Consider the following 72,089-nt stretch of genomic DNA (forward strand, 5'->3'; position numbering starts at 1 on the left):
GGGAATTTGTGGCATTTGTGGGGCATTGAGAACAATATGGGGTAATCTAGGCAATTTTTGGCCATTTAAGGCAATTTGGGCAATTTGTGGCATTGGGGGGTTATTGGGGCAATTTGTGGCAATAAGGAGCAATTTGGGGAAATTCGGGTCATGTAGGGGATATTTGGGGCACTTAAGACATGTGCCATTCCCCCCATTTCCGTTCCTTGACCTTGGGTGTTCCTCCCATTCTAGGTGTTCCCATTCCCTCTTCCAAGTAACTATGCTGAAGGCGGAAGGCTGGCCGCTAAGATGATGAATGATCAAAAAGGGATGGTGGGATGCCCATAAGTGATTCTATTTATAGAGAATTGTGATGCATTTTTCCTTGTGGTAAAAAATAAAGCCATTAATTATTAGTGATTGGCAAAAATTGCTTTCTAGGGCTATTCTAAGGAGAATAAAATAGGAATTGATATGTTAGAATTTTAAACTAGTGTTTACCCTGATTTCAGTGGTCCTATTAGAGGATCAACTCTTGTATAGTGTTAGTTTGGGCAATTGGTGAGTCAGTATGGGCAGTCAGCCAAGGTTCATGATAGGACAAATAGATTGCGTGCAGCATTTTATTACACTATGTTTTGTTATTGTGTTTGTTTACAAAAAGTCGGTCCCTTCACAAGTCTGACCTGGCTACTAGATTGCTGTATTTATATCCTGCACTTGTGTGGTTTGGGCATTTAGACTATCTCAGAGAGATCCAATTGATCAGTGTGAGGTTCTTTGAGACACAGACACACACACAATCTTGTACGTATGCTGCCTTCATTATTAAGTATTCAACATTCATCTCTCTCTCTCTCTCTCTCTCTCTCTCTATCTCTCTCTCTTTGTAAAAAGTAATTGTATTTATTATGAAAAAAATACAAGTTTACATGATTACATGATACATGATGGTTCTACGCCATCGTGTGCAAAAACGCTCTCTCTCGCTACAAGAAGTAAACAACCAAAAAGCTACAAAAAGTCATGGCAAAGACGCAGCGGAAATTGCCATATGCCAGGGAAGTAAGTCCTCCCGAGGGAGCAAGTCAGAGAGCCGAATAAGATCTATCTGCCAGAGTATCTCTCTCTCTGTCTCTCTCGTGCACACGTGCCCATCCCAAAAAAAAAAAAAACCCCACACAAAAGAAAAAAAATACTTTTGATTAGACCGTGCATCCACTCCTACATTGCAACACTTTAAACATGGTATTGGAGCATCAGGCTGCTAAAGGAGTGACCAAATCTGACGAAGAGGTTTCAGAACACGGAAGGAGCAGTGTTTCAACATTCAAGTGTTCAAGTGTGGGCAGGAGGGTTGTGCTAGTGGTAGTTGATGCCTTTGTATCACTGCTATTCGGAGTAGATTGCTAGTGTTCAAGGACTGTCACGAGGAGGTGAATTTCTTTCTTAATGCTCTTGATATACTTAAGTTGGGACACGTAAAGTGTTGCACATGTGAAGTGCAGGTGCAAGATCAAGTTGAATGCGTGTCACCATGACAAACAATCCTAGCTTGGGCAGTGGGGAATCTGCAATGGATAGGTACTAGCGGGGTATAAAGATCAAATCTTGGTCATGGACATCGAAAAGCCCTTTGGAAATGATGTTTGGTATCATGGGGGTTAGGAATTTAAATCATTGAATGTCTAACAAGGTTTGTAGAAAGTTTCAACCCTTTTCAAGTTCAAAGAGGTTAGGAATTTAAAATTGAGACTGGGCAAGATTTAATGTCATTTAAAATGAGGGTACAACCAAGGGCGATTCAGCTCAAATTTGCATGTGGAGGCACCAATGAATGGAAATTTGCCAAATGTCAAGCCGGTTTCGGACTGCATTCAAGTATATCTTCCATCTTGGGCTTTCTGTCCCCCATCGTGGTGTGGTTTCTAGGAACCATTCCCTACTCGAGTTCTTTGGAATGGTTTGTTTGAAGCCTCTCCGCTCCCATTGGCCTATGGTGGCTCCCTCTAGATCAGGCTTTCATTTGGAGAGGGGTCTTACTCCTCCATCATCAACAAACTTCATTCATTGATAGTGGTGCTCTTCTTGCCACCCTCATATCTGTTTCATCTTTTTTGGTCTTCTGCCACATCAAAGATTTGAGAGGGGGTGCTAGCAGTCATGTGTGTCATGTTTGCCCATGTTTTGCATGTGAGCCTCAATGTGAGTTAGACAACAACATTTGAAGCTGTGACATTGAGTTTGTCAAGCATTTTATGTGCATTAGACACTTTAGATGGAGGTGACACTAGTGCATTCTATTTTTGGCCTGGAGGTCATTTTTTGTTAGTTTGGTGGTTGGGCGCCCACATTTTGGGCCTAGCGAGTCTGTATACTAGTTGTGGCCCCAGTTTCTCAATTTATAGGCAGCCTGCCTCCTCACTCAGTCATCATTCAACTAGCCCTCATTTGTCTTTCATCCCCCTACTTCCTTTGGCACCCACACTGATGCTTAGTGCCGTGTATTGGGGTTAATGTTGCAGGTTTGTATCATTTGGTCTTTTGTTAGATTTGCTCCTTCTCACTCTTGTGTTTCATTCAATCTCCTAATCTATTTACTTTATGTTCACTTTCCTTTTTGCTGTGCACTCTCAGTGTCATTATGCATACGTGGACAGTTGTCTTTTTTGTCCTAACTGTCTAAGTTTTACTGTTTGTCATCATCTTGAGCATTAAACAGATTGGAGGACTGTGTTTTGCTCCCTTTGCTGCCACATGCATTGTCATTAGCTTGGCAAACTGCTGCTACTGCATTTTGCATTTTGTCATGAGTGTGACACACTCTCAAAGCTATTAGTTGTTGGAGTGCGCGGGTAGTGGAAGCGTGAAGATTTGCAGCAGAGGAAGTGAATAGGTGAGTGAGAGTGAGAGTAAGAGTGACGAACAGATTTGGGTGTACCAACAATGTGTTGGTACACAAAGAATAAAATTTATTTATACTTAAGGCCGGTAAGGGTGCATTCACATGTATAACATAACAATACACGTGTAAAATACACGGAGGTGAATAAAAGGACCTTTACATCCCAACAACCTCCCACTTAAAGGTCTGGAGTGAACCTTTAACCAACTCCCACTAGGCGTATGCAATGCTCATGCTGAGCCTTGCCTAGACTTTTAGTGAGAACATCTGCAGGGTTGTCTTGTGTTTTGATCTTGGTCAATGTGATTAGACTATCCTCCAGAATCTATCTGATAAAGTGATATCGCACATCAATATGCTTTGTGCGTGAATGATACATGGCATTTTTAGCCAGATACACAGCACTCTGGCTATCACATCCCAACACTAGAGTACTCATAGACATGCCGAGATCCTCTGCGAGTTTGCTCAACCATATAGCTTCCTTAGAAGCTTCAGTAGCTGATATGTATTCAGCTTCAGTAGTACTTAGTGCGATGATGTTCTACAACCTGGAGCACCAAGAGACGGCCCCTCCAGCAACTGTAAAGACATATCCGCTAGTGGACCTGCGAGTGTCTAAGTCACTTGCCATGTCTGCATTACAATAACCCTGCAAATTAAGTGCACCCTGCCCATAGCAAATACACTTTCTTTGTGTACCCTTCAGATATCTAAGAATACTCTTGACAGCCTCCCAATGTGGTTTGCCAGGATTTGACATAAACCTGTTGACAACTCCCACCGCATGAGCAATGTCTGGACGAGTAGCCACCATAGCATACATAAGAGAGCCACAAGCTGATGCACAAGGGACTCCCTTCATAGCATTGGCTTCCATGTCATCTTTTGGGCTGTTGGCTTTACTAAGCTTAAGGTATGGAGGTAAGGGTACTTCGAGAGGCTTAGCTTCTGCCATGTTAAATCTGTCCAATACCTTTTCAATGTACTTTTCTTGAGATAAGAACAACAATTTTTGCGTTCTATCCTTACGAATCCTCATGCCCAATATATGCTCTGCATTCCCTAAATCTTTCATGGAAAAAGCTGATTTCAGCTGATCTTTGAGAGCATCCAAGCTAGTCTTTCTCTTCCCAGCTAGTAACATATCATCCACATACAAAACAAGTATGATAGGGCTGCCATCTGTATCCTTTTTCATATACAAACAATGGTCTGCATGGCTGCGCGTAAACCCATGAGAGAGCATAAAAGTGTCAAACTTTTTGTACCATTGCCGTGGTGCTTGTTTCAGCCCATGTAAGCTGCGTTTTAGTTTACACACCAACTGCTCTTTTCCAGGAACTACAAAACCCTTCGGCTGTTTCATGTAGATCTCCTCATCAATGTCACCATGCAGAAAAGCTGTTTTCATATCCATTTGGTACAGCTCTAAATCCAATACAGCAGTGAGAGCAAAAAGCACACGTAGTGTGGTCATCTTCACGACAGGTGAGAAGACCTCCTAGAAGTCAATTCCTTCCTTTTGTGCATACCCTTTGGCAACCAATCTTGCCTTGTACTTGGGTTTTCCATCAACTGTCTTTACTTTGTAAACCCATTTGTTTGGAAGAGGCTTTCTTCCTTTGGGCAATGACACAAGATCCCAAGTATCATTAGCATACAGAGATTTAATCTCTTCCTGCATAGCTAGCTCCCACTTATTGCTGAATTTGCATGACTTAGCCTCTTTATATGTCAGAGGCTCACCCTCATCAGTAAGCATCACATAATGCAAAGAGGGGTCATACCTATGTGGCTGCCTTCTTAGGCGTGTAGACCTGCGTACCCAATGATCTACATTCTCAGGAATCGGATCTACATCTGGAGGCATGTTATTTTCAGCATTTATTGGCTGCTGTAAGCCATTTTCAGCATGCTATTGCTGTACAGCACCTTCATTTTCATTTCCAGCACCTGCATTTTCATAATCAGCAAGTCTATCTTGCTGTCCATGACCTCCCTGTGCTTCTATTTGCTGTCCATCATCATCTGGCTCAAAGATAACCGGCTGATCATCAGTTTCAGCCTGTGGTACAGCACCATGAGGCTCATCACTTGAAGTAATAGGTGGCTGCGAATTCTGAAATTTGACATTTTTCATGTCTTCATCAGAGGCTAAAGTACTTTTCAGCAACTTTGCCTCATTAAACACAACATTACGACTGCGAACAATTTTCTTGGTATGAGGTAGCCACACTCTACAACCAAATTCACCCTCATCACCATAGCCCATGAAAATGCCTTTGGTGGATTTCGGGTCAAGTTTATTCCTCAACTCATTTCTAACATGCACAAAGGCATCACAGCCAAATATTTGTAAATGGTTATATGAGGCCGGTTTGCCAGACCAAACCTCCTCAGGAATGCCATTATTTAGGGACCTGTTTGGAGAGCGGTTGCAAATGTGAACCGTGGTTTTAAGTGCCTCTCCCCAAAATTCATAAGGGAGATTAGCAGTGGACAGCATGCACCGCACTCTCTCACATAGAGTCCTATTGTATCTTTCAGCCACACCATTTGAAGAAGGGCTGTAAGGGGCTGTAAGCTCCCTCTTGATCCCATGTGTCACAAAAGGACTTAAATTCATTAGACGTGAACTCACCCCCATTATCAGTTCTCAAGCATTTCAACTTTCTACCTGTCTGAGTGGTCACGAATGCATGAAAAGTTTTAAAAACAGCAAACACTTCACTTTTCTTTTTTAACAAATAAACCCAAATCTTCCTGGAACAATCATCAATAAAAGAGGCAAAGTATGCAGCACCACCCAACGATTTCAAAGGCATGCTATATACATCAGAATGCACTAAGTCCAAGACATTTGACTTACGGGAGACACCAGAGTAAAATGAATTTTTCATTTCCTTTCCAAACTGACAGTCATTACAAAAATCAAGTTTAGAGCCTTTTCCATCAACCCTCTTCAAAGAGGTAAGAACATCAAGACCTTTCTGGCTCATATGGCCTAATCTCTTATGCCATAACTCCAAATGACAGCCAATTTCAGCAACTGCAAGAAACTTGCCATTCAAAGCTTTACAGTGCAGACAATACAGAGTGCCCTTCTTGGTTCCTTTAGCAATCAGCATGGAACCCCTTTTTAATTTCCACAAACCACCACCAAACAGTGTGGTGTAACCATGCAAGTCAAGCTGTCCAACAGATAGTAAACTCTTCTTGATGCCAGACACATATCTGACATCTTTCAACACAAGTTCTTGCCCATTATCCAAAGACAAGTGTATGGTGCCAATCCCATCAATGCTGCAAGCATGATTATTTCCAAGGTAAACCTTGCCATAACAGCCTGCATCAAAAGTAGCAAAACACTCCAAGCATGGAGTCACATGGAAAGAGGCACCAGAGTCTACAATCCAAGTCTGAGTGACACAATCATCAACTGACAAAAGTGCATCAATCACATCAGCCTTGGTGATCTGCATATCCTGCATGTGACATACAAAGGCATGATAATCCACTGCACATAATACATCAGCCTCTGCATCTGAGAGCTCCTCTATGACAACACTAGAGGCCACATTGGCCTTTTCCTTGCCTTTACCTGCCTCAGATGCATCTGTCTTTTCCTCTTTCTTCTTTTTGTCTCCTGCATTCTTCTTTCTCTCTTGTTCCTTCTTGTAATACCTGCAATCAGGCTTCTTGTGGCCCTTCCGACTACACTGATAGCATGTAACATCACTCTTTTCTTTTCCTTTGCTCTTGCTCCTGCTTCTCTGTCCAGCATTTGCATTTTTTTTTTCAGCCCTGCCTCTAACATTATAAGCTCAGTTGTTGCCTTCTCCACTAGACTTATGTCTAATTTCTTCATTTAAGATCGAACCCCTCACACCATCATATGTGAGATTGGGGTTATTGCTGAGAGAAACAACCAAAGTCTCCCAAGAGTCGGGCAATGTCATGATAAAAAAGATCGCTCTCAACTTATCATCAAAATCCAAACTTGCATCCTTGAGCTGATTTAAAATGTGCTAGTAAATGCACTCAAGTGCTCAGCTGCAGGCTTGGACTCATCCAGCCACATATTCACCAACTTACGCATTAAATGCACCTGATTAACAGGTGTGGTGATCTCATAGGTAGTCTTCAACTTCTCCCATATTGCATGACCAGTGTCTAAACCCTTAATGTCTGTCAAAATGTCATCAGTGACACCCATCTTTATATAAGTCACAGCCCTTTTATTGACTTTGGCCCAATCCGCCTCAGACATTTGTGCGGGTTTATCCATTTGCAAAGCATCCTCACAATCCTTTAAGAACAGTATGCCTTGCATACGATCTTTCCAAAGATCAATGTTAGAATTGGAAGAAGTTGCAGCCATTTTATCACAAGTACAAGTGTAAAAGCACTAAACTGCAAGAGCACAAGCTAAATCAGCAAATACACTGCTGTTCTTGCATAACCAGCAATAATCCTCTCCTGTTTTGACATAAACCAGCCACTGCACAGGCAAATAATGCAGAAATTTATCAAATTCTGCACAAAATCCCAAATTTCCAGGTCCAAATGTGCGCAAATGTCAGCCAAACTGACTCAGCTGAGCAAAATTACATCAATACATGAAAAGCCCCAATTTTTCTTGGTCCAATTCCAAGAAATTTTACTTGGATGAGCAAAATTCCAACAAATTTGAAAAATCCCCAAATTAATTGAGGTCAATGCGCACAATGTCTGCAATTTCTGACACAGATGTCACTGTCAAGCATAAACAGCATCAAATCTGGGAAAAGCCCCAAATTTCCAGGTTCAAATTTGACCAAATTTGAGAACTGTGCTTGTGCGCGCGAACTCCCGTCAGTGGCAAAGGGGTTGCTTGCATGCAGTAAACCTTAGAAAAATTTTAAAAAATTTCTGAAAGAAAAATGTGTCGAATTGCAGCCGTTGACCTGCGCTGCCCGTCAGATGCCACGCAGCCTTGCATGAGCTGTCGCCTGCTCAAAAAACGTGATGAAACTGCATCGCGTGACCTGTGCAGCCTGCGCCTGATGCCACGCAGCCTGTTGCTGCAGTTTTGTGACCTGCGTTGACCTGTGCAGCCTGCGCCTGGCTGCTCGTGACCTGTTCGTGATTGCCTGCCTGGTCAAAGATTGACCTGTCGCCTGTCTATCAGGCTGTCGCTTGCACAAAACGTGACCTGCAACATTGTCGCCTGACTATCCAGCACATACACGTGCCTGGAAACAGTGACGACCTAACCTGTATGAGTGACGACTTACTGATTTCTCGCGAGCAAGGAGCTGGTGATGTCTCATGCGGACTTCGAGGAGCGCGAGCACCTTAACCTCAGCTCTGATACCAGTTGTTGGAGCGTGCGGGTAGCGGAAGCGTGAAGATTTGCAGCAGAGGAAGTGAACAGGTGAGTGAGAGTGAGAGTAAGAGTGACGAACAGATTTGGATGTACCAACAATGTGTTGGTACACAAAGAATAAAATGTATTTATACTTAGGGCCCGTAAGGGTGCATTCACATGTACAACATAACAATACACGTGTAAAATACACGGAGGTGAATAAAAGGACCTTTACATCCCAACATTAGCATCTCATGACTACTCTTAGCTCACCTCATTCTTGGTCCTCATTTTGTAAGCTTTTCAATTGAATAATTTAATTTAACATTAAGGTTTACTATTCAATTTAAGTTGAAAGAAACTATTCAATTTGAAAGAGAGTAGATCTGTCTGGATTTTGTAGCTGCTTGCTCACAACTTCATTTTGTGATACAAAATTAGTATAAGAATGATTTTTTAATACACAAAGTAAATCTTTTATGTGGGTTGCAAAGGAGCACTTTAGAGTTGTGCCATAAAATTTCAAAGTTGTCATTGTCTAGGTTAAATTCTCTCTAAAAACTCTTGGAAGTACAAAACTTGAAAGAGAAAAATCTCCAAAGTGAAATTGAAATTGAAAATTAGTAGATCTAGATGAGGTAAAATAGGAAGACCAAAGTAGCAGAATGTTTTTAAGCAATCCTAGAAAGCTGAAGAAGTTTTCTTGATTTCTTGAGACTGCAACCTAGAGCTCCTAATGTTGCCACGTCTTTTCCTTTCAGGTGTGCTTCCAAAGTATTTTAGTTCAGAATGGTCATTTGCTCAGTTCCGCTTGCCTGAGGATGTCAGAACACTCGTTGCATTTGGAAACAACAAGAATACAGTTGTCATTGTGGGGTTGGATGGAAGGTAATTTTTTGTCGTAATTTTTGTAAGATAATGTGCATTCTTGATTATTACAATGGCCAAGTCTGCAGATACGTGCTATGTTATTCAAGTATACATTGGCAACCAGGCAAGGGATGGGATTCTAAGTCCATTGGAGGCCAAATCAGCCTATGAGACAGAATACACATCTTTAAGTATCATGTAAAAAGTGAAAAGAAACTAAGTCTAGTCTAGTGCCTCCCATGTGTAGCCCTATCTAGAATGCTACAAGTGTATTATATGACGAGTAATGAGCCATCTATCACTACAGCTCCATTTGATGGGTATGACAGGATATAATGTCATATGGCAGGAAGCAAGGAGGGCTCTTATATCTACTCCACCTTGTTGTAGTTCCATCTTTCCTCACTCTTCTTGAATGTGGAGCAGGATGAGAAATCTGTGCTTGATATGGCCATTGTCATAGGCACTATGATATTTGATGCTCTTTGTACTTTGATTCTTCACTGTGAGGTGGATGATACTTTTTTTTGGGGGGGGTTTTGGTGTGTGATGGGCTGCTGGTGCGGAAGAGGCTGGTAATATGTGGCTGGGTCCTCTGTCTGTGCATGTGGAAGCTCCTCCCAATAGCTTCAAAAGGAAAAGATCAAGGCACTGTGGTCAACTTAATGCCTCATTTGACTTAGTGAGCTGAAACTCGCTGTAAATAAGGAATGGTATCTCGCCCTGATCTGAGCATATATTGGACATCTACAAATGTGGTGCTCCAACTGTATCTGGATTCTCCTCATGGCACAGTCTGTGTATCCTGTCCTCCTTGGCCACTTACGTTACTCTACCTGCCCTCAATCTCAGGGGTCTGCAATAATATTCACACCCCCACCACCACTACACACCCCACACCCATCCCTGCCTGCCACCCCACCCATGCGCCCCCCTGCCCTGTGGCCCAAAATACCTCAATTGGCCTGAAATGCAGCCCCACACACCAATCAGCCTACATTAACCTCACAGAAAATTAAAAGGGATATAGCCAAAGAAGCTGGGGTGGAATTAAAATAGCTTCATCTGGTGGAACCCAAGCAATCAATGAAGAGAAGTTCTGACACAACCATAGATTAGTTTTGCCTTGAGATTTTCAGCTTGTCACCAAATTATTTGTGCGCACAAATTTTTTGAAAAGAAAAGCAAACTTGAATGGCATGCTATTTAAAAAATTGCCATAATATGTGGGATCTTGGGGGACTAAGGGTGTCTTCGATCAAGACCAAAACGTTTAAGATTTTGGAAGTGCATTTTTTTGGACTCCAAGTCCGACTTGCGAAACTGATTTTTGTACTGTGAAAAATAAATGCTTGAGTAGGTACTCAGTGGTCACAGAAACCAAATAGAACAATGTGCATCCAAGTTTATGCATCCCTCAGGATTATTAGGATTCTTGACTGGTGGTTCTGAGAAACACTAACCTTGTGTATTGGGCAATTGCCATAACTCAAAGATATCACACACAAATAGGATCAAGCTTGCCATCGTGAATCGCAAAACTATTCCTTTAACACCTTCATTTCCTCATTGTTCAAGGCTAAATATTGATGTTATTCCATACATGTAGAGATTTAATCACTGAATGTTATATATTCAGGACTAACAACCAAATACCATATGCCCAAGTCCACTTATTGAACATCGATCCCTAAATCCTTCACAATCAATCTGGTGTTTTCTTCCCATGCTAGCATTCAGTCTGATCATTGATACGTCCTAGCCTTCAGTCTGATCATTGTCCAAGATCAAGCAGCTGTTTTATGGATTAGTATCTCGGGTTCTTTTAAAACTTCTCTTGCATTGAATCTTTTCTGAGTATGCTTATATTGGTTGTCTGTGCAGTTTCTATAGATGTGGGTTCGATCCTGTGAATGGAGGGGAGATGCAACAACAAGAGTTTGCCAGGTTTATTGGACCAGATGATGATACCGCAGCTTGACAGGGGTACGCCTAATATTAGTGTGTATAGCACTAATGATCTTTGTTATGCAAACGTTTCGCATGCAACGGTGTACAGTTGGGGCCTGAATCCAGGCATCGCTTCAGGTTTGAAAACCTTGCAATTGTAAGATACATAGCATGCCACACTCTTATGTGAGAACATTCCACATCATCTATGGTGTATTGATGTTTTACAGCCTGTAAACTAAATGGTGCATCACATAATTTCATCTATTCTTGCAATTTCAAAGGAATATTCAGTTGTCTATTGGGTTTAAAGTGTTTAAAAGTTTTAATCACTAGAAACTTACTATGGTGAATATGATGTTTAGATCCTGCAAACTAAATGGTGTATCTCATAATTTCATCTACTCTTGCAATTTCAAAGCAATATTCAAACTAAGTCGAGAGATGGGTCCACGAGGTTGGAGGGCAGTACTGCTATGTAAAGGTGTCCACCAGTACATGATTGTCAGATTTCTGCATATTAGCTTACAAATGCTTCAGATGTATGTCTAAAATGTGTGCACATGCACTTCCTGAAGGCAAGGTGAAGTAACTCCAATGATCATGGGCCAAAATAATTTTGAAATCCCAAACCTTGGGTGTAGACTATGATGTGGCAATGAACTAGAGTGGAAGGTTTTCTTATTAATTAATGCTGGCTACATCAGACCGTTGCAAACATATGGTGCAGGGCCTCTGTATTACATGGTCTCTAGTGGAGTAGGTTCACATCTAAAGCTGTAAATGACAACTACGATTGTCACATCTTTTGGCAGATTTTGTTTGTTGCTGCTGTGTGTATGAAGGTTTGTTGGCACATTTGGTAGTTGTTGTAGCTTGCATGATATTTGAACTGCTGCATGGAGATGGTAGACATCGAGCATTCCAGAGTGAGATAGAGCTTTGGCTCAAAAAAGATTTATTGCAATTGATTTAAAAACCTACAATGTTCTAGTAAAGTTGATCACTTGAAGAATCGTGCGTAAGCTACTATAACTTTCAAAAACATGAAGGGATTGCTTGCAAGTTCCTAACCAACAAGTTGGTTTCCCTTTTACTTTTAAGACCATCAAGAGGCCCCCCATTTGGAAATAGGGTAGGTGATGATAGTAAAGAGCAAGGGGCTCAAGGGGCACCCTTTGCATCATAGACCTTGAATAAGAGAGTAGGCAATGAATTCCCTTTGACGAAGAGGTGAGAGAGAACCATGTGATAGATTCTATTGACACTAGCAAGTTTTGAAAAAAAAAACTTAGCTTCCATCATCCTTTGAACGAGAGGCCTTTTTGACCTTATCAAAGACATATCTTGTAAATATCAACCTTGCATGAACCCAAATTGGTGTAGGTTATGACATCTCTTAGGAACATCCTTTAATTCTAACTACAATATTTTTTGCAAGAATTTTGTAAAAGACATTCAATGAGGGATCTAGGGCACAAGTGATCCATTCCAGTGTGCACTACCTACTTAGGAATCAAGATTTAATTCTTTTGACCAAAAGGATTATGATTCTTTCTAATTTTAGTTATTGGCATGAGAATTGCTCTATTCACATCACCCCAAAGTACGACGAAAACTTCACATTCACAATATGACATTACTATTTTACTTGCTTTAAGGGAACTAATTCTTGCTCAAAATATTACTTTCTAACTTCATCACTTAGGCTGAGCAATCACTCTAAGGACCTTACATCCTCCCCTTCATTAAAGTGTTATGTATTGGCATAAAGAGAAGCGTAATGCTTGGTATAAAAGTATTCAATTTCTAGAGGGTTTGTATATTACGCGTCATTAGTGAGTTGAAGATAACAAAGTCTTGAGATTGTTGAAGAACCCACAATATGAGCAATGAGCATCCAAATAATTGCTCATATATACAACAATTGTATATTTCTCATTTCATTCTACATTAGCAAGGAATGAAAATTGCAAACCTCACAAGAAGGTTCTAATGTGATAATAGACCTTGATTGAGAAAACAAAACTCCTTGCAATATAACACATTTGAGTATGTTAACATGACTTTCCCAAGGCTCCAAGGCATCTCAATGTCCTCTTCCAAAATTCAACACATGTGATTATGATGAGAAAAATGTGGTCTTTTAGTCTCTTCATAAGAGGTTGAAAACCCATCGTTAGAGAACCTCTTTTCAAGTAGTCATAGAAAAGTAGATTTCTAGTAAGATTCCATAGCTTCATTTTTTCTCTATCTACATTAGGAACACAAGTATAATAGATAGATAGAAACATTTCTTCTCATCCAATAGATAGAATCATAAAGTCTTCAAAAATCTTATGGACCCTCTAAGAAATTATCAATTCCTTCACTTTCTCATATTTAAAATCCATGCAATCGAAAAGTGAAATTTAAAAAAGCCAATACAATATGTGCACTGACCACAAAAGATGGATTTGAAGAAAATTATACAAATTCTTGTTTGATTTTTGAGATGAGGCTAGCCACCTCTACATTGACGACACATTTTGAGCATTTAATACTTGGATACAACTAATTTTGAGTATACCATAGAAAATTGTATTTTCAACTTTTAGAAGCTATGTTGCCTTTGCTAACAATTCGATTTATTAAAAGGTGATGAAAATAAGAAGCAATAGGATGACAATTTACATGATAGTGGTAGCCTCCAATGAAGCCTGACAAGATGAGATTCTATCATCTACACATGCATTTAGGAGAGGAGTATATGCTTATGCAAGATTGAAGAATAGGTATGCAAGTAAGTACCATGCAAGGATGGCCAAACCTTATTTAGGTGTGCATCTTGCAAAGAAATCTTAACGCCGTGAAAGGAAAACATTGGTCCTAATGTCCTTGTAAAACATAGGAAAGGCTTACTATCAAGCATGTTTCCAAAAATGTTAGTGAAAAGAAAAAAATTACAGTAGTTAATACAATTTTGTGCAAGAATATGTAGGTAGCAACAAAGTTGGTGTCAAGATTATCTATGAGGCACTTGGTGAGACTGGAGTTAGTAAGAAAGAGTACACATCCATTTTCACGATGATGTATCAGTTATAACTATCCAAGAATAAACTCTTACTTATGCTCACAAGAGTATGGAAACTTAGAGGCCTACTCAATTAGCAAGACGATGACCATAATCAATTGGAAAGAGTGATGCTATCAATTATAAGAATTGCCTCTTACCTATGGTTGCAAGAATATGAAAGTTTAATAAAGCGTTTTGTGTAACCCTTCAAACACACTTTCGTTGACTTTCTCACAAATAAAGGAAACTAGTTGGTGGATTTTATGGATTCAGATTGAAATGTGCTAAGAACATCTTCAATTTATCATTAAGATGAACAAATATCAAAATATTGAGCATATTTGGTAGCTAGGTTCATCGGAGGCATGTATGTACTTGCATCTCAAATAATTTCTCATTATACTGCAATGCATCAAACACTACTCAAGGCTTACATTTCTCAATGACATGTTAATGCAACAGACCATCAAACTCTTAATGGGTATTGCACTACAAAGGAATACCAATAGTTGTCAAAAGTCAAGTGCAGGGAGGGCATCTTCATCTTAAGTAAAACTTAGATTTTTGTGACCTAAAAATATTGAAATGTATGCTCAACATATTAAGCCATCTACTAGTGGAGTCAAAGCTACAAGGGGATTATCTCAACCACCAAGCAAAAGAAAACCATGTAGACAATTAATATTTTAAGAGTACAGTATGTTGTTTATAGGCCAGTACACAATGTTCTCAAGGAGTATCTGGTAGATAGAATTGTGATAAATGTTAAAGTACGAGAGTCTATACACAAGCTCATATTCTATGACAAACCAACATAGAGTAAGGATGACTATGATGTATTGGAAGGAGAATCAAAGAGCTTTGAAAAATTAGTAAATAAGCTTGAATCTATTGAATATAACACATTACATGTCACCATAGCAAATGCTAATCTATCTATAATGTATTATTTTGAGTATATCTAGTGGAAGTTGCCAACCTTTAGGATGCCTCTTGAACCTGCACGAGTTCTCAAATCCAAAACACATTTCCAAACCTCTCAAAATTTGAATTGAAGTGGGAAGAGAATTCGTGCACTCTCACATGATAGTTGGCCATCTTGCTCTCTCTTTCTTTTCCCCATGCTATTGAATCCCCTCTCTCACCCTATATATATAGATATATATTTGTGATAAGGAGGGCTAGGTACTGTAGTAGCCATGGAGGCCACAATCATGGGGATGTCTCTCTCTCTCTCTCTCTCTCTCTCTCTCTCTCTCTCTCTCTCTCTCTCTCTCTCTCTCTCTCTCTCTCTCTCTCTCTCTCTCTCTCTCTCTGAAGGAGGGCTAGGTAGTGTAGTAGCCATGGAGGCCATGATCATGGGGATTTGTGTGTGCGCGCGCGCGCAAGCATGTGGGCTATTGACAAAGCAAGCTATTGGGTTGTCTACAAAAAAGGTAACAAGTGGAGTTGATGATGGGGGATAGAAAGGATATTGGGCAAGTACAGTAGGAGCTTGGCAAGGCCACGATGAACACAAAGGCGGAGAAGGTAGGGAAGGCTTCATTAGCATGCTATTGTAGGGAAACACCACCAACATTGGGTGCACTAAAGCAACCACCATCTGCAACGTCTCCCTCATTGTTGTCTAGCAAGCACACTTCTCTGTTACCAAGATCTCCTCCTTCTCTAGCCCCATCAAGCAAGCACGCTAATTTGCAGTGAATATACCTCCTCCTTCTTTAGCCCTATCAAGCAAGCATGCTTCTCTACTGCGAATACATCCTCCTCCTCCTCTAACGGATATGACAAAATCCGTCCATCCCTTCCAAAACACACCAAAGCCATATTTGTACATTTCATTATGGCTCCTCTCCCTCAAATCTCTTCTTTCTTCTTGATGGATGGATAATAGGTGAGAAAGGTGAAATGGTGCACAGCCGCATTTTTAGAGCAGTGTGAGACAAGCTAAGTAGGCATCACCATTGTTAGACTAGTTGCATAGACACACACACATGTATGTGTGTTATTGAATTATGAATTTACTGAAATTCATAAGAAATATGTAGATTCACCACATTAGGCAACACTAGCACGTGACTGATTACCCATGTGGTTTTTGTTTGTTTTATCAACTAAGGATAGTTGCTTTTTAAAACCTACGTGACGTTATGGACTTATGGAATTTGACAAAATTCACTATGAAAATAGGATGCTTTTTACTTCTTCTTTTTTTGCATTTGTCTATTTGCTACATAATCCTTGACTTGTTGTGTGTGCATGCGTGCCCTTAGGCCTTGTAGATAGATGGAAGGATATAATGTGCTTTGTGCTGTGGTGAGCAAATGATTAGATAGTCATGTGGAATAAATGTTTTGAGGAAGCCCATTTTAATGTGTAGGAATTAATTATGGTTGAATGCTTTATAGTATGAAATTATTGTATTTTTTATGCTTCTTAGTGTAAGGATATTGTTGGTGCACATGGGCAATGTATTTATTTGGATGGTTACTATGCAAAGCCTAGAAGTGTTGATTATTATTTTGCAAACCTTAGTTTAGCTTTAATAGATAGAAAATGATGAAGTAAAAGCATAGCATTCATGCAAGGAAAGTAAGAGCTAAAAAAGAATATGCTTTTGAATGTTATTTTTTAGCACAAAAGCTTAATAAAAATTATAAATACATGCATTGAGGAGATGCTCACCCATATGTAGGGGAGGATTGTATCCAATCTTATGTTGTGAAAGTTTATCTGAATTCTCTTCTCTATTGCAAATTGTGTTCTTCTCAGTTTTGAGCTAATAATATGCACATACACACAAACATAAGGTATGGTTGTAACAGATGCATTGTGAGATGGGAGCCAAGTGCTCAGAGAGAGAGAGAGAGAGAGAGAGAGAGAGAGAGAGAGAGAGAGAGAGAGAGAGAGAGAGAGAGAGAGAGAGAGAGAGAGAGAGAGAAAACCTAGGCCCTAGACATGAGAGGAAGTGGGGGAGGGGGAGAACATAAGAGTGAATGCATTATTGCATGTAGATAAACATATGTTGTCAAATATAGTGTTGATGATTCTATTGGGCCCACAAATTGAGGAGAGAGAGAGAGAGAGAGAGAGAGTGTGTGTGTGTGTGTGTGTGTGTGAACAAACACTTAAATTAACTTAATCCAATTTATTTCATTAAACTATTATAACATAATGCAAAAAAGAGGAGAGAGAAACACTAGGCCAAAAATGTGCAAGAAAAAGGAGAGAATTAGAAAAAATGAGACAAATAAAAAAGTTGAGAGATCTAAGGAGAAAAAAAGTGAGTATAATGTTAGGATGTTGCTTCTCGGTAGCACGTGAAGCTTTTCCACAAAGCGACTTAGCACTAAACAACAAGTTAAAGACACGAAAAATGGGGGCCTAGAGGCAAGAAGAGAGAGTGGAAGACATAACAATTAGTATGATAAAAAATGTGAGAGAGGGGAGGGGGGGAGGAGGGAGATATAAATCAAAAAAGGTGGGAGAGAGAGCGAGAGAAAAAAGAAATGAGAGAGAAAAATAAGAATAAGAGAAAAAAGTAAAGAGGGGATTTAAAAAAGGGGAGAGATAAGGAGGGAGATGAAGAAGAAGAGAACATGTGTGTGTGTGGCATGTGATCTCTCTCTCTCTCTCTCTCTCTCTCTCTCTCTCTCTCTCTCTCTCTCTCTCTCGTTTAATTGCATTCAATCTCAGACTTGCTCTCTCAACCTCTTGCCCTTCCTATGTTGCATTGTGCTTTTGCAATTTAGGATTTTGCACATCCTCTAGATATCCACCAACCTATCCTTTAATTTTGATCTAGAGGTTTGGGAATCCTCAAGGATATTTTTTAGTTGCTTAAAAGGGTTTAAGGGTTCATGTTGCTTAGAGAAATCTAGGGTTTAAGCAAACTACAAAACATGTTGCATAAGTTGCCATTTGAAGGCATCACTTTCCAAGCTTGGCATACTCAAATGCCTTTGCTTTCTCCTTGGAAAGCTTCTTATTGAAGGCAAGGGATAGATTTTTTATGAATTTGAAGAGCCACTTCTAAAGAAATGATTTTTGTCTTAGGACATGAATAAGGAGATAACATGGGATCTACTACTTTGATTCCTTGAATGTCATGGCATATTATTAGAGACGTTGATGCAAGTAATTGCTTAGAACTTTCAAGCTAGGGTTATGCAAAGATATTATCCCATAATGTGCAATCTTGAGACTCACCACTTGGAAAAGGTCAAGTGAATGAAAGGCATAAATACAAAGGAACGTAAGCAAGACGATGATTATCCCAATAAATACCTACAATTAGAAGGGACGACATGTTGTGCATCATGGGGAGAAAGCTTCAAACCGTTTATATGTGCATATATGTTATACTTCTAAGCAAAGCGTGAAAGTATGGCTTGATATGCTAAAGAATGACCCCTTATTTTATTGGCTGGATTTGAAAAAAAAAATCAATTATATAATCCATTTTATGAGAGATTCATCCAAGTAGAAACCATCTAAAATTTTATCATAGCAATCAAAGGAATTATAAAGCTGCCATGTAAAGAGTAGTGAGCCTTTTTGAACTATGACTATCTTATACAAAATAGTCTAGTAAGAGTGCATAATGATTGTGTACTTACAATCCAAATATAGGCCAATAGAATATACACTATAATAATGATACCACATTGATGACCACTCAAAATTGTTCGCCTTTAATATGTACACAATCTACTATAGTCAATCTTAAGATTGTGTGCTTGTGTTTTGTTGTTTTTCATTCTCTTTGATTGAGTTGTAAGCTTTGTCTTACTCCTCCAATGCTTCTTATATTCTTGATTTTCCCTCTTGTTAGCATCTCCCACAATTCATAGTAGGGACTCTTTTTCACCCCCCTCTCCAAGCCTCTTCCATATATGTACAATCGATATCTAATTGTCATGGTATAAATTAGGTACGAGAAGTTGTTCTACCTAATATGTAGACTTCTTTTTGAGGGGCTTACGAGGATACCTTCAACATTTTTTGCACCCCTCACCCCACACCAGTAACTAATGTTTGCTATTTGTGAGTCATTTCATTAGAATTTTCTTACCAAGGCCTATACTATTACCATGGAAAGAAGAGTTGTAAATCTTCAAAACATTGCTCTAATATACTTAGTGGCTCACTTTTAGACCTTTTAAAGAGCTTATCTTGTTCAACTTAAGTCCCATTTTTTACCAAACTCTTTCTTTCAAATTTAAAATCTCACAAGATCCCTCCTTTTTTTGAAGTGTACTCTTAAAAGCTCTCCTTGGAAACAAAAAGGCAAAGCTCAAATGCACACTAATGCTCACTGCTTGGTGCATCCCAACGAACCGAATTATAGTTGTTGGTCACTCTAAATGCTGCAATTACGTCAAAGATGCACTTCCTCATCTTCCTTTAAAGTACTGATTTTTAGATATCCATTCTTCAAAGCCAGACTATTACCCAATGGATGTATCCAAATACCATACCTAGATTGTATTAGGGAAATCTTCTCTCCCAAATAACCAATCATCCCAAAAATAAGCCATGTATTTATCCCTTATAACAAAAGAAATTATTTTGTCTATCTATTGGATATGAAATTGGTTACCATTCTAGCAATTAAGAATTACAAGTCTTGATAACCAAATCTCATCTATAATTTCAACCTTTGTAAACACACTTAAATATTTTTAATATGGTGTTCTCTATACTATGTACCCTTTTTTCATTCCACAATACATGTGACAAATATAACAATCATTTTCATGCAAGAATTTTTGATTCATGATGTAATAATACTCTACACTCGTATATTGAGCAATTTACAAATACATTAGAGAATGTTTATTATATTGAAAGCTATGAAGCCAACTTTGTTAATCTCTATCAAGTCATATTGAAGTATAAAGAAGTGGCTTATTTTCCAATCCCCTCACATCTGATGAGTTGACTTTCATGCTAATACAAAGAGAATCATCCCAAGAAACCCTTTTGCAAGCATCTGCCACAAGTCATCACATGCGCAAGGAAACATGCTTCTTTTGTTGCCCTTCACAACCTGGTTAGTACATACAAATAAACTGCATGTTTTTTCAAAATCTCTATAACCATGAGTTTGCTCCTCAATCAAATTAGCTAGGTTCACAATAGTGTGGCTTTGATATTAAGTGTTATGCTCCAAAGAGAAAGCACCCAATTGTTTCAAACCTTCACAACTTTCAAGTGAAAACCTATAAGACAAACACAAAAAAGACAAATAAAAGAGAGAATGTAACAATAAGAAATCTTCATATTATTAAAATAAAATATTAGACGAGATAATACACTCACCATGCCAGACATGTGAGGGATCATCACCAAGTATGTAAGGAATCACTAAACTACGATTGAATCACCATTACTCAATGTCCTAGAATGTCATCATGTTGGTAAAGAATCTTGTTTCATGCGAAAAACTAAGCACATATTAGTGAAGCATCGCTTCATTTGTCAAGCCCTTGAGGATGAGCAAGTTTAACTTATCAAAATCCATATTGGTGGCAACTTTGCAGACTTTCTCACCAATAAATTTGGCTCCAACACCAAGACACCTACAAAGCCCCAAATGTTTGAAAATTTAGAAAATGGAAGAGAGAAGAAAGAAAATTTAAGAAACGTTTTGAGAAGAAAAAATTAAAGAGCAAAGGAAATTTAAAGAGAAGAAAAAGAGAGAGAATGAAGAATTAAAGAGAGCATATAAAGTGACAAACAAATAAAGGACAGAAACAAAGAGAGAATATGAAGACAAGATGAGAGAAAAGTGAAAGAATGACAAAAGGGGAAGGGGAGAGAATTAAGAGCTGAGAGAAATAAGAGAAAGATGAGGAAAGAGGACTACAATGTGTGGGAAAAAGCAAGGCAAGCAAAGTTGCAATGGAATACCCTAACTTCTCTCATGGAGCCACTTCGCACCACAAAGCAACCAAGCATCCACACAAGGAGCTTTAGTTTCTATCAAGATGATATACAAGGAACCCTAGTTTCCATCAAGTCGATATAGAAGTACACCAACTAGTGCATTTGTTGCAAGGCCCCTTGTACCAGCTTCACTCCATGCTACTGCAGTAAAAAACTTCACTTCCCTCATGAAGCTGTGCTCCACAACAGCTTGGTGTCACAAGGCAGCCTATCATTCGCACAAGAGGCCCCAGTTCTGATTATGACATTTTACAAGTAATACGAACTAGTGCATTTACTGCAAGGGCCCCTGGACAAAATACTGCACCCCATAACCATTTAATGAATTGGTTCTCAATTCTGTGACTGGATATGCCAAGGGTGTAGAAGACATTCAGACATCTGCAACATGTTACTTTACAATGTACAGCTTCGCATGGATTGCACATTTTTGGGTTCCTTCCACATGCACAAGTTTATTGAGAAGACATTTAGAGAGAACCTACTTGAAACATCCTCCTGCAGTTCACAGGACAAACCTGAACTCTGCCCTTTAAGAACATTTGCTCATGTTCATGAGTTTGATGTGTGAGAGAGAGAGATTCTACAATGCCCAGGACCATTGTCAATATTCCAATTTATTGATTCAAACTCCTTAATGAAAAAGGGAACCACTATGGAACATCAGAGCTATGCCGCAAATATGATTACAAGAACAAGTTCTACTCAACATCTTCAATCAAGCCTTTGATTTTATGTGACATACATGTCCTTTAGTGACAAATATATTATTAATGCCTGCCACCTTGTGCGAAACTAAAAATATTACATCACTAAAAATCACTGTCATCTCCTTCGTCTGTTCCCTACAATGGAAAACAGAAAAGAACCTAGCATAATTCTTATGTTGAGCTAAGATGTCCTCATGACCGCAAAATTACACAGCCCTTATGACACTTGTAATCATAGACTGCAGAATTAATCAGAAATTAGCAAATAGCATTTAGATACTACTGGCCTTAAAACCAGCTCTAACTGTGAACAAAATGCACAAACTTGATTATCTCTGTCTAGCTATTACCAGGAAAGAACAGATTACAAAAAGTAGTCAGGTGTCTTTCGAGTTGTGTCAGGCTCAGTTTGCCTAGGCGCTGGCTCAAACTGAAGAAATGATCTCTGCATGGATTCATCGATCTCCATAATGGCTGCCATGTTGCCACATCGATAACAATAATTTGGAGCGCTAAACACGGTTACCACGTTTTTGTCCTGGTTTAAAAGAACAAAAAAAAAAGGATGAATAAAACCCTCTCTCCTCTCCCTCTCTTATGCAGAAACAAGCAGCCAAAAGTTTCAGTTCTTGGGCAACCCCAACTTCTATAAATGAACTCTTCAAATTACAGCATTGAATGTTTCTACACACTAGGAAGCAGACTGTGCCTTAGCCTAAGAAATGTCAGTTCAAGGACCAAGAGTTCCATCTATAAAAGACAGTACATCCTGATTTGAACCCATAAAAGTAGTAACTCATCCGTATAGGTGTAAGAAAAGAAATCTATCCTTAAATAATAGATTAGATTGGCTAGGTATTGAGATTAGATCTGTCTGACATTACACAACAAAGGGAGGACTCGCTGATCACATTCAGTTGCATGTTTCGTGCATCCGCACTTAAAAATGACTTTCTTGTGTTGCTTCCAAATTATGAACTTGCTCGAACTCTTTGCATGTGCAGCAGTATGGACATTCTTCACCACCATACAAAACTCTACTCTCATAGGCTGCCACTCATCCTCCTTACATTAGAACTGCACCAGTTTTATTTCCAAAAACATTGCACTACCGGCCAATGTTAACCCACCATATATGTATTCCCACTACAGTTACTGATATACTGCAATATATAATGACATGCATAAAAACTGCCACATACAATAATTGCATATGATACTCAGTGCCATGGATAACATTCATATACTAGTGCCAAATTGGAGTGTCTATGTCACTTGAAACAAAAAAAGTATAGTGAGGAACAAAGTAACTACCCTCTAGGATTGAAACCAGATTGGTAAAAAATATCGAGTGAGGGCACTTCTACCCCGCCTGCACAACCAAGAGAAGATCCTCCGCGCCAAGAGGAGAGACCCGCTGAGCACCTCACTTTTGGACTGGCTCTCCAGGCCACCCCTGTTACACCCAAGGGGTTATTTGATTTGCGTGCCAATGCCACAACTATGGACTTTGGTCCTCAAGCACTCCTTGTCTCCCTTGAGCATAGACTTTATGAGTCATTTTCTACTTTACAATTGCCATCTACACCCAGCATGCAGCCAAAACCAACTGAGCCAGTGAGGAACAAAGTAACTACCCTCTAGGATTGAAACCAGATTGGTAAAAAATATCAAGTGAGGGCGCTTCTACCCCGCCTCCACAACCAAGAGAAGATCCTCCACACCAAGAGGAGAGACCCGCTAAACAGCTCGCTTTTGGACTGGTTCTCCAGGCCACCCCTGTTACACCCAAGGTGTTATTTGATTTGCCTGCCAATGCCACAACATTGGGCTTTGGTCCTCAAGCACTCCTTGTCTCCCTTGAGCATAGACTTTATGAGTCATTATCTCCTTTACAATTGCCATCTACATCTAGCGTGCAGCCAAAACCAACTGAGCCCACTTTTCCTAGAGACCCTTTGGTCCAACAATCATGGAGCCTTGCTCCAATTCTAATGCCATGGATACTCATCATAGTCCCACTTTTACTCTTGCAAGGCGTGCGTGCTTTAGCCAAGGTTTCTCTGTTCCACTACACATTTTTGCTCTTACGTTCCTATGGCGTGTGTAGCTATTGGTGGTGGGAATACCTAAAAATCAAAACAAATCTCACACACCATCAAAAACACCTAACAATATTTTCAATCAAACTAGAGATGTGCATATTTTATGGTCGTATGTGGTTTTTTTGCTACTTGTGTTTTCAGTTTTGGCACCCATCCCTACAAGATCTACCGATTTGATCCATGTATAGACTTGAATATTTCAACACTCCTTATCTTGGTTGCCCTTCTTCGGTGACACCTCACACTTGGAATAGCATGGACTCTTCTTCTTCTAAGACAAAGTTATTGCCTTTTGCAGTGACCTTGGAGGCTACTTGTTTTACAAGTTTTCAGCTACACATACATCTCACTCTTATTCTTTGGGTGCTTCTCCTTTCCCCCATTGATATAGACATCTTAGGGTGAGAGGGGATGCTTATTTCCTCCACCATCCAGTGTTGTGAGGGAGCAATGCTCTTCTCTAAGTAAATTCCCATGCACAATCACATTGCAATGGTCCAAAGCATGAAAACAATAATGTTTCCTAATGCATTTGGTGCTGCTAGCATGTCAAGTACGCATGAGTGGCTAGTCAACTGGATGAAATGTTGCATATTACTTAAGTTGGAATTGTAACAATGTGAAAGTGTAAAGCATCACAATGCTTAAGGGGGAAAAAAAAGCTTACAACCTAGTGAAGGCTTCAAGGCAAGTAAAGTTGGAGAGAAAGTTTCCATATGCTTCTTAGTGAAACTTCAACATTGTTCGACCAATAGGTGCAAAATGGATGGAAGAGAATGACATGGTAGACCATTCTTGGTTGTTGTGACTTTATTGAGATGCTTTTCAATTAGAGCCGACTTTGATTTGGGCTCATTCAAGTTCAGCAAAGCAAAGGGTCCAAAGCATTGCTTGGTCCTTAAGGGGAGGTAGCAGTTCCACTCTACCAATTGTAGACAGCTCTCGTATATAGTGAATCTCAAATGTATTCAGCATGCATCCAAGATATTGTGTTAACACTATATCTACCATGAGGTCACTACTCAATGTACTAGTCATTGTGAGATGTATGCACGAGTATGAGTTTCGCCTAGGCATTAAAACTATACTTTTACATCAGTTCATGATCAATTTGGTATGAGTTTTTGCATCAATTCCACTCTGCCAATCATAGATAGCTCTCGTATTAGTGAATCTTGAGTGTATTCAGCATGGATCCAAGATATTGTGATGACACTATATCCGCCATGAGGTCACTACTCAATGTACTAGTCACTGTGAGATATATACACATGAGTACGAGTTTCACTTGGGCATTGAAACTATACTTTTGCATCAGTTCATGATCAATTTGGCACGAGTTTTTGCCTCAGTTTTGAGGGAAAATTTTGGATCAATTTCAGCTCAATTTTTGATCAATTTGAGAACTGTTTATGGTCACTTTTAGGATCCATTTTGCATTAGTTACTAATCAGTTTTTGCAATCAGTTTGTGATCAGTTTGGGATCACCTTTAAAGTAGTTTATGATCAGTTATCAGACCAGCAAGTGGTCAATTCATGATCAATTTATACTTTATTTTTTATGGCCTCACGAGGACATGAAATTTTTTTTCCTTTGCTTAGCAGCTGATTAAAAGTCAATCAAATGTGCAAATGTCACTTGCACATGTGAGATGCAAGTTAATTATTTCACAATATCGAACGCGAGACCCTGAGATATCTATTAGTGTCAAAAGTAAAAACTCAAAATAGTTAATGCTTGACGAGTACTAGGTGGTACCCAATGTCAAATTTTGACCTAGACCAATTTATTGGCCACTAATATCAAAGGTAACATTAGAGACTAGGTATTAATTAAATAATTAATGCTAATCTAAGGGCCAATAACTGCCGAAGAATACTTGGAAAACAAATTCATCTAGCCAATTTATTTACTAGCAAGCGGAATTAATTTTTTTAAAACTAGAATAATTATTAAATTAATTCTTAGAATTAATATTCTGAAAATTAATTTTATAAACTAAAAAATGCTAGAAAATGGAATTAGAAGGCTACCAATTGGCAAAACTTGTCCATGCAAGTGGAAAAAGTGTTTTAGGGATTGGTGGAAGTTTATTCTAATCATTACAAGAGAGGAGTGTTGGAGAGCAAGGAGAGACGGCTGATGTGATTTGCAACCACTGGGGATCAATCCTATAACAATGACAGTAGTTTGGAACCCTCCAGGTGCAGGTGACAACAATCCAAGGTCCTTATGGTGCAAGTGACAGTATACAAGAGAGGACATCATTCTTTCTAGTAGTTCTAAGTTGTAGTTGTTTGAGCAAGGCAACAATAACTTTTTAGTCTTTCTTGTTATGAAACTCTGAAATTTCTCTCTCCACAACATTCTCTCTTATCCCCCAACCGTCTCTCAAGTTATCTCAGTATTTTCCAATAATTTGAGCCATCAAAGAAAGAGATTTCAGTCGATCTCTATCGTAAACCCTAATTTACAGCAAAAATTAGGGCTTGACAACCATCTCTGGATGCATGCTCAAAATTGAGAGCCTAGGACTCAAATTCCAGCAACTACAATCAAGGAATTTCATGGAGATTCAAGAGGTCGGCCAACCAATATCAAATTTGGGGCTAAATATGTCTTTCAGAAAGCAAGGTGAAGGCTAATCCCCAAGCAAACCAAGTCGCAAAATGGTTTAGAGTCTTGTTGGTCAGTTTTGATAGCAAGAGATACTTGGATTAACGAAGGAGATAAAAGGATCTTAGTTGTACCCCTTCCATTTGCAATGTAAGATAAAAAAATACTACAAAGTGGCAAAAGTTTTGAGACCAACAAGGTGTCCGATGTCTAAGATTAAATTGGTAAAGCGTGCATTTTCAGTTTACGTGAATTTTGTGTCATAATTAGCACTTAATACCTACCATGTCCAAGTAGAAAGGCTGGTTTTACATCCTCCTGATCTTGTTTAAGTATAGTGATACTATCAAGTCCACTACCACTCTTTCCACTAGTCGGCCTAGCTTTAATGCGCCTTCACTATTCCAAGACCTCTCACCTTTGTCCAAGTAGTACGATATAGAAGTAAATGACAAGACTAAATAGAAAACAATGAATGTGTATGTGTGTGTGTGTGTGTGTGTGTGAGAGAGAGAGAGTAATGCTAAAGACTAGTAAACTTAATGTTGAATACAAAAGATAAAAGTTTCCACAATTCGCTATGAGATAGCAATCATGTGGCATTTGTGGTCACTATGAGCCGCAATCTAAGTCAAATAAGGACATTAAGAGCTCTAACATTATACTTGTCTATCATTTTATATACTTTAGGTACTTAGATGAATGACACATTACTGCATTTTCTTTTAGTACTTTTGATTGTCCTTGGTAGCAACATTTTGAGCTTGGCCACTTTGATTACCAATTGTGGCCCCAATTTGCCTATACATAGACCGCCTACCCTCCCACTCTCATTATTTCATCATTGATCCTTTGTGATCCGCCAACCCTCCCCATTCTCTTATTCCCCAACTACCATTTGGCCCCCACACTAATATACAGAGCTACGTGTTGGGGCTGATTATTGCAACCTTGTACCTTCAACAATAAATTAGTCCTTCTCTCACCTACATTCTCTCTCTGTCTCCTCTTCATGTTCACTTTCATTTCCATCACGCACTCTCACATGGTATCCAAAATATGTGTGGAGACTAGAGATCTATAAAGAGGAGTGATCTGTCCATTGTTTTGGTGAATAGGCATCATCTACAATCGATCAAGGGCAGCCTACATACTACCCTTTCCACCTTGCCTTTTGTAAGGGCAGCCCTTATTAGGTTGTATTTTGTGTTACTCGAGGCGATACCTTCTAAGCACAAATCGCTACTATCCCACTAATGTTTACTACAAGAACCACTCAATTCATTGGATGGACATCTTTTCAACCGGAAGGACACTATTCATACCTGGGTGACGCATTTATTGCAAGAATTGATCTTCTCCTACCTATGTTTTCATGCAAACAGTTCACTCTTATTTGTATTTTGTTTCAAGGTTGTAGACAAACCCTTGTCCTATCACGAGGACATGAAATTTTATTGCTAGCTCAGCATTTGATTAAAAGTTACTTAAATGTACTAACGTGAGTAGCACATGTGAGGTGCAAGTTAAGTATTTCACAATGTGGGACCTACACCCCAAAATATCATTTGATGCCACAGATAAAAGTTGTAATAACTTATATATGACCAATGTCAAATTTGGGCCTAGACCAATTTAATGGCCACTAATGTCAACGGTGACATTAAGGACTAGGCATTAATAATTAATGAGTGTCACTCTAAAAGTCAATAATTTCTCGAGGACACTTGAAAGACAATTTGACCTAGCCAATTTGATTATTGGCTGATGGGACTTTGTTAAAACATCAAAGAAATTATTAAATCGGTTTTTAAGAATCATTTTTTAGAATTAATTTAAACAACTAAATAGTACAAAAAAATGGAATTAGACGTGTCACGAGGACGTAAAAATTTGATACTTTTCTTATGTTTAATTGACATTTGATTAAAGGATTAATCAAATGTGCAATTAAAAGATGCACATTGGGATGCAAGCTACTTTTTCACAGTTGAAGGCCGAAGGACCCTGTGAAAAAGATGGGTGTCAAAGGCAAAAGTTCTGACAAGTTACACTAGTTAGATTGTACGTGAATTTTGGTGTCAGTTTGTTACTAGGACCGTTAATTGGCCATTAAGTATCAGTGAGTGGTGACACTAGGGACTAGACATTAAATAATGGATTAATGCTTGTCCAAGGGTCAATTAATGCATGGGACCACTTTGGGTTGCAAACAGCCTAGCCAATTAATTTTTGGATGAGCAAGGTCAATTTTCTAGGTATGGATTAAGGGCTGAATTCATTTTCAGAATTAATTAATTCTGAAAATTAATTAAATGGCTGAAAATTGCTGAAAATGGATTAAGAAAGCTGCCACTTGGCAAAACTTTCCCATGCAAGTGGGTGAAAGGCTAAAGAGGGCCGAAGAGAAAGGAAAATCTCGTTTTTTCATTTTGGAGTTGTAGGGAAGAGATGTTGGACTATTGCTACCAACTTTTGGGTCCATTTCCCAGCCATTAGAGACCATTTTGGTAATGGAGATTGCATATTCTTGACCTTGGGAAGCTGGCAATTGCTGCTGATGCACTTTCTCCTGAAGATCACAGTCTCTAATGCTCCTATTGTTGTTGGTGCATCCGTTTGGGACTGGTACAGCAAGGCAGCAAAAACTGATTTTGATCAGCTATTCGCGACAAATCTCAAAATTCTCTCTCTTTACAACACTCTCTCATCTCCTTCAGCCTATGCTCAGCCATTCTCAGCCATTTGGAGGAGATTTCGGCCATTTTCGGTGGGCTGATCTGTAATTTCTGCAATAAACCCTAATTTACAACAGAAATTAGGGTTTAACAACCACCTTAGGATCCGTGCCAGAGATTGAAGGCTCAAGGGACTGAAATCAGCAGCTGATAATTGAAGATTATCAAAGGAATTCAGGAGCCAGCCCATCCCAAATCGATTTGGGGCAGCATTTGGCCAGCCAAGGGTCAAATTGGAGAAGAAATCCTGGGTGAATCAAGGGGCAAATTAACCCAAAAGGCTTGCTGGTCATTTATGACAGTAAGAGCAATAGGTTAGCAGGAGGAGATTAAAGAATCTCGAGTTGTACTCCTTCCAATTGAATGAAAGCTAAAGAAATACGGCAAGGGGTGTCAATTTTGGGGCCAACAGGGTGTCTACTATTCAAGAATGTTATGGTAAAGTGTGTGTTTCATTTTATGTGCATTTATTTATTGCTGTAATTAACTACTAAATCAGGTTATCACCACTCATTCCAAGAAGGAAGGCTGGTTTCATGGTTCCATCCACTTGGCAAAACTTTCCCATGCAAGTGAAAAAACCGTTTTTGGGGATTAGTGGAAGTCTATTCCAACGATTGTGAAAGAGAATAAGGCTGTTAGAGAGTAAGGGGATATTATTCATGTGATTTGCAACCACCAAGGATCATGCCTACAGCACGTTACAACGATTTAGTGTCCTCCAAGAGTACGTGACAAAAGCCGAAGGCCATACTATTGTAAATGACAACATATATAAGGGGGGTGTGCTCAAAATTAAGGACCTAGGACTTAAATTCCAACATTTGAAATTGAGGAATTTCAAGGAGATTCAAGAGGCCAACCAACCAATATTAAATTTGGGGCTGAATATGTCTTTCAAGGAGCAAGATAAATGCCAATCCCCTAGCAAACTAGTTTGAAGGCTTACTAGTCAATGTTGGCAACAAGTGACACTTGGATTAGCAAAGGAGGTCAAAGGATCTTAGTTGTACTTCATCCATTGTACTAAAATTTAAAGAAATACCGCAAGGGGTGCCAATTTTGAGGCCAACCAACAAGATGTCTAATATCCAAGATCAAAGTGGTAACGTGTGCATTCTCAATTTATGTAAATTTTATGCTTGTTGTAATTGTTAGAGATTATCATCCCCCAAGCAAGCATTTTTCTCAATTAGGCTATGTACATATGCATTTTTCCAGCCAAGCAATCATATGAGAGTGTTTCGGTGTGCAGAGCAATTTTTTTCATATGTCAGTGCCATGTCAACAGCCAGAAACACAAGTTGTAGTCGGACTGCCACATGGTAGTTCAATCGGATTGCGCAATACAATTGGCCAATTTTCAGTACAATAGACTGTATTTAATGCAGCCAACCTAGCAATGTTTTTTGCTTTTTCAACAAATATAAATAGCCTGACACCAACACATACTTATTCTTGTAGTTGCATATTGCAGCGTAAAGTTTGGGCAGATTGCAACTGACTTCGAGGTGTCCAACAAGGAGATATTGTTGAGGTCAAGATACGCACACATAAGGACTATGCCCGTGTACATATCATCATTCCTTTGTATTCAGCATACTTTATACAACAGGTCTTCTCGTTCTTCTCTCTCTCTCTTCCTGTTTACCCTACTCTCTTAGTCTTAGTCCCATGCTTCCGCATCGCTGCACTCTCACATGGTATCAGAGTAGTGAAGACGGACAGATTGAGTGAATAACTCATCTGAAGAAAGACTTTAACGAGACACAAGACTATATTTCCAGCGTTTGAGGGCAAGTAGGAGGAATACGCATCGGAACAAGGCTGAAGCAAGCGTGGGCGTGCAAAAAAAAGGAGCAAAGTTGGTAAAGTTGCTGCTGTTTGTTATTGTTCCAAGAGGAGGAAGGCTGAGTTTTTGGCCTTCAAGTGCAAATGTTACATTTTCATCGCCTCTAGCAAGTAAAGGAGCAGAATGAGCAAAATGTAGTCCTAGCAAGTTGTATTTTCACAATCAAAGGGGGCTTCTCTTTGTGTTTTGTGCAGGCATTGTAGGTGAAGGTGTCTTTCGAGGCTGAGACAAAGTTTCAAGCGATCATGGACCAAAAGATGAATGTCGTACCAGCTCTTCCATCACATCAAAAGCTCGATAGTGAGAACTACCGCATCTGGCGGGTCATGAAGCTTGGCATTCTAGAGTCCTATGATTTGGCAGAGCTTGTTACGAAGGCTATCCATCCTCATGCTGAGAAGGTGATTACTTTTAAAGACATGGCGATAACTCTCCTTTCATAGTTACCGCCCCGCTTTAGTGGTTTTTATTCCGCCTTGATTGCCTTAGGGCAATCTAAGACTCTTCGATGGGAAGAGTTGGTTCCTATGATCTTGGACCAAGAGGAGCAACTGAAAGGAACCAATGCTTCAAAATCTAAGGCCTTGGTTAGTCAATCCTCTTAGAATAAGAGGAAGGACCAAAAGAAGGAGGACAAATCTAAGAAGGACAAAGATAAGCAATCTACTTGTCACATTTGTGGCAAAATAGGTCACTAGAAAAAGGATTGCCCCGACAAGCAAAGAAAGAAGAAGCAAAAGAAGGAGAAATCTTCAAAGGATTGCAAAGTGGTGGTTGCTCCCTTGTCAGCTACTTTCCTCCATTTGAAGGTGGTTTAGGACTCGCCCCTGATGGCTTCAGATGTTGCATTGACGGCCCCATACACTCAGGAGTGGATTGTTGACGATGGTGCCTCCCAACATATGACTCTTTCATCAACCAGTGTTACTCACTTACGACCTTCATATCACCAAATTCTCATTGGTGACAATTCGTTTATTCCTATATAGGGACGGGGCAACATGCATCTTATTCCAGATAGACGTGGTCGTGCCCATACATCTGAGGTACTTTATGTGCTGGCTTTGAGGTATCACCTTCTTTCAATGCACAAGATTTATACCCTTGGCCTTATGGTCAAATTTGATGTGGATTCTTTTTGAATTCTTGATCAATAATCGAGACAGGTTCTTTCTTCAAGTTATGAGGAGAATGGAGCTTCCAATTTCTGGCCCGCTACCCAAAGATATTGCTAAACCCTAATTTCTGTTGTATATTAGGGTTTACAGTAGAGAAATTTGCAATTTCTCAACCTTCAAGGGTCCAAACGCTAAGATCTTTGGAGCAAGGCTATGAAATGGCTGGGAGATGAGAGAGAAAGCTATAGAGAGAGAAATTTCAAAGTTTTATCATGAAGAATGATTGAAAATCAGTCAAATGCAGCATCTCCTGCCCTACCACAATAGTATTAAATGATATCACCTACAACTGAGACATCCAAATCAGCTGTCACCTTGTACCTGGATGGAATCCCCCAACTATGGAGGGTCTGAATCTACAATCGCCTCCTCAAAACTCACTCGTGGCTGACTGCAATGGCTAATAAAAATAGGTTGGCCATGGCTGCTCACAGCTGTCCCATATTTAAAACAGCAAGAATCCTCTCGTTTTTCCTCTTCTTTAGCCTTTTACCAAATTGTATGGGCAAGTTTGCAAAGTGGCAACCTTCCAAAATTGTTTTTTCAACATTATCCATCATTAAATATTAATTTTCAGCCTTTAATTACTGAAAATTAATCTAATAATTATTTAAGTGCCCAAAAAAATAATATGACTGACCAATAATTAAATTGGCTAGGCATCTTTCACTCTCGAGTCTATCTATGCCATCTTTGACCATTAGATTGGCGTTAGGTACCATTAAACGCCACATCTCTAGTGTCACCAACTGACACTTATGGCCAAATGAATGACCTAGGCCAACAATTGACACTAGATACCACCAAGTACCTATGCAACATAACTTATAGCAACTTTTGCCTTTGGCATCCCGTGATTTTCTCGAATCCCAAGCTTGTAAATTTACTCTAACCCCAGTTGCACCTCACATATGCAACATTTACTTAATCATGTGATTAAAAATTAAGTGAGGTTTCAAAAATGCATGTCTTCATGACAGCTTGGTTTGGCAACCTCAATTATAATTACCTTCAAAAGCTATCAAAGGGACAACTTGTTCGAGGTTTACAAAATATTGTGGTGAGCCAACAACCTTGTGTATCTTGCATCTATGGAAATCAGACTTGTGATGCTATTCCCAGCAAGGCTTTTGGGTGGTCTTCAATACCCTTGAAGCTTGTTTCTACCGATCTTCATGAACCGATAAAAACAAAGTCCCTTAGAGGAAGCTTGTATTTCAAGCTAATTGTGGATGATTACAACAGGATGACATGAGACTATTTCTTAAGGCTAAAGTCGACGGCTTTCTCTAACTTTAAGTATTGGTTGCTCTTTGAGGAGAACTGATAGGGCCGGAAGCTAAAGACCTTACAATCGGATAAGGGCGGAGAATCTGTTTCTAATGAGTTTGCTCGTTTTTGTGCAGATCATGGTATTCACCAGTAGTTTGCCAATACAAACACCCCTCCAAAGAATGGCATCTTGGAGTGGAAAAATCGTTGTAATCGAGATAGCTCACACCGTGCTGGAGCATCATCAAACACCTTAGTGGGTATGGGCTAAGGCTGTGGCTACTACAATTCACATCCTTAATCATTCCCCTTCTTTTGTTGTTGTTGGTATGACTCCGTATGAGGCGTACTTTGGGTCAAAGCCAGATGTTTCTTATTTCAAGGTTTTTGGGTGTGATGCCTTTGTTCATATCCCAAAGACACAATGTGACAAATTTGAAGCAACTTCCAAAGACAAGTGTTTGTGGGCTATAGCTCGCAGTCTCAAGCCTACCAATTGTATGATCCTCTTAAGCAGGATATCTACACGAGCCATGATGTTCGGTTCGTGGAGGTTCAAACCCAAAGGAGGAGAACCACCCTTTTCTTGGAGATCTCGATGATAGCTAAGCCCCATTGACTATTCCTCTGGGATTGTGCCTCTTGAGGACTCTTCTTCGAATGAAAAGCTTAGTTTCCAACCACCAGATTCACTGATTGCTCCTCCATTGTCGGTGAACCTTCCAAAAACTTCAACAAATAAAGAGCGACAAGGCAAGATATGACCTTCTTGTTGGGCTCGTGACATGCTCCAAATTCAAGGATCAAGGGGATCCCTAAAAAGTGGCTATAGTGACGGGTCCGGCATGGAGATCGAGACAGCCAATCATTACACGCAATGAGAGAGTGAGCACATTTGTAGGTACAATGACAAGTATGTACCTTTAGGTTTTTAGATAGATAAATATGTGTAAGTACAAGTGCTAAGGGTGTGTTCACACCCGAGCACATTTAAAGGCGCGAGAGCCTTTATTCCTAACAATCTCCCACCTAAAGGCAATGTGCCTTAAGAGGAAAAATGAATCAACCTCTAGATATGTGCAAAGCTGAAATGCATATATCTATCCAACTCCCATCATCTATCGACAATGAGCAAACCGCTCTGCTGAAAGACCCTTCGTGAGATCTGCAGGATTATTATCTGTATGCACTTTGACAAGCTCAATGCTCTTGCTGTCAAGTACATCTCTAATAAAGTGGTACTTTACATGTATGTGGTTCGTCTTTGCATGAAAGACAGGATTCCGTACTAACATGACAGCACTCTGACTATCACAATGGAGAATATGTAACTCTGTGACGCCAAGCTCTCCCACCAAACGTGAAAGCCATAAAGCCTCCTTGCATGCCTCAGTAGCAACCACATACTCTGCCTCTGTAGTAGATAGTGCAACACACTTTTGTAGCCTAGAGATCTAAGAGATTGCTCCTCCTGTGAAGCTAAACACATATCCAAAAGTGGACTTTCTGCAATCCACATGACCAGCATAGTTTGCATCCGTAAAGCCGATGACAAATGCCTTCTGCTTTCCAAAGCAGATGCACAAATCCTTTGTGCCTTTGAGGTATCTCATAATACCTTTCACTGCTTCCCAATGCTTTTTACCAGGGTTTGCAATGTATCTGCTAACCACTCCCACTGCAAAGGCAATGTCAGGACATGTAGCAACCATAGCATATATATCAAACTGCCAAGAGCTGAAGCATATAGTATCTTGGTCATTTCAACCTTCCCATCATCAAATATAGGACTATCCTCTGCACTAAGTTTCACATATGGAGGCAACGGAACCCTAATTGTTTTCCCTCCCCCCTCCATATTGAAATGCTGCAAAACCTTGGAGATATACTCCTGCTGAGATAGATAGAGTAAGCCTTTTGATCTATCTCTAAGTATTTGCATACCAAGAATGTGATTTGCATCATCAAGATCCTTCATATCAAAACTGCCATGAAGACTTTGCTTCAGTGATTCCAAGGCATGAGTATCCCTACAACCAATCAGCATGTCATCTACATACAAGCAGTGATTCACTTAACCTCTATGAAAGCCTTGGGACTGTGAATGTATCAAACTTATGATACCATTCTCTTGGTGCTTGTTTCAGCCCATACAAACTCCTTTTGAGTTTGCATACCATATTTTCTTTCCCTTGTTCAACAAATCCTTCAGGCTGCTGCATATATATGTCCTCATGCAGATCACCATGTAAAAATACAATCTTTACATCCATCTGTATAAGCTCCATATCCTCAACTGCAAGCAAGCCCAAAATGGTTCTCAATGTAGTCATCTTGACTACAAGAGAGAAAATCTCATCAAAGTCAATTCCATGCTCCTGCTTGTACACCTTTGCAACCAATCTTGCTTTGTGCTTTGGTGAGGAACCAAAAGTGACCTTCATCTTGTAAACCCATTTGCATGGAAGTGTTTTCTGCCCCTTAGGCAATTGCACCAAGTATCAAATGCCTTATTTTATCAAGAGATTCCATCTTTGACAACATGGCTTTATACCATTTCTTGTTGTCCTGTCTGTCCATTACTTCCTTGAAGCAAGACAGTTCACCACAGTTTGTCAACATGACATAATCAGCCACATTGTTTGCACCAGGAACAAATTTGTCAAGATGTCTAGCAGCCCTAGACGATCTCCTAACCCAATAGTCATTGTTTGTTGGCTGTTCCTACAAATTTCCATTTTCAACATGCTGTCCTGGCATTTCAACCTGCAAGTCAGCATTAACAACTTGCTATCCTGGCTGTTCCCGCACATGTAGTGGCTCATTATCATGGACAATAGCCAGCTGATCATTTCCAGCATCATTTCCTATATTTACAGGTTCATTTACAGCAGGTATTTGCTGCTGTACAGTGGGCACATTTTGCTGTCCAAAAGGTATTTCTTCTCGGAATACAACCCTACGGACCTCCTCAATCTTTTCGGGCTGTTTATGCATGCAATCTTCCCAGAAGATAACGTCATTGCCAAGTACTACTTTCCTTTTCTCAGGATCCCACAATTTATACCCCATTTCACCCTCGTCACCATATCCTAGGAAAATGCATTTACAAGACTTTGGCTCAAGTTTGCTGCGTTTTTCTTTACGAATGTGCACAAAAGCCTCGCAGCCAAACACTTTCAGATAAGCATATGAAGGTGGCCTATTTGGTGACCAATTAATTAAGTGAACAAGTGCCATAACAGCCTCTCCCCAAAAACCATGGGATAATGCAGCATGAGACAGCATCGTACGGACCTTATCTTGTATGGTCCGATTCATACGCTCTGCAACTCCATTTTGGGGCGGATTATGAGGGGCAGTGAGCTCCCTCTTTATCCCTTTGCTGTCACAAAATACCTAAAAGGCCTTGGACACATATTTCCCACCATTATCAGAGCGAAGACACTTAAGTGTCTTATCTGTTTGATTTTCAACTGATGCCAAGAATTTTTTAAACTTATCAAGCACTTCATCCTTGCTTCGAATAGGGTAAACCCATACCTTCCGTGTAGCATCATTAACAAAGGTGACAAAATATTTCTTTCGCCTAAAGATAATTCTGACATTTGACATACATCCGAATGTACTAACTCTAGAGAAGAAGATTTCAAAGAAAGAGACTTTTTATGAGACATCTGTGGATGTTTGCCATAAATACAATGATCACAATGCTCAAAATTAGCATAACGAAGACAAGGCAAGTAACCCAAACGAGAAAGCACTTCCATTCATGTTTGACTCATGTGTCCCAACCGACCATGCCACAAAGAAACACTTGGCTGCTCGATCACGGCAACAATATGGTCACGCACACTAGATACATGAAGTGAATACAAAGTATCACTCTTACAACCTCTGGCAATCACTTTTGATCCCTTACAAATCTTTCACTTTCCATCACCAAAGGTGGTATGAAAACCACCATCATCTAGTTGCCTTGTGCTAATCAAGCTCTTCTTGAGCTGAGATACATGTCGTATATGCTGAAGTGTAAAGACAGAGCCATGTTGAAACTATAATTGCACACTGCCAATACTTGCAATCTCACATGCATAGTTGTTCCCAAGATGAACACCACCATGTCGACCCCTTGTATAGGCAGAGAACCACTCACGATGAGGGGTGATATGAATGGAAGCACCTGAATCGAGAATCCAAGTATGCATGTCATCATTTGTATCTGCAAGTAAAGCATGTGCACCAAAGAGTGAAGACACAAAGAGTACATCACTCCCACTATCATTGTCATGAGTGACTACATTCACCTTTTCAATTTTTACACTGCTCTTCTTAAGCTAACTATCCTTCTTCTCTTTCTTGCTATCATCTATCTTCTTGCCTTTTTCTTTCTCTTTCTTCCATTTGTAGCACTCACGTTTAAAGTGACCGTTCTTGCCACAATGATGACATTCAACATCTTTGCCACGTGATTTACTGCGTCCCTTGCTATCATATTTGTCCTTTTGCTGTGATCTGTCCCTAGTATGCAAAGCACTGGAAGACTTACTGGATGCATTGTTCTGCCAATTTATCTCTTCCATAAGTAGAACACTCTCTCTACATCAGTATACAAAAGGATCACATTAGAATTACTCATAGCAGTCCTGAATATATCCCAACTCTCTGGTAGAGTGCAAAGCAAGAAAGTAGCCTTAAATTCATCAATCATGAACTTCAAGGCAACCAGCTGGCTGAAAATGGAGTTAAACTCACTCAAGTGAGTAGACATTGTTGTACCCTCTTTCATACGCAAATCCATAAGCTTTTTCAGCCAATACACTTTGCTTGCAGCACTCTTCTGTGCATACAGTTCTTCCAATCTAGTCCATATAGCATATGTAGAATCCAAACCTTCAATGTTGAACAACAAGGCATCAAAAATCGATAGCTCTATGGTTGAACCTACAAGCTCATTTAACTCGTCCCAATTGTCCTGTTCCATGTCCGCAAGCTTTGCCCCTTTGGTTTTGATCGGCTTTGCCTGCTTCTTTTGCAACAGGATATTATAGCACTACTTTTGCCAAACTGCAAAGTTATGTGCTCCTTCAAGCTTCTTTATGTGCATCAAATTACTGCTGTCATTGCTGCCAGCCATGATTTTCAGCCCAAATGTGACCAAAAAACCAGCAAATGCAGGCCCAAACTATCACCCACGTGACCAAGGTACAAACAAGTACCAACCAGCAATAAATGACCACATCGAAGCACAGATTTCAGATCTGTAAATAAATTTTCGGAAGCACCAAACCATGTGCTACAGCATTCAACAACTGATTACAGCTGTTCCAAGGGCATATGCATGACATTACATGAGAAATCCCAAATTTTAGCTGCAATTTCTGTTGTGCATGTACCCACAGGCATAAAATTTGACTCACAAGATTAAAAGCCCCAAAAATTTTGTACTCAAAGCATCAACCACACATCTGCATTTTCTCTGTCATGCATAGAATAGGCCAATTTTGCCAAAATAGAGCAACTTCAGCAAAACCCCCAAATTTTACCAAGTGTTGATGTCCAAATTGCGTGGAATTCAACCTGCATGTACATAAACTGACCAAATGCTGCATAGATTTTTCCCAAACTGCAAAAGCCCCAAATTGCACAGGGTCCAATGTACATCGATGTCGAGAAATTGGGTAAATTTCAGCCCAACTTGTGCATGTACATGAAAAGCCCCAAATGTCGAGGACAAAGTGTCACAAATTCCTGCAATTTCTGAGACATATCACTATTGCACCTTGCTCGCACCAAATCTAGACAAATCCCCAAATTTTCCAAGTCCTACAAATACTAATTTCAGTGAAATTGAAAGAATTTCACTAAAATGTGAAAAACCCCCAAATTCCCGGGCAAATGTGCACCGACTTTGCAATTTCTAAGTCAAATTGTCCAATTCTGCGTTAAGATCCCCAAATTCGAGAAAAGCCCCGAATTTGGACCTAAACCTGCACAGATTTGCACACTGTGCTTGCGCACGAGAACACCTAGAGGAGAGAAGGCAAATTCAAGGAGATTTTGAAGAAATAGAATATCTCCCCCTTTTTTTTTAAAGATGTGACGGGGTCCGACTGCTCTTTGCACCTATCCACTATTGACTTTTGTCGAGTACACCTAAGACTCTTGCAACACCTGCCATCTGCTTTGTCTCGAGAAGTGTGCACTCCTTGCTGCTCTGATATCAATTTGTAGTGACGGGTCCGGCACGGAGATCGAGACAACCAGTTGTTACGCGCAGTGAGAGACAAAGAGAGTGAGATAGAGCAAAATAGAGAGAGAGCACATTTGTAGGTACAATGACAAGTGTGTACCTTTAGGTTTTTAGATAGATATACATGTGTAAGTACAAATGCTAAGGGTATGTTCACACCCGAGCACATTTAAAGAGAGTGAGATAGAGCAAAATAGAGAGAGAGCACATTTGTAGGTACAATGACAAGTGTGTACCTTTAGGTTTTTAGATAGATATACATGTGTAAGTACAAGTGCTAAGGGTATGTTCACACCCGAGCACATTTAAAGGCACAAGGGGCTTTATTCCCAACAGTGGCAACTGCAGGATAGACCACGGAGGTCATGGAGGCACCAGACACATTCTACGAAGCTTGTTTGCTCTAATTGTTGTTTGATGTCCCGTGTTATGCAAGATAGAAAGCTTACCTCCATGAACGAGGCTTCATGGTTTGATCATTAGCAGAAAGTGATGGAAGCCGAGTTGGAAGCTATTGAGAGGAATGGCACTTGATACCCTGTGCCTCATCCCTCTCATAAGAAGGTGACTGGTGTCAAATGGGTCTTCAAGGCCAAGTACCATAGTGATGGCTCTTTGGACAAACATAAGGCCCGCCCTATTGCTAAAGGTTTTACTCGGCGCCCAAGCATTGATTTCCATGATACTTTTGCCCCCACTGCTCGTATGGCGACAATCCATGTTGTTCTTGCCTTGGCTGGCCATAGGAGATGGCCCGTCTTTCAATTAGATGTGAAGTCCGCCTTCTTCAACGGCAACTTGAAGGAGGAGATCTATGTAGAGCAGCCTCTTAGCTTTGCATCCTCCGATGGGAAGGTTCACCAGTTGAAGAAGACCTTGTATAGCCTAAAGCAAGCTCCGCATGCTTGGAACGAGAAGACTAACTCCTTCCTCCAGGAGAAGTTGGGATATCAATACTCTAGAGCCAATCCACAACTTTATGTACACACTTCAACGGGTGTGCATGTGCTATTTGTTTTGTATGTTGATGACTTGATTGTTACGAGTGGCCATGCACAGAAGGTCGAAGAGAAGAAGGCAACCTTACATTAGAAGTTTGAGATGACCGATTTAGGCCTTCTCAGTTTCTTTTTTGGCCACGAGATTTATCAGACTCAAAGGGGGATTTTTATCTATCAACAGATATATGTCCAGGAGCTCTTGGTGACTTTTGAGATGGAGAATTGTAGGTCCATTTCTACTCCTATGGATCCGAATTGAAAGGCCACTTCATACTCAAATTCTCCTTTGGCGAATGCTGCCTGCTACCGTCAACTGATTGGATCATTGATTTGGCTTCTCAACATATGAATTTATCTATGTTTTGTTGTGGATCTCTTGGATGGGTTCATGAGTGAGCCTGAGCAAGTGCATTGGCACGCTGCTCAGAGGATACTCCGGTTTTTAAGGGAGACCTTTGACCTAGGGATTTACTATCCTATAGGTACAAGTGCTTCTGATCTTATCCTTACCGGTTGGAGTGATTTGGATAGGGCTAGCGGTATGGACCACAAGTGGTCTACTACATGCTATTGTTTTACCTTGGGTGCAAGTGTTTATCTTTTGGCGTAGCAATCTAATAAACTCTCCTTATCTATGGCTCAAGGCAGTTGCATGGACCATAAGTTAAGAATAGAGTTTAAAAGCTGATTTTCATAAAATAGACATGGTGAATCCATATTTAAATTATCTCGCAATAGAAAGCCGATCTCTAAAAACAGCTTGAAAGAGTTATAAAAAACGGCGAGATCTAAATCCGAGCAACGCACAAAGAGATATTCCAAAAGTAGTGCTCCAGAGTAGGTTCTGAAACGGCCACATCTTGCATGAAGATCAACATTTCCAATCTTGGCACTCGGCACTCAAGTCTCTCTCCTAGAAGAGAAGCTCTTGGAGCCTATAAAAGAGAGGCTCTCCTTGGGTGTGGAGGAGGTGAAGGAAGCATCACTTTGCATGCATGCAAGAGGGAGAGAGAAGGAGGTTCGAGTCTCACAAAGTGTTACAAAAGCTCTGCTAAAATCAAGCACCAAGAAGAGAGCCCTACACATATTGTGTAGGAGAGAATAAGAGAAATCAAAAAGATCAAAGAAGCCAACTTCCGAGTTGTGCAAGTGCTCGCCGGTTGTATACCCTGCAAGGATCTGTGTAAGTTAAAGCTCACCAATCCTTGAATTGTGCAAGTGCTGCGGAAGCTCTGCTGAAATCAAGCTCCAAGAGGAGATCCCTACACGTAGGAGAGAAGGAGAGAGTCAAGAAGGATCAAAAGGTGCCAACTTCCAAGTTATTGAAGTGTTAGCCGGTTGTATACCGTGCAAGGAACCGTGATCTTCTTCCCAAGATCTACAAGTTAAGAATTGGTTTATGTGTAATGAAGAAGCTTGCTTCTTGTCAATAATATAACTCCACAAGGGGGGAGACTAGCCCACCTTCCAACCCCTAGTGTGTTGTCAATCTCTCTCTCTCTCTCTCTCTCTCTCTCTCTCTCTCTCTCTCTCCATCTTTTTGTTCTTTCTCTACGTCAGCATAATATTCACCATATATCTTTTAAGTATATAAGAAGGTCATGTTCGCGCAGTTGATGAAAACTAAGAGAAGACACACAGCTTACAATCACAAGCGAAAAACACGCAGCCTGCGGGGAAAGTTTCAGCAGGGACCATCGTTAGACTAACGACCAGTGGGACTATTCGCAACAAGTCCAGCAGACGCACGCGAGGGGGGCCAAGTAGTAGTCGCCGGCAGCAATAGGCAATGGCACATGGGAAGGACCAGGTAGTAGTTGACGCAGTGTCAGACTATGACACCCAGGACGTCGGCAAACAAGCCACGCGACTTGCCTGACGAGTCAATGGAACCCACATTAGGTCACATCAAGTTTTTTTTAAAATCAAAATTTTCCCTTAAATCCTTTCAGCCATCACTTACTCTTGGCAGGAGTTCACACGCTCAAGGCACAAGTCATAGATCTATGCAAATCTACCCCAAAAAATTGGGACTTCTCCCAAATTTGACATTGCTTATGCCCATCAATGATTTTGAAGTCAAAATTTGCAAACATTGCATGTAGTGACCTTAATTAATTTGGAGATTTTGCCAAATTAGTTAGAATTTTGCTCCTTTGAGCAAACTTTCTTGATATTGGATCCCAAAAATTTGGGGATTTTCATGTATTAGCAAAATTTTGCTCAACTGGGTCAAATTGGCTAACATCTAAAAAATTTGGGGATTTTCATGTATTAGCAAAATTTTGCTCAACTGGGTCAAATTGGCTAACATCTATCAATTTTGCACTTGAAATTTTGGGGATTTGCGTAGAATTTCGTAAATTTCTGTATTTTTTACTCGTGAGGTAGTTGATTCATGTACAAACAGCAAAGATTTATCCCTGGTAGAGAAAGAACAACAATGTATTTCTGCTGGTTCAGCTTGTGCTTCTGCAGTTTAGTGCATTTACTCTTGTGTTCATGATAAAATGGTTGCAACTTCTTCCAGTTCAGACATCAAGAGTTTGATGGAAATCAAATAGTTTGATGGTCATGGCTTTGACCTTTGGAAAGACCACATGCAAGGCACTTTATTTCTAAAGGATTGTGAGCATGCTTTGCAAGAAGATAAACCCGCACTAATGTCTAATGCAAATTGGCCAGAGTAAATAAAAAGGTTGTGGCTTACATAAAGATGGGTGTCACTGATGGCATCTTGACAAGCATTAAGGGTCTATATACATGTTATGCAATATGGGAAAAGCTGAAAACTACCTATGAGATCGCCACACCTGTTAATCAAGTGCATTTAATGCACAAGTTGGTGAATATGCGACTAGATGAGTCAAAGCCTGCAGCTGAGCACTCGAGTGCATTTACAGGGATTCTAAATCAGCTCAAAGATGCAAACTTGAACTTTGATGATAAATTGAGGGCGATCTTTTTTATCATGACACTGCTTGACTCTTGGGAGACCTTGGTGGTTTCACTCAGCAATAACCCCAATCTCTCATATGATGGAGTGAGGGGTTCTATCTTGAATGAAGAAATTAGACGTATATCTAGTGGAGAAGGCAACAACTCAGCTTATAATGAAAGAGGCACGGCTAAAAAGAAAAATGCAAATGCAAGATAGAGAAACAGAAGCAAGTGCAAAGGAAAGGAAAAGAGTGATATTACTTGCTATCACTGTGGTCAAAAGGGCCCCAATCTCTCATATGATGGAGAGAGGGGTTCTATCTTGAATGAAGAAATTAAACGTATATCTAGTGGAGAAGGCAGCAACTCAACTTATAATGTAAGAGGCACGGCTGAAAAGAAAAATACAAATGCAAGATATAGAAACAGGAGCAAGAGCAAAGGAAAGGAAAAGAGTGATATTACTTGCTATCACTATGGTCAGAAGGGCCACAAGAAACTTGATTGCAGGTATTACAAGAAGAAACAAGAGATAAAGAAAAATGCAAGAGATAAAAAGAAGAAGGAAGATAAGACAGATGCATTTGAGGCAACCAAAGGCAAAGAAAAGGCAAATGTGGCCTCTAGTGTAGTCATAGAGGAGCTTTCAAATACAGAGGCTGAGGTATTATCCGCAATTGATTATGATGCCCTTGTATGTCACATGCAATATATGCAAATTACCGAGGCTGATGCGATTGATGCAGTCTTGTCAATTGATGATGGTGTCACTCAAACTTGGATTGTAGACTCTGATGCCTCTTTCCATGTAACTTCTTGCTTGGAGTGTTTTGCTAGGTTCAATGCAAGTACTTATGGAAAGGTGTATCTTTGAAATAACCATGCTTGCAACATTGATGGGATTAAAAAGAGTTTGGTGGTGGTTTGAGAAAAGTGAAATACACTCCAAACCTTTCCATAGCTGTGTTTGCCTTTCCATAATAGTGTAGCTACCACACTATTTGATGGTGGCTTGTGGAAAGTGAAAAAGGGTTCCATGCTGATTGCAAAAAGAACCAAAAAGTGCACTTTATATCGTTTGCAATGTAAAGCCTTCAATGGCAAGTTTCTGGCAGTTGCTGAAATTTGCAGCCACTTAGAGTTATGGCATAAGAGATTAGGCCCTATGAGCCAAAAAGGACTTGATGTTCTTACCTCTCTGACGAGGGTTGATGGAAAAGGCTCTAAACTTGACTTTTGTAATGAGTGTCAGTTTGAAAAGCAAATTAAAAAATCATTTTACTCTAGTGTCTCTCGTAAGTCCAATGTCTTGAACTTAGTGCATTCTGATGTATGTAGTGGTGCTACATATTTTGTCTCCTTTATTGACGACTATTCCAAGAAGATTTGGATATACTTACTGAAAAAGAAAAGTGAAATATTTGCTATTTTTAAAACTTTTCATGCATTTGTGACCACTCAAAAAGGTAGAAAGCTAAAATGCTTGAAAATTGATAATGGGGGTGAGTTCACATCAACTGAATTCAAGTTCTTATGTGACTTGCAAGGTATAAAGAGGGAGCTTACAGCCCCTTACAACCCTTCTTCAAATGGGGTGGCTAAAAGATATAATAGGACTTTATGTGAAAGAGTACAGTGCATACTGTCCACTGCTAATCTCCCTCATGAATTTTAGGGAGAGGCACTCAAAACCGCGGTTCACATTTGCAACCACTCTCCATGGCATCCCTAAGGAGGTTTGGTCTGGCAAATTGGCCTTATATGACAATTTACGTATATTTGGCTGCTTTTGTGAATGTTAGGGATGAGCTGAGGAACAAACTTGACCCAAAATCCACTAAAGGCATTTTCATGGGCTATGGTGATGAGGGTGAATTTGGCTACAAAGTGTGGTTACCTCAGTCCAAGAAAATTATTCGCAACCGTAATGTTGTCTTTAATGAGACAAAATTGCTGAAAGGTACTTTAGCATCTAATGAAGATATGAAAAAGGTGAAGTTTCAGAGTTTGCAGCCACCTATTACTTCAAAAAATGAGCTTCATGGTGCTGTACCACAGGCTGAAACTGATGATCAGCCAGTTATTTTTTAGCCAGATGATGATGGACAGCAAATAGTAGCACAAGGAGGTCACGGACAGCAAGATAGGCTTGCTGATTATGAAAATGTAGGTGCTAGAAATGAAAATGAGGGTGCTGTAAGCATGTACAGCATGCTGAAAATGGCTTACAGCAACCGATAAATGCTTTAAATAATATACCTCCAGATGTAGACCCAATTCTTGAAAATGTTGATCATTGGGTACACAGGTCTACACGCGTAAGGAGGCAACCACATAGGTTTAACCCCTCCTTGCATTATGTGATGCTTACAGATGAGGACGAGCCTTTTACATACAAAGAGGCCAAGTCATGTGAGTTCAGCAATAAGTGGAAGCTAGCTATGCAGGAAGAGATCAAATCTCTATATGCAAATGATACTTGGGATCTTGTGTCTCTTCCCAAGGGAAGGAAGCCACTTCCAAACAAATGGGTGTACAAAGTAAAGATAGTTGATGGGAAACCCCAAGTACAAGGCAAGGCTAGTTGCCAAAGGGTATGTACAAAAGGAAAGGATTAACTTCCAAGAGGTCTTTTCACCTGTTGTAAAGATGACCACTCTATGTATGCTTTTTGCTCTCACTGTTGTTTTAGATTTAGAGTTGTATCAAATGGCCACTCTACGTATGCTTTTTGCTCTCACTGTTGTTTTAGATTTAGAGTTGTATCAAATGGATGTAAAAACAGCTTTCTTGCATGGTGACATTGATGAGGAAATCTAAATGAAACAGCCTGAGGGCTTTGTAGTTCCTGGAAAAGAGCAAATAGTGTGTAAGCTAAAATGCATCCAGTATGGGCTGAAGCAAGCACCATGGCAGTAGTACAAAAAGTTTGACACTTTTATGCTATCTCATGAGTTTAAACGCAGCCATGTATATCATTGCTTATACATGAAGAAGGATGCAAATGGCAGCCCCATCATACTTGTTTTGTATGTGGATGATATGTTGCTAGCTCGAAAAAGAAAGACTAGCTTAGATGCTCTCAAAAATCAGCTGAAATCAGCCTTCTCCATGAAAGATTTGGGGAATGCATAGCATATTTTGGGCATAAGGATTCATAGAGATAGAATGCAAATTTTGTTGTTTTTATCTCAAAAAAAGTGCATTGAAAAAGTACTAGACAGATTTAACATGGCTGAAGCTAAGCCTTTTGGAGTACCCTTACCTCCTTACCTTAAGCTTAGCAAAGCCAACAGCCCAAAAGATGACATGGAAGCAAATGCTATGAAAGGAGTCCCTTATGCATCAGCTTGTGTCTCTCTTATGTATGCTATGGTCGCTACTCATTCAGACATTGCTCATGCAGTGGGAGTTGTTAGCAGGTTTATGTCAAATCCTGGCAAAACACATTGAGAGGCTATCAAGTGTATTCTTCAATACCTAAAGGGTACATAAAGAAAGTGTATTTGCTATGGGCAGGGTGCACTTAGTCTACAAGGATATTGTGATGCAGATATGGCAAGTGACTTAGGCACTCGTAGGTCCACCTGCGGGTATGTCTTCACAGTTGTTGGTGAAGCTGTGTCTTGGTGCTCCAGGTTACAAAACATTGTTGCACTCAGTACCACTGAAGCTGAACACATATCAGCTACTGAAGCTTCTAAGGAAGCTATATGGTTGAGCAGACTTGCAGAGAATCTCGACATGTCTATGGCTCTTGCAGTTTTGGAATGTGATAGTCATAGTGCTATGTATCTGGCTAAGAATGCCATGTATCATTCACGCACAAAGCATATAGATGTGTGATATCACTTCATCAGACAGATTCTAGAAGATGGTTGAATCACATTGACCAAGATCAAAACACAAGACAACCCTGCAGATGTTCTCACTAAAGGTCTAAGCAAAGCTCAGCACGAGCATTGCATACGACTAGTGGAAGTTGGTTAGAGGTTCACTTCAGACCTTTAAGTGGGAGGTTGTTGGGATAAAGACCCGGTTTAACCCCCGTGTATAGTACATGCACATTGTACATGTGGATACACCCTTACGTGCCCCAAGTATAAATACATTTTATTCTTTGTGTACCAACACATTGTTGGTATACTCATCGAATCGTACTTGACTCTGCTCTCTTACTCTCTCTCTCCAGTCGTCACACGCTCACTTCTCCTTGAATGTCTCACTCTATAGCTGAGTGTTCCAACAGGTCAAGCATGTATCTCGGATCTTATAGCACCAAGAGATAGTACATGCATCTAATAGGAAACAACATCTCTAGTTGACACGAGTTCAAGTTTTGGTATTTACTTTGCATAGTTAGTGTGTTGCATTGAGCATTGTATTTATTCATTCATCATTCATTTGTTCATTCATTCATCCATTCATTGTCTCTAAGTTACCCTAATCTTATTGAGTTCTTTTATCAATCTATGCTTTGTTATGCAATTGTGTTTGTTTTCTTTATTTGAACATTATTTTACACATTCCTTTTTTTAAGAACACCACTCTGAAGTGAATGAATGTTGTAAATGAATGTAAGAGTATATAGTATGCCCAAGGGAAAAACAGTGTGTTAGAGAGTGACATCCACCAAAGATGGATCCCAAGTGCTATGACCACCAGCCGAAGTGACGGAGCAAGAAAAACACCAAACATTGACCACTAGACTATGAGGAGACTAAGGCGACTACAGAGGATGATGATTGATGATGTGGGGTGAAGCAACAAAACGTAGCAATAGAATGCCATAGTAAAACACCGCAATAAAACGCAGCAATAAAATGAGGTGATGGCAATAGATGTGAAGGCTAGACAGCCATGTGTGTGTGGACTGATGGCTGAAATTTGCACTCAAGGGTGAGAAACCTGCACAAACAGGATTCGATTGAATGGGAGCGGCCTATGGACCCTCCCAAATTAGGGTTTCACTGAACTCTCTCGAACTGCTCCCCATTTTAGGGTTTTCGTTAAATTAAGCGTGTTTTGAGGCTGTTTAAGTAGCTAATCAACATGGAACATATTTCTTAGAGCAACATTCTTTGGTTCTTGGAGAAAATCCTCAACCTTGGCTTATTTTATCTAGCATGTATAGGTGATTCAACTTTGGTGCTTTGAGGCTAGATTGACTAAAATTAGATTGGTGATGTTGACCACAAGTGACAGGCTGAAAACTACAAACACAACACTATATTATCCTAATGATGATGGTGACAAGCTAGAAACCAAAAATGCAAGCTCGAACAAATCTAACAACAGCAAACACAACTTAAGAAGTATCAAACAATGGGCAAAGGCTAAAAATTTATCACAAGCAACTAGAGAGTGACGGTGATTAGTGAACGCAAGGATGGGGGGCTGCAAACTGTCACCAACAACTAGTGGAGGATTGATAGCAACTGCTTGGCCGATGGACAAGAAGCTTGAACTAAGATATCCATTGGTAAGGGGTGTGGACAGCAAAGAGCAAGGCACCAACAATTTGCAAACAAGGTTGGGCCTTGGTGGTAGGCACCTTGTTTATTTATAGATGAGTGGATTCTCCCAAATTAGGGTTTGCCTTATGGGACACAAATACTCTCTAGGAAAGCGATCATTAAATGATACTTCTCATGGTTTGGAGATCGTCCGCATTGAGAATGAATACCACATGCCTTTTGGCTAAAGAGCGAATAGTAGACATACAAATTTGGATCAAATGTAGAATTCAATACCCCAACTTCTCTGTAAGGAAAGAATCAATCTTCTCATTTCATGTGCAATGAGCCTATTTAAGGCCATACATAGCATTCTTCAACCTGTATACCTTACCACTTGAAGATGAAATGTTATGGGGGTATGGACAACAAAGAATAGGGCACCACTAATCTGCAAATAAGGTTGAGGCAGAGTGGTGGGCAACCTGCCCGGTTCAAGGGTCCAAGTAGTGCTGGACTCTCACCAACTAAAACTGCCGATCCTGGCGGTTTTCCTCAAAGAGATGCCATACCCCAAGGTCGGGCGTCGGCTCGAAGGTGGTGTCCCATTGCACTCAAGCAAACGATGCCTCCCGACAGCATTCGCTTGCTTGAGCAAGGCAGTGCCATCATTGGTACGAGTACGAGCTTGCGCACAAGATCGCAAAGGGAGAATATTGTCATCTCCCTATCCGCAGAGGGTAGGGATCACGCATATAATGCTCCCAAGTACCTCAGCGTCACCTCGCAGAGGAATGCTGCCACGAGGCAAATCCTCGAGACCACATTCCTGGAGTGCAGACGAGAGCTCACCCAGTTGGGTAAACACACCCCGCCGATCTCCCCACCAAGGAGTAGCATAGCTTCATCCTCTAAGGTACACCCTCGGCACAAAAGGTCAGGAGTTTCGCTTATAATACCCGAGATGTGTCTGTCGCGTTCATCGGTCAACGCAGGACAAGAAAGCAGGATGTGTGCATAAGAGGTTCTTGCTTCATGAGAGCTGCACAGGGGACAAGTTTGTCGCCGAGAGTGACGATAGTTGTCGACCATCTTCACACTGCCAACTCGTGCTAGGCACAGAAACCTTTTCTCTAAAGCCTTAATGTTCTCCGATAGGTTGGTGCAAAAGAGGTAGTTCCTTGAGCATTCAAACTTATTCTCATTATAAGAGGAGAGTCTCACACACTTGTGTTGCTGTTCCCATTTCTTCCAAACATGATATCTTACAGCAAGTAGAGGTGCTTCAAGGAAGTACTTTTCCAGCCAACGCACGGTCCTAGAAGACTAGGTCCACTTGTGGACTTTCTTAGTACATGACAGAGGTTTTGAAAGCTCTTGAATCCACATTCTGACCCCTAGGTACTTCTCAAAAGCACGTGCACGTTGCCCACAACAAAATGCTGGAATGGGGGGGATATTGAATTCCTTATGTAGAGTGGTTGTGCCGACCGCTGTCGACTTAGCTCCCTTACCTAGGATCCACTTCATCCCCGTGACTGCCATTGTCTCCAACAGCTAAAGGAGTGTCTGACAATGTCCTCCCATAATTTCGACTCCGTACGTAAGGACCAAAAGCACGCATGCCTTGAAGACATTGAGTCTAGTCCACATGGGGGTCGAACAGGAAGAGAGGAATGCTTGATAGGCATGGAGGGTCTTACGGCCCTTCTCAATCCTCTCCCGAATTACTATTTCAATAGAGAACTCACTGTCTAGTACAATGCCCAGATAAGTGTATCTCTCACAGATTTCAATTCGTTCGGTCCCCAAGTAGAGTGGCCGATCCCTTAGAGCTTGCAAGTTACCAAAGAAAACCATGGCGTTACATTTTGATAGGCCAAGGCTCATTCCCCACTTGGTTGCCCACTCATTCAACCGGATTAATGCTACTTGCAGCTCCTCGGCGGACTTTGCAAAAAGAATCAAATCATCTGCAAAAAGTAACCCCTGAATTTTCTCTCGAATACCGGGAACGTTGACTCTGAATCCGTCACCCTCGTTTATGATATCATTGATAAAAATGTTAAAGAGGGTGGGGGATCTGCGGCACCCTTGGCGTACTCCTCGCTTCACTAATATGGCTTCAGACAGGTCTCCCACCCTCACCCTAATCTTAGAAGCTTGGTATAGACCCTCTATGAACTGTATGCAACGTCCTTCCACTCCGCAAGCTCGCAGCTTGCAAAACAAGGCTTGGTGCGGCACTGTGTCATATGCCTTTTCGAGATCGATGAAGGCGACGTACGTGGGTTTGCCCTCCACAGGGAGTCACTTCACAATCTCTTTGAGGCATGCAACTTGTCCGATACACTCCTCGTGCTCTCGAAATCCGGCTTGTGCTTTGAGGAAGAACTTGCAGCTCTCTAGGGCCTTATAGATCCTAGATACCACAATCGACGTTAGCACCTTGAGCAACAACGATATTAGAGATATGCCAAAATAATTCTCGAGGTCGGTAAGATCACCCTTCTTCGGAATGGACACCACAATGGATGACTCCAATGACTCCAGAATCCTACCAGCCTCAAAAATCGTGTTCAATACCTTCAACATTGCTAGCCCATAAGGGGACTTTGGAATCTCCCTTTGTCCACGGCATCCATTATCTATGTATGCAATCTTGAAAATCTCTGGGGGGATGCCGTCTATGCCTGCGGCTTTATGTCTTTTAAGTTTCCTAAGCACATGTCGGACTTCACACCACACAATAAGAACGTCTAGGGCCTTAATATATGGCCTTAGACGCAAGCATGTGTCCATTTGCTTCTAGTGGTCGGTGTTGATACTTGTTCCTAGGGGATCATCATACACCTTTGAGTAGTGGCTCTCCCATATCTTCATGAGTTCAGGGGGTTCCATCTACAGAGTTCCAGAAGCATCTTTGAGGGGTTGAGCCTTTTGCCCACCCCGATTCCTGACTCCTATGATGCCTTTTTGGAGCTTCCACCATTTATAAGCCAACCTAGGTCGTCGTAGACTTTTCCCCCTGGCAATTATGCGAGAGAAGCTCTGGTTCTTGCTATCACAATAGGCTTGTTCGGCTCATTTCCAAATCTCAACATGCTCTTCGAAGGTCTCAAGGTGATATCTGAGTCGCTTCTAAGCCTTTCTTTTCAGGTTGATAGCACGACGTGCCTTGGGGTTAAGCCGTTGAAATCATTTAATGATACTTCTAGTAATAACCATGATGTGAACATCATCCACATACAGCATGAATAACTCATGCCCTTCAACTGAAGTGTGGACAACGAACAAACAAATTTGGATCAAATGTAGACCTTTGATACTCCAACTTCTCTCTAAGGAAAGAATCAATCTTCTCATTTGCTATGCAAAGAGCCTATTTGAGGCCATACATAGCCTTCTCCAACCTATATACCTTACTACTTGAAGATAAGATGTCACAGGCACGTGAATTTCTTATACTTTGCTTAGCATTTGATTTAGTTCTTAATCAAATGCGCAACTGTGAGGTGCACGTGTTGTACAAGTCAATTAAGTCATGGCGATAAGCCAAGGACCTTGAGATGTCAATGGGTATCAAAGAAACATTGCCATAAGTTGTACTGATTAGTTACTAGGTGTTGTTTGGTGTCAGTTTGGGTCTAGGGTATTTGAATTGTAATAGTGACATTAGAAACTAGGCATTAATTTAATTAATGCGAATTCAAGGGATAATTAATGCTCAATATCACTCGAGAGCGTGAGCTACTGTTGCAATTTTCCAACCATTGATGATCAACCAAGCCATTGGGAACTATCAAAGAGTTGTTGCCATTGGGAGCAAGTGACAACCCCTATAGTCTATCTACGAGCAAATGACAAGAAGTTTAGGGTCCACAAGAGCAAGCAACTGCATGTGGGGCTCTTGTTGGTGGTGGACTGCAATCATTCAGCCATTTCCAATAGAGCAACAACAAATTTGGACACTTTCAAACAATAGAAAAAAGTAATTTTTCTCTTGTCAAGTTTCTCTCTCTTCTACAAAAAATCCCTCAATAGATTTCAACCATTTTCAAGCCCTAGTGAATAGCAATTGTGTTATTGCTTCTGTAAACCCTAATTTACAGCAAAATCCTCTCTCTCTCTCTCTCTCTCTCTCTCTCTCTCTCTCTCTCTCTCTCTCTCTCTCAACTTATATCTTCTTCCAATCTATAGCTTCATTAACATCTTCCAACTTATAAGTGTAAGCTTTTACATATTGAAATTTAATTTTTTAAAGAAAGTTTTTAAATCTTGTGAACTAGGATATCATGTAATCCTTGTTTCCCCTTGATGATGTGGTGTCCCCAATCCTATTCTCATCCCCATTCCTTTTCCAAAGCTTGGTGGACACAATTTTCTACACATACCAAAAAAGGAAAGTTTCCAAATCAAAATAGGTAGCATGTAGCATTATGATCACCAACCACAGTGATCCCATGCAAAGAATGTAACATACGGATTACCATTAAAATGATACATTGAAGCCGAGGGGGTTGTAGCTCAAGTGGTTTGAGCGCATGGATGTGTACATGGGTGCCTAAGTTCAAACCTTGGGTACACCTCTAAGGCATCTTTCAAATTTCAAGCCTTTCTCCCCCCCAAAAAAATATACATTTTTATGCAAACACAATTGCATTTTTAGCATGAAGTTGTTGAGAGCTGACCTGACACCAATTGAAACCTTCCATGACCAACTGATGAGCTCGCGCAACCAAACTCAAACCATTTACATGGTTGAATTGTTCAGCAATGTCCTGACCAAACGTATAGCCAGCACCTCGAGGTGATATGCCCCAACCGCAGCGATCATCAGGGTCTGACCACAGTAAATCACACATGGGTCCCTCATGTGGAACCTGCAGTCATGAACATGGGTGTGAAATCTGCAAACTGCAAGGAAGATGAAATGAGTAACATCAAACAAGACAATTGCAAATACCTCTTGGAACCGTTCCAAATCTCTTATATGATCAAGTGTATCAAGAGAAGGAGATAGACCACCGTGTAGGCAAAAAATCTAGCAAAATGTTTCCGAGTCATAAGTTTCCTACATGGCTATCACATCCAACTAAATCTGGTTTTCAAAAATACCTGGCTTTCAATAAGAGCAGTCAGAGGTAGATAGTCGAAAAGATCAGTGAAATATTTCCAGACATTTGCATTTCCATACTTTCTCAGGCACTCATCGTAAAACCCATACCTATGACACATGCAAGCTCTGTTAGTTATGGAAAAAAAAGGCAGTATATTGAACCACACAGAAAATGAAATATATGTTTGTTTGTAATTTGTTTCTTCTCTGGCAAAAGCATATGTTGCAATGACATGAAGGCTTGGGAAGAGAAAGACAACACATGCAACTTGAATCGGAAGAAGAGAGTTCGACATGACAGGAAAGAGCAAGACAAGTTTTCATTCTCTTTAGTACTAATATTTTTCAACTTTTTGACATTTTAGCATTTCATTATCTAACAAAGCAATGCCCAGAAAAAACTTACACTTGTGTAATCTGCCTGCTTTCATGGTTTCCCCTCAAAATTGTGATTCTATCCCTGTAACGAACTTTTAATGCCACTAAGAGTGTCACTGTCTCCACAGAATAATATCCTCGGTCTGTATCACAGCAAAGTTACAATACAAGCACAAACATCAATCCATATCTTGTCTTATGCTAGTATGCATCAAGAGTGTGAAGGGTGAGTAGGATATGTGATAAAGATCAATATCAGATAGAGAGGAGTGAAGACACAAAAAAGCTTTTGCAAATGTTTGGCATGCAAACAGCAGAGTCAAGAAGCTTGTGCATGCTCAGTCAATCATCTTCCAGGTTTCCTCTCCAGATCAGACTGGTGAAGTCAGACGTTTCTGGTGTTCTCAGCAATTTCTGGCATGCTCCGTAATAAACTTTAATCAAATCTGATTTTCACATGCAAACCATTCCAGAAGTAGTTGACATAAAGCTACGGATTAATACGTAGCCTGCCTATCCAATCAGGACAAATACAAGTGTCCTTCTCTTGATACACTTGATCAAGTTCAATTCCGTAATGGGCACTTGTATTTTTCCTAATTGGATAGGCAGGCTAAGTTTCTTAGGTTGCATCGAAGCCCCTCTAGTTCACATGAAGCTGATGCTCCTACATGATTCATACTGTTTTGCCTATACATAGTGCCAAATTATATTTAAAATTATATGATCGGAACATTATTTCATTCAACCATTGCCTACTGTGAACAAAATCAGTCGCTATGACAAACTGGTGAACCAAATTTCCAATCATGTAAGCCTTCAGTAATGGGCATATTATCACTTACATAGGCATGTGTATCGAGGATCTACCCTACTAGCCAACTGCACAACACGACTGATCTTTTAACATACTTGATCTGAATGCAAGTAAGATAACCAGAACCATTTTCAGAAGTTTGAAATTCCCCATTGCTAGTGCCTGACCTGCCCCTGCCAAGAAACCCCATTGGTAAGATTTCCAATCTTACCTACGTAATCTCCCATGAATAGATAGTTTGTATCTGGAGACTTGCCACCAATTCGGAAGAGCTCTATCAGATCGTGAAATTGCCCATGAATGTCACCACAGACCGTTACAGGACACTTGACAGGCTGCACGTTCCATTCTTCAGCAAGAATGGCCCGAGCTTGGTCACAAAGGACCTTCACTTCCTGCTCTGACAGGGGCTTGCACTCCAACAGCTGCTGTATTTGTCTATCCAAATCCCCATAGGGCGGCATGGCCACAGAGACAGAAATCCCAGAGCTCCAAAGAAGTTCCAAGCTCGAGCTTTCAAAATCTCAGAGATCCAGCTGAGAAGGGCGTGTCACGTGAAACAGAGCAGGGCATGTCACGTGGAACGAAGCAGAGCGCGTAAGCATGACCGCTTCTTCATGAAAGTTGTTCTAAAGTGGGAATTGAGCTGAGAGGCTAACTCAGCTAAGAAGGCGGGATATTAGGGTTTGACGAAGGGGATGAAGATCTCCAACTGGGCGACCTTGTTATGTCCCTTAGCAGAGTCTCTGCTCTGGCAAGTGTCCGCAAAATTAAGTGACTGGTATGCGAGAAGGGGGAACAAAGACAGGCAGGCTTCGTTAGCCTAGTCTGCCTTCGGACTTCTCTTCTTTCTCTCTGGGCGCGCCTCTTCACCTGCAAGACGACCTCTTGAACGATGTGTGGGTCTACTAAGTCAGGCGCAGGGGGCCCACCTGCAGTTTTTAAAAGGCTAGCTACTCCTCTGCAGGCTGCCACCGGAGAGAGAGAGAGAGAGAGGAGGGGCGGGGGGAGGGGAAAAAGAGTAAAAGCCCAACTCTTCGCCCGCACAGGCGAACCCGAGAAGCGATCGACCGTCGCCCACAAGCAGCAGAAGCGCAGACGCAGTCGCCCACCAGCAGATCTGTCTGCCCCTCCCCTGTTTCTCACACAGAGCAGCCTGTAGGCGCAAAAGCAAGGCCACGCAGGAAAGCGGGTCAGGATAAAAAGGAACAGGAAAAAATGGTGCCCACCAAAGGCGCCCAAAAGCAGAATATCCGCCCAAATTTGACACTCTCTCTCGGTCGCTCGCGCTCTCTCTCTCTTCCCCTTAGAAGCAAAATCAAACCCCAATTTTTAAAACCACAGGCTAGGCCTATTATGCACACCACGCATCATCTTCCACTTCCCTCAAACAAAGAGATGTTGCCCAAGAGAGAAACGGTACAATGAGGCCAAGTGAATGGTGAGGTTCAAGAGAGTTTGAATCCGAATAGTCCATTCTTATGGTACTTCGACACATGTACCACCAACAATACACAAGGTCCGACACACAGCCACCTCACTTGCAACTATGCTAAGTCCTAGGCTCTATTGCAGCACATATGCCATGGTAGGTAAAATGTAACAAAGATTCTCTTAGACGTTAGTCATTTGTATCTCATATCTTACACGTCTATTGTGGTAATTGTGAAAGTCGAGAAGGTATGAAGAAAGTCAAGCCCTTTTCGCCAACAAGAAAATAAGAAAGCCAATCCCTTCATGCCAACACTAAGAATAATAATGGTTTTTGCATTGAGAAACAATGAAAGCATTAATGTGTGGTGTTTAGGTATGTAAAGTTGGATATGAATGGGGTCATAACTCAACTAGTTCAAGTGTGGGTTGAGTTTGATGAGTGGTGCATAAGTTTTAAGCCTTTGGCTACTCTTCTCTGGCTACATAGTAATAATCATGTATATAAAGTTCTCAAACCTTTTAATTGAATTCTATTACAATGCAACAAAAACTTGGACATTTGGAAGTCAATACACAAACTTTGTTTCCTTTTTAAGTTATTAAAGATGGGGTACTAATGTTTACTAGAAAACTAAGTTGTGACTTATGAAGAGCCATTCTATGAACATAGAACTATAGTTTTATGGAAACAGTCATAGTGACAAAATTGACAAGCACCTCACATGACCATTGCACATTTCTAACAAAACAATGTATTTGCATGGAACTTCTTGGAACTAATGCAAAATTGGTTTGTCCAAGCATGGTATGAAAGCATATCCATATGGATTGGAATCTAGTTCCCTCACCCATATATGCACATAAAGCAGGGGAGCCATAAATGTGTTCACTTATACCTAGTAAAAGACAATGTTTGGCCTTTAGAAGAAGCACTAATTCATGATGCATTGGCACACGCCTAGTGTCCAAGTAAGATGCATGAATAAAGAGGTCATTGCTTCTCGTTACTTGTTTAGGTACCTCATTTGTTACCCTATTGTAGTCTTTGCTTTAAATTTTGGGTATGGAGTAACATCAAATTAGATCATGACGATACAATGAGTATTTTTATGTTTCATATACATGTTTTTCTCTAATGGAACATTTCTTCACCTTAGTTACAATGTTTACACATTGCTAATGTGAAAAAGATCGAAAACACTACACCTATTCTATATTTCCATAAACCTTTCCAAAACTTCAATTTCTCATCTCTCAAATTACATGTGTGTTGGAGCAAAATGCAATGTGCATTTTCTCATGTGTCAAATCTAGAGTGGGCTTGAGTGGGATCTAGTGCAAACACACAAATCGTGTTGGGATTTGGGGGGAGCATGTGTGCTTCCACATGCATGTGTGTGTGTGTGTGTGTGTGTGTGTGTGTGTGTGTGTGTGTGCGTGTGTGCGTGTGTGCGTGTGTGCGTGCGCGCGCGCGTGCACGTGTGTTCTTGATGATTGAACATAAGGATGCACTTGCTTAGTCATCCATGCAAGAGCTCTCTCTCTCTCTCTCTCTCTCTCTCTCTCTCTCTCTCTCTCTCTCTCTCTCTCTCTCTCTCTCTCTCTCTCTCTCTCTCTCTCTCTCTCTCTCTCTCTCTCTCTCTCTCTCTCTCTCTCTCTCTCTCTCTCTCTCTCTCTCTCTCTCTCTCTCTCTCTCTCTCTCTCAAAGAAACATCAAAGCCAAGGGAGTAGATTAAAGGTGATAGATACCACTAGGAGTTTGTCTTCTCACCAAAACCTAGGGCTACCCAAGAAATTGGAGGTATGTCATTCATATTCAATTATGAACTCGTACATGTCAAGTGGTTGCCACTATGGATGAGTATGTCTACCTCTTCTGTGTGGGATTCGAAGCTAAGATACATACATCGCATCTTATTATTTTGCTCTAAGGGTATCTTACTTTGTCTTATAGGGAGACTCCCCATACATGCCACTATACCCTTATGTGTGTTGGGAAAGGTGATGTAAGTGGGTGTCTTCAATGTGCAACTAGAAGACTATCAAATTCCCTTCTTCAAGCAAGATGACCCCATGTTTAGAGAGAGGTACCATACAATTACAAAGCTCACATGAATAGTCTAATATACATCATCCTTCACAACTCACGAATAGCACCTCCTATCTCTAAGGCGGCTCATGGCTTGGCCATTTACAATGATGTTATGTGTTAGTTCATTTCCAATGGCCTTGCACATTGGGCCTATTTTGGGAGACTCGTTTCCAACTTAGTGAGAAAGGGGTCAATACAAAGGATTATGTACTTGGACCTCCCTCATTTACACTAGACATCTAGGACTTGTTTGTCTTTGCCCACCTCATACCACACATATGCCTTGCCTTCATAGTATTTGTATTCTCTCTTCTCCCCACACCCCTTCTTGGTACCTCATTACTATTGCTGCTCTTTTACTTGAGAGACATCATGTTTTCATTCATTTGATGGTATAGCACCACATCGTGGGGGTGGATCTAAATGTCCCCTTAAATACCTTCACTACCTAACTTGCCAACACCCTCCAACTTACAACTAGAAATACCTTTTTGCATACCTTTTGTTGCACTAAAATGCTATTATGTGGTATTGTGCTTTGGAATAATTGGTATGTTTGTTATAAGATTAAGGCATGCCTCATTGGAGGTAGCCCATGAGATCCACACACATTGAGGCATGCACTTCTTTTTGGCTACTCACATATTGAGAAAACAAAGTAAACCTCATGCATCTAGAGAATGAGAAATATTAGTTGGCCTTAGGGGGGATTGTAAGGACCATATCATCCCTCATCCTATGCCCATCATCCTCTTAAGGTAAAACATCTACTGAGAGACATTTAGTGAGCAGATCTATAGGATTCTCATTAGTTAAAATCTTACAAGCTCAATAAACTTGTCCTCTACCACCTCCTTGATGAAGTGATAGTGCACCTAAATGTGCTTTGTCTTCACATGGAAGACCAGACTCTTGGCCAACTGAATAACACTCATAGAATTCGAATGTAGTATAAGAGTAATAATAATACCAAGTTCGATGGCCTCCTTGCAAGCCTCTGTGGGCTACAATATACTTTGCCTTAGTAATAGATAAGGCCATGCATTTCTACACCCTGGACATCGAAGAAATAGCATCTCCAACAAAAGTAAAGACATACCCAAAGGTAGATTTCCTACTATATGCATGGCTTGCATAGTTGGAGTTTGTGTAATCCATGATTGTAGTATCTTGACCACCATAGCAAATGCTCATATTTGCAATTCTTTTTGTGTACCTCATGATACCCTTCATGGTGTTCTAATGTTGCTAGCCTAGTATAGCCATATATTATGTCACAACTCCACTACACATGCTATGTCTAAACAAGTGGCTATCATGGTATACATCAAACTGCCCACTATGGATACATAAGGGATATTGGCCATCTTGGCCTTCTACTCATCCAATTGGGGACAATCCTTCTGATAGACCTTCACGTAGGAAGATAAAGGACAACCAATAGGCTTCTTGCATATGGAAGCGCTCAAGGACCTTCTATATATACTCCTTCAATGTAACAAGTAAAGGAGCCCCTTAGAGCGATTGTGTGTGATGCACATCCCAAAAGTACATGAGGCATGTCCCATGTCCTTCATCTCAAAGCTCTTCTTGAGCTGAGTTTTCAAGGCTTCTAGCTCATCATGAGCTCTCCCGATAATCAACATATCATCCACATAAAGTACCAATATAATACGGCCACCATCACGAGTCTTCTTTGTGTCGAGACGTGGATCCATATCACTGCGGGAGTAAGACTACGACTGCATAAATACATCAAACTTATGATACCATTCCCTAGGTACCTGCTTTTAAAACCATAAATACTCTTTCTCAACTTGCACACTAGGTGTTCCCTACCTTTTTCCTAAAAGCCCTTAGGTTGCTACATATAAATCTCATCATGCAAGTTCTCATGTAAGAAAGCCATCTTAACATCCATCTAATAGAGATCCAGATCTAATTGAGCAATCAAGGCTAACACCAAGCATTAGGTAGTCCACAATGAGAAGTACAAGTAGCAAGCAGGTGAAAGGGGCAAGATTCTCAGAGCATCAACTGTTTCTTTCAGCTTACCTAAGCTTAAGGCAAAGTGTGCATAGTATGCTACAACTAGTGTGTGCTTCTTCTTTATGGGTAAGATCCCCACAGAATAGGAGTTCCCCAGGTGGTTCACATGCACGTTTCAAGCTAAGGCTGAACTCATGCAATACAAGATTGCAGGCAAAGGGTTTTACTTCAGTCCATTGGGGAGTAGTGCTAATTGTGATTTTATTTTGGGTAATACTCTCGAGTTTGTAGGGAATCTCGTGTATCTCCTTTTGTGGTCACCTTTCTTCGTGCCTGAAGAGACACTCAAGCATGAGTGCCCAGTTTGGGTGTAGTTCCCATCACTACTCAATTGGCTCAAATGAGAAATTCGTGCGGTGGCAAAGTCACATGGACAAATGCTCTATGTTTTGCTAGTGCAACCAAGAGCCATTAGAGCACAAAAGGGGGCATGCATCTTGTGGGATCACGTGAATGATATCCTAGATCTCTTGGAACTATTTGATACCAATGGTATTGAAATATGCACACTTGTTCACTTCTCAACCTTTTCCAATGCATGCTACATCTGTAAAGAACCAAGACATTATGCCAAGGTGTGCCCTAGAAGGGTGAAGAAAGAGGAGATGAGCAACCTCAGTCAGGCAACTATGGTAATAGCAATGGGGGGGCTGCTAATGTCATGAAGTAGGACTGTAGCCCAATGGAACTCTAGGACAAGAGAAGCAAAGAGCCCACTAGGCTACTCACCATGGTTGAAGCCTAAAGGAGATCAAAGGAAATGAGAGAGGGAGACATGCAAGAGGAATGACCTTAGAGAAATTAGAGAAGAAGCAAGAGAAGAGAAGCACAAGGCCCTTGCTTAATGCAATAAGGCCACATGAGGCTTTCCAAATAGCCTCGGAATGCAACAAGGAAAATCAATAGCTAGGCAAGGGAGGATGGAATGTAAGGAAGAGAAGAAGGCAGCATTGTCCCAAGCTCGAGTAATTGGTGAGACAGCCACTCATGGAAAATAATATCTACATGCCACTCGAGTTTAAGGAGGAGGACTATATTGTGCTATGATGAACAGGCTCACAAGGAAAGTCAAAGTATTCTCATGGAGTGTAAGGTAATTGTGTAGAGAAGAGAAGAAGGGCTTGTTGCCTTAAGCTGATTGAGCAGTGTAAGCTTGATGTTGTAGCCCTATAGGAGATTAAAATGGGTTTTGGCCCCCCCTCGGGGCTACCTAGCTTTTGTTGAAGTATTGATCAAAGGGAAAGGAGGCATGATGGTTCTCACTAGAAGTTGCTTGAAACCTCAAGTAGCTTGGAGAGATGGGAAGGGGCATGTAATTGCTCTCACGCTCCATGTGGATGGTGAATAGGTTATGATTGCATTCTTATATGCCCCTAACTCATTGGTTGAAATAATTAAGTTATGGTCCTAGCTAATATAGAACTTGTGGACAACTCACCCACCCTATTAATGGGCGGCACTAGTGGCCTCGCTAGGACTACTTGACCTTGCCAAATCAAATGGCTCCAACAAGCTAGCATTCACATGGAACAACTGCCATTAGGGTTGCACACGGTAGGCTGCTAGGCTAGATAGGGCTTACATGAATGGAAATGGGAGTTGGCTAGGCCAGAGAAAAGGAGTCAACCTTGCCATCCAAGTGACTCACTTTGATCATATTACCCATAATTTATTACTTTAATGATGTGTGTTGCATGCAAACCAAGGGAGGCCCCCCTCTCTTCAAGTTAAATGTCTCCTTCTTATAGGAAAAACCATTTTGCCATGCAATCACCAAAATATGGAAAGAAAACTCAATACCACAAGAGGACCCAGTGATGAGCTAGGGCAAGTGCCTTGCGGTTAGCTTTGCCAAAGGATACGACCGCAACAAAGCGACAAGAATGTGACTCACCGGAGATGCAATAGCCAAGACTAGAGAGCCAATACTAAGAGTCCTTGAGACATCCCCAAATGATCAGATCCTGCAAAGGTCTCTGAGGGGTGTCAAAGACTTCTTGGAAAGGAAAGAAGCTCAAAGAATGGAAGCAGCAAGAGTCTAGTTAAGAGCCAAATGGGCAGTAGAAGGGGAAGGCCCCCACGAACTGTTTTTTGATGCTAAAAAAAACAATCAAGGATTTGATTCCTTAGTCACTATCCAAAATGACAAACGATAGAAATGCACTAAGATGACAAGATCACAAAAGCATTCAATCAATACTTAGTAGGAATTGTGGCTCTCCCCCCCGAGAGAACAGATGTCATCCTAGACTTGATGCTTGAGTACATAGACACCTCATTGCCTATGGAGAAGATGATGATCTTGGAGAGATTGTTCTCTTAATAGGAGCTCGAGCTTGTTGTCATGAAGTTGAAAAAAGGAAAGTCCCCTAGCCTTGATGGCCTCCCTGCAGAATTTAATAAGAGGTTTTGGGAGGTAATAAAGGATGATCTCTACAGATTGCTAAATGCCTTCTACAAAATGGGAGTGATGGATAGAAGCACCAACCAGGGGATATTTAAGGTAATTTCCAAGTCAAATAAGAGAGCCTCACTTGTTGACAGGTGCCCTCTCACTGTGTTGAACACTTCCTACAAGATTATGGTGGCTAAGGCTATGGCTTAAAATATTTGCTCTCAGACCTAATACATCCCTAACAGTATGGGTTCATGCATGGAAGGAGGATCCAAGATCCAATCTTAAATCTAGTCTCTTTGATAGATTATGCTCTCTAGGGGAAAGAAGACTATGTAGTCATCAACATGGACTTTGAGAAGACATACGATAGGCTCTCCTAGGACTTTATCCTCAATGGGCTTCAATGAGAACTGATGCAAAATGATAATGACTCTATTCTCCAATGCCTCGATGAAAGTGTCAGTTAACAAGGTTCTTTCTTAGGGCTTTGATCTTCACAAATTAGTCCAACAAGGTTGCTCGCTAGCTCCCCTCTTATTCACAATAACACCCAAACCTTAGCAAGAGTATTGTAGGTGAAGGATGAAAGAGACCTAATTAGAGGAATCCATCTTCTAGATGAGTCCATCTTTGTAGCATAGATGTTTGTTGATGACAACACCAATGTGGTGGAGGCCTCATAGAACTATGTCAACTAGTTACTCATGGTTTGTGAAGATTTCTCAAAGGCCTCAAGGTCTAGGATCAGTGAGGCAGAGAGTTGATGTACCTTAGTTGGGACCTCCTCCCCAATTGGATATTGAACACTTGGGATTTAAAATCAAGGTTGGTCAGGTGTTGCAATACCTTGGGTGCCTGGTAGATGTGGGTATCACCCTCAATTAGAGGTTTCAGTGGTTCTTTGAGAAACTCACTAAGAAACTCAGGAAATGGGAAGGACTCAAGTGGGGATTGGCGGGAAGGGCTACCATCCTACAGTTCATCATGTCCTCCTATACATTGTACGTGGGAGCCATCTTCCCCTTTAGCAAGGCTAATTGAAATTAGGTAGAGAGATTATTTCGAGCATTTCTTTGGAGCTATGGCAAGTAAAGGAGGTGGCATGCAGTCGGATAGAGCCAGATTACTATTGCCAAAGATGAGGGCGAATAGGGTCTAGAGCCACTAACCTCCAAGGTCAGAAGGCTAGGCTTCAAACTATTGCAAAGGTTTGATTTGGAAATAGCTATGGCACCACATAATGCATTATCTGGTGTGCCAAGCCAACAATCTACCAATTTCATGATTTGGGATTTGCCAATAGGCTCACTTCCCCAATGGTTAAGGTACAAGTAACAAGCTTTGATGCTATCCAAGTATTATTGTAGGGATGGAATGAGACTTTAACTTGAGCTACATGGAAAGGAGACAGTAAGGGAGATTCCTCCTTGATGCAACTAATCTAGCTACAGCCAATAGCCTTCGAATATGAGCTCATCCTAGCTGAGAATTGGAGGAAGATGTCTTTGGGTATCTCCAAGAAAGGACTCAATGGATGGTGGCAACTTTGGGATCCGCAATCAGGTTAATGGAAGAAGTGGGATGTAGTGAAGGAGGAACATAATCTAAACGACAGAGAATTGGAGTGGCTAGTAGAGATGTGTGAAAAGAAAAAGCTAGAGTGGCCCACATTAGTAACCTTGATCGAGGACTCGCCTCTCAAGTTTTGGCAAACCCTAGAGGGGGAGTAGTTAAGTAAAGTGGTAAGATGTCAGCTTTGAAGGAAGAAGCATGGAGCTCTTATTGAAGTTAAAGGACAACTAAGGAAGTAGATTTCCCAATGACATTGATTTGGCTTGGAAGAGGAGGGTCAAGAACGTATGGAAATCTACCCCATTCCACAAATTAAACATGACACCATGGGGAGTTCTTTTCAAGAAGCTAGAATAGATTGGGGAGGTTCAAAGGAGCGAGCCCCATGTGCTTGTTATGCAAGAGGAAGGATGAAAATATAACACATCTATTCTGGGAGTGCCAATCAGTAAGAGATTGCATGGAAGTAAAGAGAGAGGAAAATGTTTCATATGGGATTTCACAGTACCATAACAATGAAACAAGCTCTACTAGGTGATCATGGGCCTATGACCCACGAATCTTAGTGCATATGGGCTATGATTAGGGTAGTCATGCTACATGAAGTATGGAGAATGAGGAATGCAACCCTGCATAGAGTGGGAGGAGTTGCCAAGTCTAACATATACGATTTGACAAAGAAATGCCTATTAGATCTCAAGAACATTTTTAGGGTGCTAAGGCCTAGAGCCCATATATATAAGATAGCTTGCAAGGCCTTTAGCAGGCTTTGATATAATGTTGCACCTCTAGTTTTGTTTAATAAAGGGCTCTTTGCCTTGGCCTACTCCTAGGAGGATGTACGTTTACCGTTATCTTAATCTTAATATGTGATTGCATTTTAAAAAAAGTGTAGGTTGGTCATCTTGACTATTGGAAAAAAGACCTCATCAAAGTCAACACCATACTCCTACTTAAAACCCTTAACAACCAAATTGGCCTTGTATGCTGGCTTGGAGCATCCAAGGGAACTCTTCAACTTGTACATCCACTTGCATGGCAATGCATGTTTTGCACTGGGCAAAGGAACCAAATCCTATGTATGGTGTTTCTACAATGAGTTATACTCAGATTGCATGGCCCTCTCCTAAGAGTGACAATCATCTTTACGCATGGCCTCCTCATAAGCAAGGGGCTCACCAAAATTTATCACTATAATATAGTCCATGGAGGGCTCAAATTGATCAGGTTAACATCTATCTCTAGTAGAAACAAGCTTTGGGGCCTATATATCCTGTCCAACATCATGATCATGGGCCACTAGAACATCAGCTACTAGTTGTCTAACTAGCTATACAATAACAAGAGGCTCCTCCTGAAATATCACCCTACATACCTCAACAACTTGCTCAAGCTACTTGTGTATCTTCTCCTCATGGAAAACAACATCATGGCTATGGATAACCTTCCTAGACTGTGAATCCTATAGGCAATATCCCATCCCTGCATCCCCATAATCAAGAAATATGCATTTCACTAACTTAGGATCCAACTTATTGCATTTGTCCTTGGGAACATGGCAAAAAGCCTCACATCCAAAGACACACAAATGAGCATATGACTCAGACCACCATACCTCCTCTACAACTTGACAATCAATAACAATGAACGAGGATCTGTTTATCAAGCATACAACAATAATAACTACCTTAGCCCAAAAATGATGTAGTAAGCTTGATTGGCTAAGCATACCATGAACTATCTCTTGATTCTTCCTCCTGTTTATATACTTTGCAACACTATTTGTGGGGGGGGGGTATAAGGAGCAATCAACTAATGCTTAATACCTTGCTCATCACAAAATTGTTCAAATACTTTAGAGACATATTCATCCCATTATTTGACACTGGGCATTTTAGCCTATACCCAGATTAGTTCTCAATAAGAGTAAGCCAATGTTAAACGGTAGTAAATACATTTAATTTCTACTTTATGGGATATGCATAGACCTTATGTGAATAATCATCAATGAATCAAGTCACCAACATTGAGATAAAATTGGATGAGACATCAGCCAACTGACTAGCATCAAGAGAAGAAGTTGCCAAGATGTAATCATCATTTGACAAGGTGCACAATATTTATCTCTTCAATGTTTACATTGGACTTACTTGGGACAATGTTGTGATTATCAGACTTTTCCTATACTTTGCCCTTACCTTTCTCTTTGTGCTTATCATCGTGCATCTTATGACATTGTGATCGAATATGACCCTACTTTCCATAGTAATGACATGTAAGAGAGGTCTTACAAGCATGGGACTTACTGGAAGATTGCCCATGAGACTAACACCTTTGTGAGTCTCTACCATGGCGATCATTACTGCTCTTATCATCATGTCTTCCCCTAATAGTCAATGCATGAGAAGTACATTTTGTATCCACATTCTTTCTATCTATCTCATTTGTGAGTAATGCACCCTCAACATCCTAGAGTTTCAAACCATCCTTAGGCATATTAGCAAAAATAGCAATACGAAAAGTTGCCCATGACTTGAGAAGTGTCAGAAGAAAGAACATGGGAGGATATCCTTGAACTCAATACCTTGCAAAATTTATTGGCTAAAAATAGAATGAAATTCATTCACATGTGTGAACACACTAGTCCCTTCCTTCACGCAAGGGTCCATGAGTCCATACCACGATGATCATTACTACTCTTATCATCATGTCTTGCCCTAATAGTCAATGTCTGAGAAGTACATGTTGTTTCCACATTCTTTCTATTTATCTCATTTGTGAGTAAGTCACCCTCAACATCCTAGAGTTTCAAACCACATCCTTTGGCATATTGGCATACCTACCAATACAAAAAGTCACCCATGACTCGAAAAGTATCACAAGTAAGAACATGGGAGGAAGATTATCCTTGAACTCAATACCTTGTGAAGTTAACTGGCTGAAAATAGAATGAAGTTCATTCAAATGCACGGACACACTAGTCCCTTCCTTCAGGCAAGGGTCCATGAGTTGTTTCAACCAATACATCTGTGAAGGAGAACTTTGCTTGTCATAAAGATTGCATATATTTTCCCATAGTTAACAAGCATTATCCTCAAGTGCCACAACATTGAAATAAACTTGTTTTGACAATGATAATATAAGAGAGAATTTACATAGCTAATCCAACTCATCCCAAATATCCCGATCAATGCCTTCATGCTTTATTCTTTTGGTTTTCAATTATCTAATATGCTTCTTTTGAGCCAGTACTACCTGCTATATCTACGTACATCTTTCAATAAGTGAAATTTATGCCATCAAGATTTTCAATATTAAAAATAGCAATATCATTGAAAGAACCAGCCATAATGATAGTATACCAATGTAAAATCCAAGAGAATGGGCTATTGTAAATGACTACAAATCAACCCACAAAACTCAGCCAAAATAGGAGGGAATACCAAAGTATAGAGTTGTCTACCAACTTCAAGCAACAGATTGTCGAAGTATAATGTCTAAATACTAAAATTTATAATTACAATAATGTTAAAATAAAGATAGTAGTATATATCAATCCAACGATGGGAAAATAGCTAAGAAAGCAAGTTCCCATTGCCATGGATATTCGAGTAGCAATCAAGATACAAAGAATGCAATTTGGAGTGACTAAGCATAGACCACTGATACCAAAGATTGTCACAAACTCAATTTGTCAATAAGTATACACAAGAGCATATACATGAACCAAGAGTCCTACTATCTCAAATAACGAAGCTCTACCAAGTAAGTACAAGTGTCTCCCATTGGAAGCAAATCTAGAATGAAAAGTGAGAAAGCAAATCAAAATACATATACATCAAAGCATCTAAGAAGCCCAAGCACATCACAAATATATTTGGGAGCATAAGTGTCCAATGAAGATTCAATACTCATAAGTGAGTAAGCATAAAAGCTCAAAGCAATTGACAAAGCCCAAGTACATCCAATGTAGCTCAAATCCAAGTACCAAAGCATGTTATGACCATATCCATGATCATACATCAATGCTAGACATCATCATAGACATATAGCATACGTGAAATACCATGTTGTCACAATAGGCATTCAAAGCATGAAGTTCACTATTGTATGCTTGCTATCCAAATATCATCACACTCTTTGTCCCTAGCTATAGAACTCTTGAATTCGATGTCATATACAAAATATGAAAGTGTTGTCAAGTTGCCATAGCTATCCACAACTTCAGTAGCATGCTTTGTATCTACTCGAAACTGATAGAATGACTACACCTTAACTCAATAAGTACTCAACAAGGATTAGCTAAGCCCTAGGAAGATCCTCAACAAGTTGGGAGCAAGCCAGAACAATCTGGGAGAAGGGAAGACTCAATGCATACCTCAAAAGGAAGAAACAATGGTTGCAATGAAATCTTGAGCTAAAGCTTTGAATCTAGGTTGAAGCAAAGGATGAATAAGCTCCTCAAATGCACACTTTGAAAGGTAGAGCCCAAATGGAAGCACATAAGGAGAAGAAAGAGCAAAGCAAGAGTTATGGCGAATGGAGCAAGAGAGCAAGAGAGAAAGATATTGTATGTGGGAACTCCAACAGTCACAATATGCGACCATCCTTCCCTTGTTCAATAGTTGTTGAAAGAATAAAGAATAAAGTGGCAATGATGGACATCCATCACCTATAGTGTACAGATGTGTAGTCACGGTATGTGAAGTAAATACAAGGTGGCATAGGCACGAGTGCCTTTACCCCCAACAAAAATTACATTCTCCATGTTTTAGTCCAAGATGCATAAGAGGCCCATTGGTGGTCTCACGATGAAAGGATTTGCAAGAACTTTGCCCCCTTTGTGACATGGCATTCTTATGCATCCTATCTATACCAAACATTGAACCAAACCCCTCTATCCTTGCCACTAGAACAACCTACCCCACACAATGCTCTTTCTTTACCACTAGTAGGTTTTGCAATGGTATGACAAGCTCTAGGCTAGAAGATCATTTGATCATGATTGTTTGATGGAGCACTTCTCCATGAATGAAAGATATGGGCACCATGCTTGGTACACATGTTCATTCGTACCATGTGATCACTAGCTAAACAACACCTTCATGCCCATTATGAAATCCAAGGATGTTGTGGAGTTGGGAATTATGAAAATATTGTAGTTATACATGTTTATGGCAAGCTTCATGGTTCTATTTTGGAGCATGAGCTTAGCATCCAGGTTGAGAGATAAGGAGTGAAAGCTAGAGGGCAACGATAGGTTTTTGACAAGGCTTCTCCATCCTCTTGATTAGATCCTTAGCTTTGAGGGAGCATTGAGGTGGGTAGGGTACATGGGAGGAGGATCTATTGATTATTTGGGGATTTCTACAAAGCTAATGTGTCATTAAACCGAGAGGAAAATTTATGAGGAGGATGCATCACTTAGAAGTCCTTAGTGGAATGGTTTGGGCATCATATCCATTTATGAGGAGGTGACATTGAAGGTTCAATTGGGCTTCGTATGCCTATATCACAAAGATTGCTAGTACTATTCAACTAAAGTAGGGCTATCTGTTTTCATTTATACTCTTTAAATTATTGAGTACATTGATCATAGAGGAGAGAGTGGCATATTATCACAAAACTTACACTAGTGTGTCATTGCATATTAAGAATATGTATTTGTTTTTAAGCCTACGATATTGTCATTTCACTCAATAGTTGAGTGATGGCAAAAATAGGGGGAAAATCCTAAAGCAAGAGAATGAGATTAATACAATAAATGGCCACTGGTACTGAAAACTTATCTTACATTCCAAATGAAGCAAGAAGTCAGAGGTACCATGAGGTATGTAACCTTGAGTGCCTTGGAGTCTAAATGTGCCCATGTAGTTTGAGGAGGCAAGGACAATGTTGTGGCTATTTGACACTTTAATAACTACTACGTTTATATATGATGCTCCTATCCACTTATGGAGGAGGTGATTAGAGGGAGCATAGGAGGAGGATTACGCATGAGATGTTGCACAAGAGGGGGTTGAGGATAGTGCAATGGTGGCCAATGTAGGGGTAGAGGCTACATTGAGGATTGAGAAGTAGTACGATTGATGAGAGCCATGGGATCAACCTCTAGCACAATGACGATTTCCATATGATTCAAAGCTAAGCCTTAGGCCCCTACACCATTATACATAAAAAGATAGTAATTACACCTATCGTGATTGAGGCCTTATTTGAGATAGTGTTCTTTCTGCAATGGGTGTTATAAACCCCCAAGGATAAGTAGTCTAGACTAGTCTTTGAGTTCTCATTATGATAGCTAGCAATAGATGGGGATTTGGGTTGTTACTATTGATTGGTTAATGTCTAGTTTGGCCTCTATGTGCTTAGATCCTAGGTGTTGCCACCTTTCTAGTATACCTTGGAGGCACCATCTTATGCACTTAGCCATTGTGAGCAAAACTAACTAATCAAGCATGACACACTTAAGCTAGATATAGTTAGAACATGGTTGAGATAAGCACAAACTTGGTGACAAAGATGACCTTCTATTGCCACCAATGACACCATGTGAACTTGTTAATTCAACTAAGATACATGGAGGTGCATCTATCGTGTTGGTTTTGATGCGTGATTGGCCAACTGCAATAATCGTCACACATTCCTTATGTTGAGACAAATAGTTACTTTAGAGGGGTGTTCACAAACAAACATATTATGCTAACTTTACCATAAGGAGATAGAGTTAGAGGATCATTACACACATCATTTCCCTATATCTTAGGATATTAGAGATCATTTAAATAGCTTGTTTATTAAGGGGTCTTTTTTTAAACTTGATAAGAGTATCAAAATAGGCCCAAGAGAATATTGTGCGATTGATGAATGAGCAAGGTGATATGGTTGTGGAGCCAACATTTATTATTCGGATGTGCCTTGAATATTATAGATCTTTGTTGGGCCCATATAAAGTTCTTTTCTATGCTATTTATTCTACCCGTTGATACATTTGTGACCTAGTTCGAATGGTTGGACTTGATGGAAGGAGATATTACTAAG

At 40.4% G+C, this 72,089-nt stretch overlaps 2 protein-coding genes across 3 annotated transcripts in view; one reads left to right on the top strand and one right to left on the bottom strand.

Annotated features, from left to right (window-relative positions):
* Positions 1-11,359, top strand: part of LOC148013495 (autophagy-related protein 18c-like) — a 20,776-nt gene extending 9,417 nt beyond the window's left edge. Inside the window, exons 3-4 of the mRNA XM_087667734.1 lie at positions 9,002-9,128; positions 10,995-11,359. Of these exons, the coding sequence (XP_087523860.1) occupies positions 9,002-9,128; positions 10,995-11,091 (224 nt within the window). The 3' untranslated portion in view covers positions 11,092-11,359. The remainder of the gene's footprint in view (positions 1-9,001; positions 9,129-10,994) is intronic.
* An 8,833-nt stretch (positions 11,360-20,192) lies between these two features.
* On the bottom strand, positions 20,193-56,786 carry LOC148013496 (serine/threonine-protein phosphatase PP2A-2 catalytic subunit). Of its 2 annotated transcripts, XR_015688823.1 has the most exons (8): positions 55,715-56,786; positions 54,715-54,829; positions 54,308-54,416; positions 54,156-54,233; positions 53,881-54,072; positions 22,127-22,314; positions 20,440-20,699; positions 20,193-20,339 (listed from the first exon to the last, which is right to left on the bottom strand). XR_015688823.1 is itself a non-coding variant. In XM_087667787.1 (7 exons), the coding sequence occupies exons 1-6, from the start codon at positions 55,965-55,967 to the stop codon at positions 22,141-22,143; spliced, it is 921 nt and encodes a 306-aa protein (XP_087523913.1). In that variant the 5' UTR covers positions 55,968-56,786; the 3' UTR covers positions 20,379-20,699; positions 22,127-22,140. The 2 variants fall into 2 exon arrangements, 1 of the variants encoding a protein (XP_087523913.1); XM_087667787.1 differs by lacking the exon at positions 20,193-20,339 and having other exon boundaries at positions 20,379-20,699.
* Between the last annotated feature and the right edge of the window lie 15,303 nt (positions 56,787-72,089).

This window comes from Lygodium microphyllum, chromosome 26, assembly GCF_053477565.2.
Source record: "Lygodium microphyllum isolate KBCC chromosome 26, Lygodium_microphyllum_v1.1.10, whole genome shotgun sequence".
In the NCBI taxonomy this organism is placed as follows: domain Eukaryota; kingdom Viridiplantae; phylum Streptophyta; class Polypodiopsida; order Schizaeales; family Lygodiaceae; genus Lygodium; species Lygodium microphyllum.

Bases quoted from the DNA above. Each gene is read 5' to 3' on its own strand.
- LOC148013496 (XM_087667787.1), bottom strand. From the start codon at position 55,967: ATGCCGCCCTATGGGGATTTGGATAGACAAATACAGCAGCTGTTGGAG. The intron at 54,073-54,155 runs GTATTTGCAATT...TCATGACTGCAG, and splicing joins ATTTGGAACGGTTCCAAGAG to GTTCCACATGAGGGACCCAT. The intron at 22,315-53,880 runs GTCAGCTCTCAA...CTTTTAAACCAG, and splicing joins AAGGTTTCAATTGGTGTCAG to GACAAAAACGTGGTAACCGT.